This window comes from Canis lupus, chromosome 23 (genome assembly GCF_003254725.2).
Source record: "Canis lupus dingo isolate Sandy chromosome 23, ASM325472v2, whole genome shotgun sequence".
Lineage (NCBI taxonomy): Eukaryota > Metazoa > Chordata > Mammalia > Carnivora > Canidae > Canis > Canis lupus.
Window position 1 is genome coordinate 4,982,203 of NC_064265.1, and position 72,089 is coordinate 5,054,291.

The following is a 72,089-nucleotide window of genomic DNA, read 5'->3' on the forward strand; positions in this document are numbered from 1 at the left end:
TATTGTTGATTTTAGTCATTCTGACAGGTGTGAGGTGATATCTTATTGTAATTTGGATATCTATTTCCCTGATAACGAGTGATGTTGAGCGTCTTGTCATCTGCTGTCCATCTGGATATCTTCTTTGGAGAAATGTCTACTCATGTCTTCTGTCCATTTTTTAATGGGGTCATTTGTTTTTTCTGTGTTCAGTTTTATAAATTCTTTATATATTTTGGATACTAACTCTTTATTGGATGTCATTTACAAATATCTTATACCATTCCATAGTTGCTTTTTTAGTTTTATTGATTGTTTCCTTCATTGTGCAGAAGCTTTTTATCTTGATATTGTCCCAGTACTTTATTTTTGCTTTTGTTTCCCTTGCCTCAGGAGACATATCTAGAAAAAGTTGCCATGATTGATGTCAAAAAAGTAACTGCATGTGTTCTTTTCCAGGATTTTTATGATTTAAGGTTTGACACTTACGTCTCTAGTCCATTTTAAATTTTTTTGTGTATATACAGTGTAAGAAAGTGGTCTAGTTTCTTTCTTTTCCATGTTGCTTTCCAGTTTTTCCAACACCATTTGTTGAAGAGACTGTCTTTTCTCTTTTAGATATTCTTTCCTGCTTTGTTGAAAGTTAACTGACTACATACTTGTGTGTTCATTTCTAGGTTTTCTATTCTGTTACATTCGTCTATGTGTCTATTTTTGTGCCAGTTCCATACTGTTTTGATTAATACTGCTTTGTAATATAACTTGGGGTCTGGAATTGTGAAGTTTTCAGCTTTACTTTTCTTTTTCAAGATTACTTTGGCTATTCACAGCCTTTTGTGGTTCCATACAAATTTTAGAATTGTTCATTCTAGTTTTGTGAAAAGTGCTGTTGGTATTTTTTTTTTTTTTTTTTTTTTTTTGCTGTTGGTATTTTGATAAGGATTGCATTAAATGGGTAGATTGTTTTGAGTATAGATATTTTAACAATATTTATTCTTCCAATCTATGAGCATGGAATTTCTTTCCGTTTGTTTGTATCCTCTTCAGTTTCTTTCATCAGTGCTTTATAGTTTTCAGAGTATAGGTCTTTCATGTCTTTGGTTAGATTTATTCCTAGGCATCTTAATATTTTTGGTGCAATTGTAAATGCGATCGTTTTCTTAATTTCTCTCTCTGCTGCTACATTATTGGTGTATAGAAATGCAACAGATTTCTGTACCTTGATTTTGTATCCTGTGACTTTACTGAATGCATAGTTCAGTTCTAGCAGTTTTTGGTGGAATCTTTAAGTTCTCTCTCTATATATTGCATCATTTTCAAATAGTGAAAGTTCTTCTTTTTTAAGATTTTTTTCTATTTATTAGAGAGAGAGGGAGAGAGCATGAGTGGGGGGAGGGTCAGAGGGAGCTGAGTGCTCTGCTAAGCACAGAGCCAAAGTGGAACAGATCCCAGGACCCCAAAGTCATGACCTGAGCCTGTCAGATCCTTAACCCACTGAGTCATCCAGGTGCCCCTGGCATAAGCCCATACTTTTATGGCTAATTAATATATGACAAAACAGGCAAGAATATACAATGAGGAAAAGACAGTCTATTCAAGAAATTGTGCTGAGAAAACTGGACAGCAACATGAAAAGAATGAAATTGAACCACTTTCTTACATCATACACAAAAATATATTCAAAATGTATTGATAACCTAATGTGATATCTGAAACCATAAAAGTCCTAAAGAAAAACATAGGCAGTAATTTCTTTGACATTGGCCATGGAAACATTTTTTTTAGATACACCCTCAGGCAAGGGAAACAAAATAAAAATTAAACTATTTGGAACTACAGCAAAATAAAAAGCTTTTGCACTGTGAAGGGAACCATCAACCAAATGGCAAGGAAATCTACTGGAGGGTGGAGAATATTTGCAAATGATATGTCTGATAAATATATTAAGAACTTATACAACTAACACCAAAAAAAAAAAACCAAAAAAAAAAGAAAGAAAGAAAGAAAGAAAGAAAGAAAGAATGAAAGAAAGAAAGAAAGAAAGAATGAAAGAAAGAAAGAAAGAAAGAAAGAAAGAAAGAAAGAAAGAAAGAAAAAAGCCAAAAAACAAAACAAGCAAATGAAAATCCAACCAATAATCTGCTTCAAAATGGGCAGAGGGCTTGAATAGATGTTTTTCCAAAGAAGACATACAAATGGTCAACAGACACATGAAAAGATGTTCAACACCATCAGGGAAATGGAAATCAAAACCACACAAGATATCATCTCACACCTGTCAGAATGGCTAAAATTAAAAAGTCAAGAAATATTTGGCTTTTTGTCTTAAATTTAGCAGCCCTTAGGTGAATTATTCTTGTTCAACTGAATGAAACTAACACATATTTGGTGCCATTCATGTCTTTACAAGTTAATAAAATAATCAGTACCAGGCTTTGAAAAAATGAAGCATTCTGTTTGTTTTTGTTTGTTTTATGACAACATGTTTCCACAGTGTATGTGTCCAATACTTGGGGCATAAGAAAAGAATAATCATCTTCTACTCTGGAGAACTTACCCTTTTAAATGCTATAGATTTATTAAGTAAATCAGAAGGTATGCACGGGAAAATTTATAGATTTTTTTCCCATGCAATGGAATTGAGTAGAGGGGAAAGTAAAAATTGTATATTGGTTCAAAATGTGAGAACAGTCTTCACCTGGTTAAGCCATCTCCATGCTGGGCAGTATTAGTATGTTTGGATAGAGGAAATGGACAAGGTGAAATTTTGGAGGCCCTTAAATGCTCAGAGTAGACAGAGGAAATTGGTCCTTCAGACAATTATGTCCTTCGAGGAAACAACAATAATTTCCAGTTGGGATGAGGTGATAGTAACTATTCAAAGTGATGCCTTGGAGAGTTTTAGTGTGCAACAACATGCACATTGTACTCATTTGGGACAAAAAGAAGGGAGAGAGACCAGTTAACAGAATAAAGCCAGAAATTCTTGATGAGAATTTGTACAAAGAAAGACCTATTCAAGGAGAATATTTAAAGAGATGATGTGTTTACAGAATGAATTAAAAAATATGAGTCAAAAGTTACATTGCTAACCTAAAGAAATTATATTACCACTCTGTGATTTCATTCAATTATCTAAAAAATTCACTGGTTCTTTTTGTTCTCTTCTTAATCTAGATCCTCTATTTGGCAATTTGTTTGTTTTCTGCTTATTAGATTTCAGTGGGGACAGAGAAGAATTGAGTCACAATCCAACTGTGAAATTGTAAAAGGTTCAAATGTTCTTTCATAATGATTAATTCATTCATGTAACTTTTATATATTTCTTATACATTCAGTATTCTAGATAAAGAACAGATAAATAAGCAATTATAACAATTTTAATTTAGTGAGAAGCATGTCTTTGTGTAACAATAGTTGGACATAGGGAAGTCTAACCCAGGAGTTGATAGGGAGAAGTCAGGGATGCTTTCCTTGAGGAAATGATATCTGGATACAGGATGGCTAAATAAATGGTAGCTAACCATTTAAAAAGACAGAGAAATGGAGGGCCTATTTGGCTCAGTCAGTAGAGCATGTGACTCTTGCTCTCAGGGTCATAAGTTCAAGCCCCATGCTGGGTGTGGAGCCTACTTAAAAAAAAATGAGAGAAAGATGGAAAGAGATTAAGATGTTCAAAGACACAGAGTTAAAGTCTTACAGGAATTTTAGACTGGCTTGAGTATTTTCTTGCAACAAGTTATGAGAAATGTAATGAGATATCTGGGCAGCATCCACAATAATAAGAGAGTTTTTCTTTAGACTGAGGGGTTTGAGCTTTATTTTGAGGTCTTAGAATTCCAACCAAGGCAATTATATGATCAATTAAACTTTAGAGATCAGAATTGTGCCAGTGAAAAGAAAAACATGAGCAACTGGAGAATCTTGGTAGGAATTTTTATATTCTCAAATAAAAAGTTGGCAATGTAGGTTAGAAAATAGCAGCATATCTAAGGAGTTCTGAAAGAAGTATGCACAAGACTAAGTAAATGATTCGATGTAAGGTGAAGGAAGAGAACAAGATAGCATGGTGGATACTAGCTATATGCTTCCCAATCCAGTCCTTCTTCCTTTGCACAGAGATAATTGATATTTCTTAGTTATCTTGCAGTGGGGTGGAACCCCATGAAAAGTTCTTGCCAATGTAATGTACACAGAAGTGATTTGTGGGCAAAAGAGTTAAAGAAGGCATGCTTTCTCTATGTTCTGTTTCATCTTCCAGGTAGTCATCTGGATGATGTTAGGATGATGTTGGAGCCACATTTAGTAGATGGCAGATCCAAAAGATGAAAGCAGCTTGCATCTCCAAATGATTGCATGGGACATAGACTTCAATGATTTATATTGATTCTAACGAGAATGAGAAATGGTAGAGGTGTGTGTGTGTGTGTGTGTGTGTGTGTGTGTGTGAAGACTGGAGTTTTATGCCTTTTTTTTTTTTTTTTTACATGGCAGCTAGAGTTTTCCTGATTAATACAATTGCCACTTAAATTTATGACTTGAGGGATGGCTAGATGACTCAGAGGTTGACTGCCTGCCTTTGGCCCAGAACATGACCCTGGAGTCCTGGGATTGAGTCCCATGTTGGGCTCTCTGCAGGTAGCCTGCTTCTCTCTCTGTCTATGTCTCTGCCTCTCTCTCTCTGTGTCTTTCAGGAATAAACAAACAAACAAATAAATAAAATTCTTTTAAAAATAAATAAATTTATGACTTGAGAATATGGGTGGATGAATAATATCTTACCAAACTCTGGAACATGCAGAGTAGGATGAATTTTTTGGGTGAAAGATAATTTTAGACATAATCAACCGTTTTTGTTATGGTGTGATTTATCAAAGCTGTATGCCAGTTGGGGATTTGGATATGATTCTGGAGCTCAGAGGAAAAGATAAAGCTGGAAACATGGTGATAGGAGTTATTGGCATAAATTAAAATTGAATCTATGAGAGGGAATGATAATATCCAAAAATCTGTGTGCTATGAGAAGAGAAATTGTCCAGGACTAATGCCTTAGGGACATGAACACTGAAATAATAAAAAGAACAAGGATACTGCAAATGATACTGAAGTAAAGCAGCACAATGGTTGGGAGGAAATCCAAGAGAAAGGGGTGTCTCATAAAGTAAAGAAGATAAAGGTGCACACAGGGAATAACAGCCAACAAAATCAGTATATGAAAAAGGGTCAAGGAGTAATTAGCCCATTAGATTTTACAGCTAGAGTGTCTGGAGTGTCATGACCATGTGCCTTGTTTGTTCAGGGCAGTCCAAGTTGAAGCTTAATTATTAATAATGCCCCCTTTCACCAGTTTAGATGATAGGCTATGTGGTCACATTAGTCACAAGAATCTCTGGTAACAATAACAGTAGTTTCAGTGATAATGAAATGAGTTTGCTGTAGGTTGACAAATTCACAGGTGAGATAGTGAAGAAGAGTCTCTTCAGAAGCTTGGTGAAAAGAAAAAAAGGGTTAAAAAAAAGAAAAAAAGGGTTAGTTGAAGTAGTTTCTCGAGGAATCAATGAGAAGATTTTTGTTGATTGTTGGATTTGTTTTCAAGTTAAGAGAAACTTGAGCATCTTTTGTGCTAAAGGACAAAAAAAAAAAAAAAAAAAAAAAACAACCTGTAGACCTGTAGATAGGGGGAAAATGTTAGACTTCTTGCTAATAAAGGAGATTTCCCAGATAAGGTTTTAAATGAGGCAAATGGATTAAATGTCAGTTCTTCATCTGCTTCACTAGCTTTTGGTTCTTTCTGTTGCCACTCAGAGTCACAGGTATTGTGGGTTTTTGGCCTGCACTGTGAATGATCTCTCCTGAAAGATAAGGCCTGTATTGTCACAAAGACAACGATTTTTATGATCTTGCAGTGATTCATGTCTTCTTCATCTTTAAAGTGTGTTCAAATGCTTTGTCATAATTTTTGCATGTTAATTCCTCTTGTCACATCATGGGGTGTAAGCTAACACAATTTTAAAAAATATTTATTAATTTATTTGAGAGAGAGAAAAAGAGAGAGAGAGAGAGAGAGAGAGACCGTGCTTGAGCAGGGGAGGGACAGAGGGAGAGAGGGTCCCAAGCAGACTCCCAATTGAAAGGAAGCCCTGACGTAGGGCTTGATCTCATGATCCTGAGATTGTGACCTGAACCAAAATCAAGAGTTGGACACTTAACCTAGTGTAACACCCAGGTGACCCTAATAGATAAGTCAGCTTATAAAATTTATTTTATTTAATACATGAGGTCAAACAGAAGCTTATTTATTAAACAATACATCTTTTTTCTTCTCTCTTGGGAATCATAATCACTATTCAATCTTCGCCTATATTTTAATGCACTTAGAAATCTCTAAATCTCCATAATTCATAGTATAGAAGTAAAATATAATTTATCCACATTATGCTACTGAATTACTGTACAACATATGAGGAAGAAGTCAGAATTAAAACTGGTGAGATAAAATCAGATTCACCAGTTAGGATTTTTATCCACTTAGGAAGATGAGGACATGCAACCTTCAATATCATTGAATCATGCATCTCTAACAGGATATTTTGTTTAGCAGAGACTGTTCTTGCAACAAGAACTGTTTTTTTTTTCCATAAAATAAATCCTTCTGTTATGGAAAAAAGGAAACTACTTTAAAACAGGTTATATATTTTTTTAGCTTGAAAAAATAATATTGCTTGAGTTGGTGGAAGGTTTATGGGCAGAACAGGCAGTACGTCAATGGTTCAGGAATAATAGCAAACCAGAAGACTAAGCTAAACATGGAGGTTGAGATCTCATTATAGGAAGGACATTACTGCTTTTGAAGATCTGTTCCACCAGAGTTAATATTGGCTCAAGAGACATCATTTATCAAAGGGCTGTCAGTAGTAATTGTGATTTTCCCCAAGTAGTAACATTGTATATAAAGATCACGTCTCATTCCCATGATGAGATTGCCATATTAAAAGTATTGTAGTTTAGAACTATGTGACTCTTCTACTCTAATAGTCACACAATACTTTTATTATACTTTGCTGACTTCTTTTTTTCCCCCAGGTCTCTGGAAAGACCTGTTGGAGAGTACTTACGTATTTCCTCATGGAGATGAATAGAACTTGAAGAAAAGAGGGGCAGCCCTAGCACAGGAAACATTAAGTAGTGTTGGAGGGGAAGAAAAATACTGACTTAAGTGGATAGGAATATGAGGTTAACATGTTGAGGGAAGGCAGTCTTGACTGTACTAAGATGACAACAGTAAGCAAGAGTAGTCTAGGGAAAGGAGACAAAGAGAAGCCAGGTTAGCCTATATCAGAGGAGATAAGATGAGAGTGTAGGATGTTGGTGTGGAGCACCATATTCAATGAGAGAAGAAAGGAGACTGCGCTTTATATCAGGCTTTATTGCGGTGAGTGTGTAGGTAGCAACCTTACGAATCCTCTATTTCTATAATCTGCACTTAAGCTAGATTTGATGTTTCTCCTTCTAGGAGCCAGATTATCATTCTCATGAAACTTGTTCTTCTTCCAGTCTTATCCATCTCAGTGAATGAATCCACCCAATTCCAAGAAAGAAAGCTCAAAATCATTCCTAATTTCTCTATCCTTTTCTCTTTTATGGTGAGTCAATACCCAAGTCAGGTAAATCCCATTTCCAATAGGTATTTTAAAAACCATGAACTTCTTACTTTCTTCATTCCTATTACCCTAATCTATGTCCTATTATATCTTAACTGGACTTCTGTAGCTGTCTCTTCAGAGTTCTTACTTTGTTCCACAAAGCACTCTCTGGATAGCTTTTCCTCTCCACCCGGAAGCCAGAGAAATGTTTGAACAATGGGAATGTGATTAAGTCAATTGCCTTTCTGAAGACCTTTAATTGTCTCCCATTTCCTTTACATGATTTTCGAATATCCTTAACTACATGAGTTTCTCCTCTCTCTCTGGTATCTCTCTTTGGAGCATTTTCCCCTTTTGTATGCAATCCTTTCAGCCAGCCAACTTATATTCACCATTCTGGTCTCAATTTAAATGCCTCATCCAGGTGCCTGGGTGAAGCATTCAGATGCTTCAGTTGGTTAAGCATCTGTCTTCTGCCCAGGTCATGATCTCAGGGTCCTGGGATTCAGCTAGGCTTCTGGATCCCTGCTCAGTGGAGAGTCTGCTCCTCCCACTCCCTCTGTCCCTCCCCATTGTTTGTATGCACACACACTCTCTCTCTCATGTTTTTTTTTTTTTCTCTCTCAAATAAATAAAATCTTTAAAATAAAAATAAATAAATAAATGCCTCATACATAGACGATACTTTCCGTGATATCACTCAAGCTAAGTAAGAACCTGCTGTTCTATATTCTTATAACATCCTGTCCATAGCAGCTATCACAATGTAATTAACTATATTTGTTGTGTAATAGTGGGTTAGTACTCCTCTTCCTTCAAGCTTTAAACCCTCAGAGACATGGTTTATGCAATATTGGATTCCCCAGTACCTACAAAATTGCCTTGCACGTGTTAGACTCTCATTATTAAATGAGTAAATCAATGAATGTTTGTCAAAGATATTAATACCAATTTTTCTGATTTTGAAACTAATACTGCTAGACTTACTTTGACAAGAGCGCAAGATTAATCTAATTTTTATTTAAAAAATTTTCTCTTTAAAAATTTTTTGAAAGTTTTCTTTATTTTTTACTTTTTTCATTTTATTTATTTTTTAACATTTATCTAAGTTTAATTTGCCAACATATCATATTAACATCCAGTGCTCAATATTTTTATTTTAAGATCTATTTTTAAAATTTTAATATAATTTTATTTACAATTAATCAACATACTGTATTATTAGTTTCATAGGTAGATTTCAGTGATTTATCAATTGTAGATAATACCAGTGCTCATTAAATCTCATGCTCTACTCAATGCCCATCACCTAGTTACCCATCTGTTCACTCCCCTTCTTCTCCAGCAACCCTCGGTTTGTTTCCTATGGTTAAGAGTCTCTTTTGGTTTGTCTCCCTGTTTGGTTTCATCTTATTTAATCCTTCCCTCCCTTCCTCTATGCTCCTCTGTTCTGCTTTTCAAATTCCATATATGAGTGAAATCATATGATGATTGCCTGTCTCTGATTGACTTATTTTGCTTAGCATAGTATCCTCTAGTTCCATCCATGTTGTTGCAAATGGCAAGATTTCGTTTTTTGATGGCTGAGTAATATTCCATTATATATGTATACCACATTTTCTTCTCTTTCTCTTAAGATTTTATTTACTAGAGAGAGAGAGAGAGAGCACAGAGGGAGAGGGAGGAACATACTCTCAGCTGACCAGAGAACCAGATGTGGGGCTTGATCCCAGGATGCTGAGATCATGACCTAAACCAAAGGCAGATGCTTAACTGACTGAGTCAACCATGTGCCCCTATATCACCTCTTCTTTATCCATTCATCTGTTAATGGACAGCTGGGCTCTTTCCATAGTTTGGCTATTGTGGACATTGTTACTATACACTTTGGGGTGCAGGTGCCCCTTTTGATCACTACTATGTTGGTGTCTTTGGGGTAAATGCCTAGTAGTGCAATTTCTGAGTGATAGGGTAGCTCTATTTTAAACTTTTTGAAGAACCTCCATACTGTTTTTCCAGAGTGGCTATACCAGCTTGCATTCCCAATTGCAGTGTAAGAGGATTCCCCTTTTTCTGAATCTTCACCCACATTTGTTGTTTCCTGACTTGTTATCTTTAGCCATTCTAACTGGTGTGAGGTGGGATCTCATTGTGGTTTTGATTTGTATTTCCCTGATGCCAAATGATGTGAAGCATTTATCAATCCCAAGGCTCAATCCCAAGACCCATGAGATCAGGACCTGAGTCAAAACTAAGAGTCAGTGGCTCAACCGAGTCACCAGGCACCCCTAAAATTATTTAAATTCCAGTTAGTTAACATATAGCATAAAGTTAGTTTCGGGTGTATAATGTAGTGATTCAACACTTACATTGAACTTAACTGGTTAGAATTAAATCACATATATTTTCATGTCTCCAACACCTTCTTGACTCTTGGTAAATCTCAAGAGTCATGTGTCAGTATGTGTGTGAATGCTAAAGGTAGTTTTGCTGAATTTTGCCAGTATTCTGTGTCTAGATATAACCTATTTTAGAAGAAAAAGATTGGAAGAGGATTTCTTTAAAGCCATCACTTTCCAAGAGTAAATGACTTGCTCAAAGCTATAAAAGACAGTTAATGGTAGGCAGAGCAGGGCTTCCCACTTTAAACTTGTGAATTTTTTCTAAGATAATGTTTAGACTTGCCTGTACTATCTTATAAATTATGGCTGCACACAGATGTTGTAGTGGGATACTGATCCTCTAAGCCAAAATGTTTACAGTTTAAGAAACCATGATACAGTATCAAATATTTTAGCATATTGATTTATGAAAATGGAAGATATCATGGGCTTGAAATCTAGGACAAATTGGATACACATCCAGTGTTGGCCACATTCTCTTCTGTTACATTTCTTTCTGCTTTTGGAACTCAGGTATAAAGTGGGTGTTTCTCTTTCTCCTTAGTTCATAGCACAGTTTATTATTTGTATAGTCAAGGTTCTGTTTATTTTATTTTATTTTATTTTATTTTATTTTATTTTATTTTATTTTATTTTATTTTAGTATTTTTTTATTTCCCTTTTATCCCCTTCATTCTTGATCCCAAGTTCCACTATGAGCATTGACTCTAATGTGTTTGACATGTGTCTATAAATATGCACAGATATCTTGAGTAACATGAGCATTGTTCTTTGTTTGTTTCCAAAGCTTATATTGGTCTTTTGCTATAGATCACAACTGTTTCATTCTTTTAACAAAAATTTGACTATCTGTAAGACCTATTCATCTTACTGTTTGTATGTCTAGTCTTTATTTCTAACTACTCATGTTCTGTAATGCAAATGTGCCACATTTTATTTTTCTTTTCTTTAAATAATTGTAATTGGATATCTTGTAGTGCTCTTCTACAAAAAATAACACTATTTTAATAGGCATCCAACTATATGCATCTTTATTGATCTCTGAGAGTATTTATTTAGAATATAAGTCCTGGTGAGAAATATCTGGGTTTGGACATATGTACACTCAAAACCACTTGATTCTTCCAGAATTATTTTCAGAATAGCTATGTTAGTTCACATTACTGCTCATAGTACATGGGAGTTCTTGTTCATACCTTTGCCAGGTCTTAATATTATCTACCTCTTTAATCTTTCATAAACTCACAGTTTTAATGTTGGTCCAATGTTTTTCTCTGCATTCTTTGTTTAGATATAATTTACCTTATATATATAAAGCAGATTTCAAATGTGCAACTCAAAGAGATCAACAAATGAATACACCTGTGTATCCACTAACCCAATTAAGACATTTATCATTTCCATCACTGTAGAAATTCCTCTTGATTTCCTATTTGTGTTTTCATTTGAATTTTCATGGTTTTCAATGAGTTTCTGTATCTTTTCACATGTTATTATGATATCACTTGATAATTATAGTTTCTATGTTAAATAATGTATTTTCTGTCATATTTCCTAGATAGGTTTACTGGTGCAGGAGAATATTTAAATTGGTCTTACATCTGGCAATGGTCAGGAACCCTTTTATTAGTCTTGATAGTGTGCTTATTCTATGGAGTTCTAGGAAATCAAATCATCAGTTAATAATAAGAGTTTATCCCTTTCTTCCCAAATTTGACACTTCCACTCTATTTGCAGTTTTTCTTGAGTTGACTGATCACTTGTTTTCAATGTCTCTAGGCTTTTGAATAAAAGCTACAGATTTCTTTTACAGTATCAGTTTATTGGTGCCCCACACAACCTTTGTATGTGGTCTGAGCACAATGAAGATTTGGGCATGCATTCTGCTGTATATTGTGTCTCAAGTACTACTAGCTCTAAGACATTGGTCAAAAAACAAAAAACAAAAAACAAAACAAACAAAAAAATGGCTGATGGATAGTTTGTTCACTCAGAGCACTCATTCTCAACTGGAGGTGATTTTATCTCCCCAAGAGACATTTAACAATATCTGGAAACATTTTTGGTGTCATAATCTGGGAAGTGCTACTGACATCTATGTGGATGTTGTTAAATGTCTTTCGCTGATGTAGACAAGCCCCCACAACAAAATATCAATAGTCACATGGCTGAGAAACTCTTATCTAAAATATAAATAAGACTATATGTAACATGCAGTGTTGTTTTGAATGTATTCTATCACTTACTAGCACTTTGATCTTGGAAAACTTCTTTCTGAACCTCAAAATTCCTCAGAGTGGAAGATGATACTGCTACCTCTGAGCGATGGCATGTAATATATGACAAGTGATGTGACATGAGTGTTCCGTGAAAGATGCTTGTTAGTGCTTTGCTCTTAGCTTTTTTAAGAAGAGTATAAGAAAGAGCTAAACAAAAAACATTTGTGCATCTTCTGTAGTTATGCTGTGGAATACTTTGCCACAGTGCAACTTTGTATCTCTGGTTATGTAAGTTTTCTCATAATGAATTTTTTTCACTAAAAACTTAAGAATTTCACATAACGTTACCTGTAAGAATATGCTACTACTGGGATTTTTATTAATTAATATTAACCTGCTACTGAGGTTCTATTATAATAAATTTTCTGGGATGTGTCTGTTTTATCCTGCTATAATTGGTAGGATTAAAAAATACATAGCATTTGTTAATATATGTATTTTTATGAGAACTTGTCCTTTCCATTATGCTATATAGCTTCATAGCCCTTGGATTATACATTGGTTTTAGCATATTATCTACTTATTGTAATTTATCTGATTATTTTTGTGTCTTCTGTCTGCTACTAAAATATGTGAATTCAAGTGGCTCATTCTTCTTTTCCTCCCTGACAATTATCACATGTAAGGAAACCCTCCATGCCATAAGGAAGAGCTCAGGGAGGGATGATTATGGACTGGGGATTAGACAAGTTTGAGAGAAACAGAGTTCCTGAGCAGGAAAGTAACAGAATATAATAGTGAGAAGGTGGGGTGAGGGCAAATAACAGAGGAGCTTGGATGTCAGGCAGATTGAGGGGTTTGATTAATGAAATACTGAGTCTGAGTAAGGGATTGACATGGTAAAAAGTAGATGTTTGGAAAGATTAAAGCCACTCTGGAAAACTGTGTGGAGGTTCCTCAAAGAGTTAAAAATAGACCTGCCCTACGACCCAGCAATTGCACTGCTGAGGATTTACTCCAAAGATACAGATGTAGTGAAACACTGGAATACCTGCACCCCAATGTTTCTAGCAGCAATGTCCACAATAGCCAGACTGTGGAAGGAGCCTTGGTGTCCATTGAAAGATGAATGGATAAAGAAGCTGTGGTCTATGTATACAATGGAATATTACTCAGCTAATAGAAATGACAAACACCCACCATTTGCTTTGACATGGATGGAACTGGAGGGTATTACGCTGAGTGAAATAAGTCAATCGGAGAAGGACAAACATTATATGGTCTCATTCATTTGAGGAATATAAAAAATCGTGAAAGGAGATAAAGGTTAATGGAGAGAAAATGACTGAAAATATCAGTGAGGGTGACAAAACATGAGAGACACCTAACTCTGGGAAACGAACAAGGGGTAGTGGAAAAGGAGGTGGGCAAAGGGTTGGGGTGACTGGGTGATGGGCACTGAGGGGGGCAGTTGATGGGGTAAGCACTGGGTGTTATGCTATATGTAGGCAAATTGAACTCCAATAAAAAAATAAAATAAAAATAAAACCATTATACTCGAAAAAAAAATAAAGTGACTACAGTATGCAGGGTAAAGACAGAAAGAAAGGAGCTGGAAAGAAAAGGGACAAGTTGGGGTAATTTAGTAACTCACACAAGAAGTGATTTAGACTACTTTATCTAAATCAAAGACAAAAAACATTTATATTCATTATACAAAGAATTCATTAAACAAACATTATACAAAGTTCAGGGGAGACTTACAGAAACTGAATTAATAGGACCTGGTGACTGCTTATGGCAAATGGGGAAAGGCCTTATATATGGACTCAAAGGTTTTACTCCTGGGAATGATGGTGCTGGTGACAGGAAAAAGGAAACAAAGGAGTTAAGCCAATTTTTCTGTAGGAGGTGAAAAAAAAATGAACTAACAACTAAGAACTGAATGTGTGCCTAATTCTAGTCTTTCTGTTTGGAGGTAAGTGGTTTACTTGATATATTTCTCCTAGAGAGATGTTTATATTTTAGAAAATTTGAATTTCAAGTATTGAAAGGCCATTTATGTGGAAATGTGTAATAGATAAATAGAAGTGCAATATGAAGCCTGGATATAGGGTAGAGTCAGTATAGAAGTGATAGTTAAAGCCTTGGACATAGATAAGATTTTCCAGGTAGAAAGCAGAGAGCATCACCAAATTTATATTGAACACTGAGTAAGTCCACAATCAAAAGAGAACAGAGAAGGAACACAATACATACAATTTATTGAATACTTACTATATACCAAGCATTGAGCTAAATAAAACATTATGCATTAGTCCAGTGAATGTGCCTGGCACAGAAAAAGCAGCAAATAAATATTTCTTTTAATGAAGGAATGAATTTCCATGATAATAATATTACAAAATAGGAATTGCTTCTGCCTCATTACAGATAGAGGGACTAAGTCTAAAGATGTGTAAATAACGTCTTCATCACCATGTAACTAGTATGGGTGTTTTTGCATTTGAAGATAGTAGGTCTGTTTGAGTTCAAAATATGTGGTTTTTCTGTTATGCCACACTGCCTCTTTAGATAATGCTATTCTAAGAAAGGAGGAAATTTGAACTAGAAAAGGATGATCAAATATGTAAAATGCTGGGAATAAAGAAGAGAAATAAAATTCTAAAATTTAAAATGAAAATAGTCTCAAAACACAATTATTGGTTATGAACAAAATACAGACAATCATGAATATTATATATTTGGAGCAGCAAAAAATCATAAAATATGATATTTCTATGCTGTAAGTGGGGATTTTCTAAATGGAATCAACAGAAAACTAAGTGATAGAAACGGATCTTACTAATGGAGTCATAATGACTCCCTATGGCCCAGAGGAGTAAAAAGCCAAGGAAACTGAAAGTGGAAAAGGCACAGAGCAAAGGACATTTTTCTTCAACTTGAGCTTCTGAGGGAATTATTTTGGAAAAAACAACAACAAAAAATTTCACAAAATGCTAAAAGTTCTTCATGGTTTTGCTCAGGATGGAGAAAAACAGAAGAGAAGATACAGGTTGTGAGAACAAGCCTATGATGGTTGCTTTCGGGCCTGTGTTGACCATGAAATAGCAGGCCCAAATGCTTGCTGCTGGATCATAACACTAAGAATGGAGAATTAAAGAATCGTAGCTAATGAAAATGTAGTGAGGTTAATATGGATGAACATTAGCAGTAAATCAGTTGCCAGGAAGCATAAGCACGCTGCCATTGCAAATATCTGTATCTAGTAAAAGGACCAGAATTGCTCAAATGCCCCACTTTAAGGCATAAGGCAGTCTTGTAACATATTTGCCAGGGGATTTCTCCCAAATGAGTTTTAAGTTCCTGGGCAATAGACTTTATATAACTGGGAACATTAAACCTTGTAAAAAATTAAACATTATGTGAGTCTTTTTTTTTTTTCTTTGAGATCCTTTTTTTCCTAGGACACATTGAGGATCTGCTCTGTGGCTGATGACATTAATGTTTAAAGTACAGGTTTAAGAATGTAATCTTGTAGTGTATGTATGTGGGAGAGGAGGTGGGTTTTGGGGAAGCTGATGGAAAAATTGATTTCAAAAATATTGTAGACAAGAGTCCCTTCTTTGAGATTCATGATGAACATGAGCATCTCCATAGCTCAAACATATCTTAGGAAAGAGACTTCTGCATTTCAGGACAACTCTGCATTTAATTTACTTTTTCCATGGAAGAATTTAAGGAATGCTAGCACTCTGTTGGACATTTTAGGGAATATTTCTGGATTATAATTCATGTTTTGGAAGCACTGTTAGGGCCCAGGAAGTATCAAGTATATTTTTAAAGATCTGTGTTTAGATTGTTAGGTCCTATAATAATCTCATCCATTCTGGGTCTCAATTTAGGATATGAATGGGTAAGCAAGAGGTTACCCTCTTCCACTGGTCATTGGAAGCATGTGGAATATGGGAAAGATGGAGATTCAGTAACCTCTTTTGTATCAGGTTAAAAGGAACAGCATCAGTTTCAGGGGGAAAAATCTCTACTGGTACTTTGTGAAGAAGGGGCATGTGATCCCATCAGGAACATGGGTAGATGCAAGACTGGTTTGGATAAGGTGAATAGAGTTAGGTAGTCTGTACATGCATGGAATACAATGTTATTTTCCCTGTCAGAATAAAGGATTAGGTTAATAACAGATGGTCTTTACTGTGTTGAATGTTATAAGGTGATGGAAAATCCAATGAATTTTACTTTCATGATATTATGCATAGTTATCGCATAAGCAAATACTAACAGGAAAAACATGCGTGAACTGTAATAAATCAAATCTGAGACATAAAATGAAAGAAAAAGTGATTTTTGACTTAGTGAAGAATGTGACTATGCACCAAATGCAGTAGAAAACATACTAATTCACTTTATAAGCATTTAAAGTCAACATCAAAGTGACATTCATGAAGTGGTGGAGGACTTGCATCGTGTCTCATTGGTCCCAGGTAGAGACACAGGAGCAGGGAGAAGGATGAGAAAATAAAGATAAACTCACGTTTTAGGATAACCTGCTGTTATTTTCCCCTTCCCAAACAGCTTCAACCCTACTGATCACTGGCATTGCTCCAGTTTATCAGGAAAAAGAATCCATAGCAGTGGGGTATTAGTGACATGTTCCAAATTTGATGAGGAGTCCAGGATTCTTCCATTCTCTAAGCCCACACTCCATAGAGGAGACTTGTTGGTGGAGGTCAAGGCCATGGATGTTGTTGAGCTGTGCTACATGGACATGTGACATATGAATACTTGGTTTAATCTCTACTGTAACCATCTTGAAATTATTAATCATTTTTTAACAAGGTGCTTTGCATTTTTATTTTTGCACTGGGCCCTGAAAATTATGCACCTGATCTTGGCCATGGTGTAATAAGTGTACATTCCTGTGTGCTTTGGGGATATCATTGAGTTTCATTTTGTGTAATCTTTATTGCAGACCACACTTTTAGGCGGCTCCTATTCTCATGAATTCGGAGTGATAATAGAGGACAGCTACCTTCCCTCATGATACAGAAATTTATAGGATGGGAAGAGAAGCTCAGGAAGTGGGAAAGACAGATGAGGCTTAAAATTGATCAGGAAATGAGAATGTTTTGGAAATTATAAGGTAAGACTATACGAAACCTCTGGCCCAGTGAAGTCTCTGAGCATACATAAGAAGATAGGAAAATTGGTCTGAGTGTTTAATATTACTAAGTGTTCAGACCAAACTCCACTGCAGATCTGTAGCAGTTTAGAATAGTACAAGTGAAAAACTCAGTCTAATAACACCCCTCCTTAAAACTCAGACTCAACCTCAGAATATTTTACTTTGAAGGACTTACACTTTTCTCAGCCCCAAGAGAAAATATACAGTATAGTTTTATCTATAACTCACTCAAGAATGTAGCCCAATCAGTATTTTGCTTTCTGACCAATGAGGTTAACACTTCTAAAGGTAAATTAATTAGGAACCTTGAGGATAGGCAGAGAGAATATTCTTGAATCTTTCTCCTAGAGGCCAGAAATATTCTTTTCAAATATACATAATTTTTAGAAGCTCCAGTTGTAATTGATAATAAAACTTTTATTGTTGACTGCATTTCTCTCCTCTCTCCAGCTTAATAGCTGTAGTCCAGAAGTTGGAGCAAGTTTCCCCAAGGGCTAAAACTGTTAGGATCACCAAACAAGAATGTTCATTGTGAAATGCAGTGAGCTCAGGCAATTTACAGCATTCATTCTCCCTATCCATAAATGGCACTTCATTGCTCCTCCATAGGCTGTGGGGAAATGTGTTTATTGCATTCATTTTAAGAAATATTCTTGCACCTCTTTTGTGGGCCTCCCTACAATCTCAGCTATATTTCATCTCCTAAGAAGTTTGCTAAATGTAGCTTCAAGCAGCTCACTCTGGTAGGTGTGCTTGAGCCATTATCATCCATTTTTCAATAAAGCTGTGGGTGAAAGTGTCATTGATTCTTTTTCACCAGGAGAGAATATTAGCTTTTTATCCTCATCATATTATCTCTCTGCTTGACTGATAAAACTGCCATGCTAAAGGAAAGGTCAGGAATTATGGAGTGGGTGTTCATTTAATTCCTCTTTCACCCCCCTCTTCCAACAAATGTGTTGGGAATGTAACAGAAAATTCGTGTTTATGAAATGAGAATAGAAGAGGGAGATAAATGGATGAAGTCCTCATGGATTAATGACTTCATTTTGTTGTCTCGAAATATGTGTGAGCCTTAAAGGGTCTTCATTTATAGCTTATAGTTTCCCCTTATTTCATTTTCTTACACTGATAGAAAGAATTCTCAAATGACATTTAACCAAACTATGAGACTTCTTTGATAGGTTGTCACATTCCTGGACATAGGGAGGGGTCGGAGAACAGGAGGGGACAGAAGGTTCGTGTGGCCAAAAAAGATCATACAGCTCTCATAATTCAATACACTCAAGGAAGTTATAATTAGTGGGTGTTCTTCTAACTGTATTTTATTTTCCAGGTAGAATGAATTAATGCAGCTGAGAATGGGGAGGATCCAAACAGAAGAGATTCGTTAGAGCCCTGGTGAGTAATTTAGAGGAAACCAAACTGTAAACACAAGCAATAAAACTAATGGGCCAGTTCTAGGTGCTTCTCTTCCCATTCCACTTTTTGTGATTTTCATCCTGCCCTATATTCTCTAGATGGTCTGATAAGGTGGGAAGTTTAGGATTTCCCCCTCTCTGTGCTCCTACTCCCTAATCCTAAACAGCAGTCTCACTGAACACCCAGGAGAGAGCGTGATCTTAGAGAGATCTAGTTTGAATTCCAAATCAGCCATTTCCTGTTACAGGATGTTAGGCAAGTAATTAATTTCTCTGTATCTCACTGTTCTTGTGGAGAAAAGGAGACAGAGTGAGAGGTGATTATCCCATGGGATTTCACTGTGTCTCTGAATCCAAAACTTAGAAGCCATCCTTGACTCTGTCTTGCTTTCCATCCCTCACATCCGGGTGGTCAGGAAGACTTTTCCAATTCTAACCATTAAATATCTTTTGAGTCTGTGACTTGTTCATTTCTTCAATGCCATCCCCTTAGACCAGACTGTTGTGGTGTCTTACTTGGACTACTGAAATGGCCTTCTAGTTGGTTTCCCTCCTATCTCACACCCCTTTCCAGTTCCCTTCTCTCCTAGTCAAGATAGTATTTTCCCCAGGTGCCTAGCCCTTCACTGCAACTATAAAAGCTACACTAAAGTCTGGATGGCTTTTCCTCACATGTAAACTTTTCTACAATCTAACAATTGCCCACAACTCAACTCAGTCCTCTCTAACTCTCCATTTAGTTAACTTTGTAGAGCCAGCCCCTTCGTTTCTTTGTATATGCCTATCCCTAGGCTTAAAGAGTCTCTCTACATGGCACTTCCTTCCTCACCCAGTGGACCTAGTTATTTTCTATTTATCTTTGAAACCTAGCTTAAATATGTCATCTTCTTAACCCTCCTTCATTCTTTTGAACAATCTTAATAGTTTTAACATTTCTATTGTTATAGTTTTTGCACTAAATCAGACTTTTTTTTTAAAGATTTTATTTATTCATGAGAGACACAGGGAGAGAGAGAGAAAAAGGTGAGATAGGCAGAGGGAGAAGCAGGCTCCATGCAGGGAGCCTGATGTGGGACTCGATCCCAGGACTCCAGAATCATGCCCTGGGGAAAAGGCAGGGGCTAAACTGCTGAACCACCCAGGGATCCCCAAAATCAGACTTTTTTAATGCATGCCCTTTTTACATATATCCCCTAGATGAAAAAGGCTAATCCAGAAGAACTTTGTATTCTGTGTCTAAGACAGTGCTGATGTTTAATATATGAATGAATACATTAATGAAGTCATGAGTATTTGATAATAATATAAACCTTCAGGGTCACAGTCCATATTAAGTGCCAATAAATGTTAGTCTCTCTTTTTCTTTCTTTCTTTTCCCTTTTTTAATATCAGCGTTTTAGTTAAACACACACACACAATGTGAAAAAGACATCCATGAGAAATGCCTACTTTAGGGAAACCAAGTAAAAGATAATTTCTAAGGGAAATAGCAGAATAGGTCCATAAAGCCACCAAAGGTGAAATGAATGATACAAAATCAGTTCGTTTAGATTAATTTCTCATTGGTACAAATCTTGGTGGGAAAAACTCCATTTCCCATCTTCCTTCCCAGCATTTTACCAAGCTCCTGGAAGTTCACCAAAAGTGCCTTTCTGCAAGCAGCTTTCTCTTCCTGGTATAGTCTCTCCCTTTCTTCAGCCAACTGTATTTAACTTGAACTCGAAATTAAGGCTCCCTTCTTCTGGAAGCCACCTTAAGGTGTTCAAGGCTGGTTGCATTACCTCTTCTCTGTGTTCACATAGCCCCGTGCTTTCTGCCTTTCACTCTGTCTTGTAACCACCCTTTATGCATTGTTGTTCCCCACTGATTGTGAGCTTCCTGAAGACAAGGTTGGTGTTTCATTGATCTCTATGTTCCAGTGCCCGGTACAATGTATATTCACTAAATACCTGAATGTATTTATCACTGATAGAAGTCCTTGCCTGTCACTGTTTTACACTTGCCCCTTTCTGGAGTATATCCCACTAGGGGACAACTGCTTTTTGTATCCTGCATATGGAACATGCTTTGTCCATTATTCAGACTGGAGGCAAAAGCTCTAAAAGCCAGGAATACTTAGCCCCACCTCTTCTCATCCAAGAGCAGTGGAAGATATAAAAGGACCAATCTGAGAAACAAACCCACACTGTGGATCTTGACATCTACCTGCAAACATTTGTAACGTCCTTCTCTTTTTGGCCTCTCATTAAACTTGCAAAAATTATGAGGCAGCTCTTGGCTGGCACTTCACTTTTTCCTCTTTGAAACTTGTGAGTTCTAATTATTTGTTGCCCTCTTGTGGGTCAGAGTTCACTTCTCTGCTGGGAAGAGCCTGTCCGCTGATGCCCCATCACTCCCGTCCACTCCTGCCTTCCTGCTGGCATTTTAGAATGCTGTAACACTTAGGGAAACTTCTGATTAAAAAAGGTTTAAAACGAGTCAAGATGGCAGGTTAAAAATAACTGAAATGCCCCTGCTGTCCCAGTTAGTAGACGATGGTCTAGCAGTTAAACCTCCAGGCAGTGCCTCTGGCGAAGTGAATCCAGCACCTCATCATTATCTTCCAGAAATCCTTAGGTCGGCTGAATCTGTAGCCATTAGCTAGAATGGAAAGGTTTTGACCTGTCATTTAAACAAGAAACGTCAGCCAAGCCAAGTTCTTCATTACAGGGAAGAGTTTTAGTGTTAGAAGAAATCATGGCCTCTTTAATTTGTAAAGGAATGATAAGGGAGCAACTTAGTGCTTCCCCAGACTATCTTCCTTCTACTTGTGTCCCTGCCAGTCTGGATTACGTGTCCTTCTCATGTGTTCTGAGAACACCTCCATGATCCATAGCTCTCATTGCTGGGGGAGGCACCCAGGGACACCCAGGGACACCCACTTGTGTCCCTGCCAGTCTGGATTAGGTGTCCTCCCCATGTGTTCTGAGAACACTTCTGTAATCCATAACTCCCGTTGCTGGGGGAGCCACCAACCTGAGAATGGTGGCTGGGAAGGCAACCTCTGGAGTTGAATTGCCAAAAGTGGATGTCAGCCCTGCTTCTTACTAGCTGTGAGATCTTGGACAAGTACTTTACCATTCCATGCTTCAGTTTATTTATCAGTAAAGAGGAGGTAAAAATGTATTCCCTACATTATGGGGTTTTGCACAAAAACTAAGTGAGATAATATGTGCACAACTCCCTTAAGAGTACCTAGGACACCGTAGGTACTCTACATGTTAACTGGTTTTATGACTATGATGATATTTTTATAATTTTTATCACCTTGTCCTTTGTGTGAATGCCTGCCTTTTCTATTGGACTGTGAATATTCTGAGGAGAAGGATTTCATCTTTTGATTCTGAATTTCGAGGGCATAACACAAGGGCTTTGTTTTTAGTAGAAACACAATAACAATGTTTGAATACATGGAAGGGCCTAATTCAACATCTTCATTTGAGAAAGAAGAAAAATGAGACCACAGATCAGAAAAGGATCAGTGTCTAGAATTATAATCCAGCTTTCTTTGTTCTGTGTCTGGTGTACTTTTCTAGGCATTGCAGGGCTATTTGTGCAAGGAAAATGGAAGACTAGGGCCCACTTCATGCTCTGGGAGTTTGGCCAGTGATAGAATTTGAGGAAAGAAAATATGAGCTTAAAGTATGAGGTATGTCATCTCACACTATTTTGGAGCCCAATTTTTCCAGAGATTTCCGAGCCATCAAACTAAAACCTGTCTCATTTAACAATGGCATTTGAAGATTAAACAATATCTGTATCTGTATTTACATCTATGTCTATCTATGTATACGTATAGTAACATGTAAAACCAAAACCCAGAGTAATTAATTGACTTGGGGTGCTTCCTCCGGGTACTCAAGGAGCTTTCTCAATGATAGCCTTGGCAAGCCACGGTTCATGAATCCTTCTCTGGTGAGCTGCCCAAATCTGCAGCACATGGAGATGTGCATGCCCCAGTGATATTTACTGGGTAGATGGGAAGGTTGGATGGCTGGTTGGATGAACAAAACAAATGTTTTACAAAGTTCATCTGTTGCTAGATGGAAGACTAGGCTGGCTGAACGGCCTAGGGCATTTCACGGCAGGGCTCTGAGCTCTGCCTCTTCATTGGTTCAAACAGGGCCTGGTCACCTCTGCACCAAGGGCCACCCTTGGCCTGGGCTGGGAACGCTCAGGGGAAAGCGAGGGAGGAGTGTCAAATGCTCAGGAAAAGTCTGAGTGTTCACTCCCTCCACCTCTGCAGAGAGTGGCTTTCCCAGGCCTTCTAGGAGGCTGCTTCCCCCCCCCCAACCCTCCCCCGCCCCCCCCCCCCCACACAGGAAGTGGTTTATTGCTTTTAGAACAAAATAAGATGCTATTAAAACTTTTGTTAAGTGAAGAGAAACTGTTAGAACATGAAAACTTTTCTAAAACAATATTTCTGTCAGCTGATGGATGTAGGCACTTCAACAGAGAAAACTGCTCGCCTGGAACAACTGCGTGCAGCCTGAGCAAACCACCTCGAAGCGGGCCTTGCGCCTGCGGCAAGGGCACTGGGGGTCAGGTCTGACCTCCTTGCCCTGCGCCTCCGGCGCTCCCTGTCCAGCACCCACTCGCGGCTCTTCCTCACCGCCCCGCCGCGCGATCCTGCAGGGGAGCCTCCCTCTCTCGGGTGCATGCGGCCTCCTGGACCTCCTCCTCCTCGTTACTCTCGTTACTCTCGTTCAGGGGCTTTGGCATAAAGGTCGAGGGCCCAGAAAACAAGCAGAGGTAGAACTTCTTTGCCTTGGCACCATTGGGGAAGTCCACCACCCCGCCACCGGTGGAGCCAGCCCTGGTGGCCTGGGTCGTCGTCAGCTCCAACCGCTCGGAGTCCTCCGGGTTCAGCTGCAGGACGGCCCGGCCTCCACGAACAGCACCGAGGAAAGTGAAGAAAAAAAGCAGTACAGGCGCTTTGCAGGGATGTCAGACCTCTTGTTTGCATTACAGAGCCACTGTAGAGCAGAAAGGCTGATACAACCATCAGAGGAGCCTGGTTTGAAGGGGATGCCCTGGCCCATGTCCCCCAGAAGCAGGTCTCCCTCAGTGTCTCGGTCCAAGGCTGCATCCAGCATGGCAGGGCTGATGCCGATGCCCACCCAGCAGTGCCCTGCATCGGAGAGATCATCTCCACTCAGCCCAGAACCACAGCCAATATCCAGCAGGTAACAGGGCTGACCCTTGGGCAGACAAAGGAGCTCCAATGCTGTCTAGCCATCTTGGTCTGGACATCAATCACTCGTGAGTTGCACGCGTATTTCTGTACATATATATGTATAATGGGATATTACTCAGCAATCAGAAAGGACAAATACCCACCATTTGCTTCTACATGGGTGGAACTGGAAGGTGTTATGCTGAGTGAAATAAGTCAATCGGAGAAGGATAATCGTTGAAGAAGGGGAGGTGGGTGGGAGGATGGGGTAGCTGGGTGACGGGCACTAAGGAGGGCACTTGATGGGATGAGCACTCGGTGTTATACTATATGTTGGCAAATTGAATTTAAATAAAAATTAAAAGGAAACACTACCATTTGTAAAATACTGTGAAGAGAATAAAAAGACAAGCTATGGATGTGGAGAAAATACTTCATAAAAGACTTGTACTCAGACTATAATAACTCTCAAAACTCAATTATAGGAAAATAATCAAATAAAAAATAAGCAAAAGATTTGAATGGGCACTTCTCCAAAAACTATTCATATAGTAGAGAACATAAAAATATGCTTAACATACTTAGTCATGAGAAAAATGCAAATTAAAACCACAAGGTCATCCCACTACACAACTATCAGAAAGGCTAAAATGAAAAAGACTTACTGTACTAGATGTAGATGCTGATGAGGAAGAACAGTGACTCACAGTCTAGGTAGGCTTCTAAAATGGTCCAACTGTTCTAGAAAATATTTTTCAGTTTCCACAAATGTTAAACATATGCCTATCATTTGATCCAGCAATTGTACTCCTGGGAATTTACTCAAGAAAAATGAAAATATATGTTTTTTATTTTTTTAAGATTTTATTCATTTGTTCATGAGAGACACACACAGAGAGAGAGACAGAGAGAGAGAGAGAGAGAGAGAGAGAGAGAGAATGAGAGGCAGAGACACAGGCAGAGGGAGAAGCAGGCTCCATGCAGGGAGCCCGATGTGGGACTTGGTCCTGGGACTCCAGGATCACACCCCGGGCTGAAGGCAGCGCTAAACCTCTGAGCCACCGGGGCTGCCTGAAAACATATGTTTATAAAAAAAAAAAAAAACCTGTTGGGGAGTATTCATAGCAGCTTTATTTTTAATAGCCAAAACCCAATGATCATTCAGAAGTTAAAGGATGAACAAAGTTCAATGTGTCTATACAATGGAATAGTATTCAACAATAAGAAAATGATGAATGACTAATACAAACGGCAAGGATGAATCTCAAAATAATTATGCTGAGTGAAAGAAATTAGGTAATAAAGAGTACACATTATGTGACTTATTTATATTAAACTCTAGAAATTCAATTTTTTGGTGTCAGAAAGCAAAGCAGTGGCTACCTGGAAGGTGGACCAGGAAAGAGACAGGGGGCAGGGAGATGCTTCTATGGGTGATGAATACGTTCACTATTTTGGTTGTGGTGAGAGTTTCACTGAGTATTTATATACCAAAACTTATTAAAATATGTGTTTTAAATATATTCAGTTTATTATGTATCAATTATATAGCAATGAACCTATTTTTTAAAATCTTGACTTTTGACTGTAAACTTGAGGAGGCAATCCTGAGTCAGGACCTAAGATCAAACATGCTGTGCCATGGGCTGATCAGGCATGAAGTATCTGGCAGAGGTTTCACTATAGTGATGATCATGTGAAGTCCCCTTAGTCTATTTACATGACATAGTTCTGTTGATTTCTCTTTATTTGTTTATAACTGATTACCTTGCAACCTAATAAATGGTGGCCAGAGTGTTGCTGGTTATGGGCTCAAGGACAGGTATCTAGAGTGAGGCCTTTAGCCTGATGGCTTCTGGGGGCGTGCAGGTGAACCAAGAGGCAGTGGGTTTGGTGACTTCTGAACAAACAGGCTTTTTAGCTTTAAGGATCCTGGTTTCCATAAGGATTAAGATACAAATTTGTGCATCAGGGGTTCATTCCTAAATTCAAATCCACTTGTACAGCACAGGATGCCCTTCAGTTGGATTGTGATTTCTCTTTTAAAGCCCAGGAACTTTCATCCTAAGCCACTAAAGTTAGAGAATCACCGCATTCTTCCACACAAAGCCCCCAGAGCCAGAGATATAGGCTTTCGCTTGGTCCCAAACATTCTTCTGTCTCTAAGGGGTGGCAACCCTTGAACTTTTCAGTATTGAGGTATGAGGGGAACCTCAATGAAGACACTGGGATTCCAGGATTGAGAATAGGGCTGCCTAAGAAAGACACGGGAATCAAGCAGCTGTGAATGCAAATATCATTTACATTGAGTCTAGATGCAATGGTGTGGGACTTAATGGGATAGTTTCATTGAAGACAGGGGTAGAGGTTGTGAATGCTGGGGCTATTGTTGAATTCCTATTAGAACCCTCTCTGTAAATGATACAACTACACATAATGAATACGTCTTTCAGCGGCTTTTACTCAACTGTTCTTGGGAATACAGAAGTGGAAGTTCACAGCACATGACTCCGGAAAACTCCTGCACACCTTTCTTATCCCTTTCTTCTTCTAGAGTCTTGCAATTTAAAACAACTTTTCAATTTTTTGCATTAACTCTGTGTTCTGTCTTTCTCTCCCCCCTTTCTTCTGCTGTGCCAGTTTCTCTCCTTGTCTTCATTCCATTTCCTCAGAGAGTTCTGTGCCCTTTCTTTGTTTATTGATCATGTAGTTCTACTAGCTACCTTGCTCTTTCACTCCTAGGAGACAAGAAAGAGTGAACATCTGTGAATACTTAACCTCTGACATTTTCTTCAGTCCTTGTCTCATCACAATGATTAATTATCTTGTTTCAGTGAGCATCTTCAATATCTGCAAATCCTCAACCCCTGACATGGGCTTCTCCATTCCCCAATTCATTTTTTTTTTCCTGAGTACTTACACTATCTAACTTGTCCACATATTTTATCTAATATATTTTTTTTCAAAATCATCTGTTGTCCTCTCCCCAGTTAGAAATATAAGACTCAATAGGGCAGAAACTTTTACCTTGTTTGGTCCATGGATAGATTTCGAAAACTTCAAACTAAATTTAGTGCAGGGATTGGTATTCAATAAATATTTATGGAATGAATAACTGTAATTCTTGCAAGGAGGCATCTTTTTTGGTTATTTTGCCTTTCAGAGCAAGTCACTCTCTGGATGTCAGTGACTCCCATTATTCTTTATCTGGGACTACTCCTTAAATTTTCTCCAACCATCTGTTGACTTCTCTTGGCTTATGAGTGTTTAGTAGCAATAGGCAGATTCCCAATTATTTTAATATCTGACATCGTTATTCCAATATAACATGGTCAGTCTCCTCTTAGAGGTTACATTTCCATGCAAGGGACAATGAGAAGACTCTCTGGGAATCCCTGCTCTTTGGGTACTTGGAACATTAGCATCAGGAATCAGAACTGAATCTAGATGCAAGGTTAACCAGTCTTTGAAGGACACAGATCTAGCTTTGAAATTGGATTCTGCCACTTACATACTATATATCCTTTGACCAAATCCATAACCTTTTTGGGCTTCAGGTTTTTTTCCCCCAACTATAACACCAATGAACCAACAGGCTTCACAGGCCATATATTAAATGAGATAGTGTATGTAAAGTGCCAGCCCAGGTCAGGACATATGGGAAGGCCCCCACTAGATAAATACAGGTGAAAAAAAGAGAGAGAAAGAGAGAGAAGAAAACTGCATATTCAATAAGTAGAAGTCACAGAGAGAAAGCAATTTGGACTTGAAGAGTAATATTGGGGCAATTGGATGTATGCAATAATGAAATGACACTCCTTCAGAGAAGAGTGAGTCCCTGTAATGATATCTTAAGGGAGGATAGGTGACAATGTATCTGGGAAGATAAAGAGGCAAGATGTGCACTGGGTATCAGAGATGCTCCATGTGCTAGTTCAAGGTCCTCTGAGAAGTGGATGCCAAGATGGGATTAAACCTATGAGAAGTTTCTTAGGAAAATGCCTGTGAGAGACAATATAGTCAGGACCAGAAAGGTCTGGAGAGCCTCAGACCATGATGCATTCTGATCTAGAGCAAAAGAGAGAAGGAAGATAGAGTGGAAGTGTCTCAGACTTTCTTGCAGTTCTAAGCAAGGTGTCAAAAGGTCATTGAACCAAAGCCACTGTCAAAGAAGTCACATGTCTCCCAGGAAGATGTGTCCAATATGGACACATGTTCTCAGTCGCTGGATGGGAGCAGCTAATGGGAAGGGTGGCGGTGGTACAGTGATGGAGTTCAGAGAGCAGTAGCTAGGTCCCGAGTTCAGTAGCACTCATGGAGATGGGATTCAAGCAGAGCCTTCCCAATTCTGTTACACACAGCACTACCTTTCTTCTTGATTTCAATCTGTGGAGACTCAAGGAGAGCTCAACACTGTGAGTCCCTGAAAAGGGTCAAACACTTTCAAATCTAGTCTGAGACTAGATTTAATAATCAGTATTCTCAGAGGGTTCAGCAAATCTCAACAATCAATCTTTCCAAGAATGTTGACATTTAACTAGAATCCTTGTTTTGGATTGAATTGCACTTTGGCATTAATTAACTCTAGAGGTAGGAAAAAATTATTTTAATTTTTTTCATTGGGTCAACTTTAGCAAGAATTGGATGAAATGAAAAGTCATTTCCTAGTGCTGCAACTAGGTTGAGTCCCTCAGTTAAATTAGATTAATTAATAAAGTGAGTATCTATTCTGTGTCAGACACTGTACTCAGTGCTGATGAGATAAGAATGACTAAGAAATGGATCATGCACTCAGGACATTTGCACTGATGTCACATAGGGTATCTTATTCTGTTGACATCCGGCAACCTACTCTCATTTCTTAAAAGATGGCATTCTCCAAACCAGTTAGGGTCCTCACAACGGTAGCTCAGTATCTGCATTGCAGGATCCATCCACATCTTCCTTTCCCTTCCAGCAAGGCACAAAGGAAAAAGGACAGATTTAAGGTCAAATTCCAATTGCCTAAACATGTAAATTTGGGCAAGTTTCTTAACTTCTACAGACTTTCATGTCTTGCCATGAGAACTGGGGAAATGAAACAAAATAAAACAAAAAAAAAAAACCCTCCTACTTTCCTGGATGTTCTGAAGATTAAAGACAATCTATGCAAAACATTGTTGTAGGTAGGTCTTAGCACATCTCAGAGGCTCTAATTATCATACTTTCATTCTTATAAAGTGACACAGGATTAGCCTGAACCTTCTCCTGCTATTATGATAAGGGGTTAAGACTTGTCACAAATAACCTGCTTGACTTTATGTAATTGCCTTTTATTTTTTTTAATTTTATTTACTTTTTATTTATTTTTTATTTTTTTAGTAATTGCCTTTTAAAATCACAGTGTCTATGCCAGGAAAATCAGGTAGTGCAGATGCCAGACCCCTTGTAAGACTTTGGCTTTGAAATCTGGAGCATCTATTAAATCATGGCTACTCCAGTCAGCCTTAGATACATATCTGACTGTTTATTCATGTAATAAGAACATACAAACAGTTATTTGTTTCTTGCCCCACAACACTATGCCAATTCAAATAAAGCCTTTAAATGACTCATTTTGGTCATAATCATTTTCTCCATTAGCTGAGCTGGTCCAATTAGCTTATTGATTGAATATATTTCAGTTCTTATTTTCCTCAACTATTTCTGTATCATTTGGCATTTCATGAAGGACTCCCTCTTTCCTAGAACATTCTTTTTTCTAGCATTTCTGACATTGAACATTCTTCAGAATTCTTTTTGATCACCTCTCCACCTTATTAATTGCTGAAATATCTGGGACTCCTAGGATCCTGTCAGGCCCCTTTTCTCTAGATTCTTTCTATGGGAAATATCATTAGATCCCTTGGCGGCAAGGGTCACCTGTATATTGATAACTTCAAAATCTGTATCTTTAGTTGAGCTATCTCAGATGAGCTCTTTGTCCATATATCCTACAAAGTGTCAAGAATCTCCGACTGGATGTTTTTATTGATGACTATCAGACGAAGACCAGGCTGCAAGGAATACACTTGTAGCCAAGTAAAATTAGATTTGTTTAGTTTATTGTGGCTCAGGAGAGTTCACACTAGAGTCACCATGGGAAAGAGTTCTGAACTGTGTCTGTCAGAAGGCAAGTCAGTGATTGGGTACCCTGGTGAGCTTTACCAGAAAGCAGGATGATTAAAGAGAGTAGCCACTCCTGTTAGTTGGACCAGGGCGATACTTCACGATTTTTGTGGTTGTAGAGTAACTACAAAATAGAATCCCAAGAGTGGCCTTGTTCATATGGCATAAATATGGTTTATGCTTGGTTGGGGGAATGATGCCTAGTGTCATCTATCACTATGAGTCTATGGATGCCTAAAAATCCCTTCTCCCTACTTTTACACTGATTTCAATCATACTGTTGCCTCAGTGAACCTCCAGTATAGGTTTAATGTCCACCCACCCATACCAACCAATAGCAACTTATGTCTCCTACCCCCTCATCCTGACCACCTACTGTCAAAGTTCAGAAACTTGACTCTTCTTTCTTCTTTTATGAAAAAATATTTTAAATAGTGTCCTAATATATTCCTCTGTGTCACTACCATACTCCTAATTTATTTGAACATTGCTAATGTAATGAATTTTCTAAGTAGAAATCTGATCATGCAACCAGCTTATCTAACAATATTCACTGGCTTTTCCAATACTTTAACCCAGCCATTCCTGAATTGGCTTAGGAAACCTTACAGTATGATATTTGCCAGTGAACTTTAGAAATCACAAATACAATGAGCTATTACAGCCCAGCTCATGCCCTTGGGCAGCTACTAGAGATGACTCCTGTCCCCTCTTGTGATTTGGTCTAGGCATATCATTTTGAGTGGGAATGTCTCATTGGGTGAAAAAAAAACTTTGATAAAAAGGTAGATGAGTGGAAAGATTAATAATAGAATTTATACTTGGGAAGAAACTTATAGTAGGAGGTGTGAAGAAAATAGAAAGGTTGAGAATTGGAAGACAAAGAAGGAAAAAAAAGAAAATGAGGATTTGAGAAAGGAAGAACAATAAAAGGGTATGAATGAATAAGAAAAAATAACCTGTATTTGTGTCCCAGGCATGTGAGGTTTTTGACTGTGATCATCCTATTTTGGCAGATGGGCATTTGTTGTGTTCCCCCGTATTATGTACAAGCGCTGGTAGCAGGCAGGTATTGGTTCTGACTGCTGTGTCTGCCACAGGACCTGGGGCAGGCTTTCAGGATAACCAAACTCTTTAATATACAGACAGGGGTTAATCTTCCTTAGCAGTGGTACTACTTGTTATGGAGATTCCTTGCAGTAGTTTACACTGGAAAATTAAAAAGAAGTTAGGTGTTTTATACTACACTCTGAAATTCAACTAGAGAGTATGTTCTGCTTGGTGGCTGGCTTTCAAAAAATAGCCCCAAAATGATTCAAACAAAATGTTGCACTGTAGGTCAATAGTAGGCTTTGAACAGAGCAATATTTTTTCTTCCCATCTCAAAATCTTTTGGTCCCTAAAAAAGTGAAAGCAGCGAAATAGATTGGGTCACAACTTCTAAACATGTGTTAATCCCTTGAACATTTTGACAGTCTATCAGATTCTACGAAACATGTTCAAAACACACTTCTGAGAAAGAGGAACATAATACCAACCAGATTTCCAAACCTGTGAAATGTGATATGCTAGTGGCTGGAAAAATAATATCACCTACTAAAAAATGTGTTTCTGATACTTAATTTTGCATTCACACTGGGAATAACAAGTGTGACATCACTAAACATACAGGATTTGATGCTGCTATAGTTACTATTACCGTCAATAGTCCAATTAACATTATAAACTGAAAAAAACCTGCTAATGTTAAAATTCATACATATAATCTCTTACTGAAGAGTATACTTCTTGGGAAGAGGGTATTATTTTTATTATTAAATTTTAGTGAAGTAAATGAAATTGGTGAATAAATATTGCCACACCCTCAATTATCTCTTGTGGGGAAAGTTCATTCATTTTATCATGTGCTGTCTGCATACTTTTCTTTACACAGGGTGCAAAAATAGGTTATGAAGGAGGGATTTATTAGCTATCACCGAGATGTGCAAGCTTATAAATAGCCATGGTTGAGAAAGCTATGGTGCACATAAAACACACAAACTGGGCACTGTGGGATTTCAGAAAGACTGTTCCTTTGATGTCAGACATATGGAGAGCAGCACTGCAATAAAACTGGACAGGCAGAAGCTAGGTGTAGGACATTTGAGGTGACAGGGAGGGGTGGGGCACAAAAATCACCACTTTGGAATCATTTCCAGGCATCTGCTGCTTTGATTACATCATTCATCTTGACTGCTTGCAGGGAATCGTTCTGACATTTAAAACTGAACTCCATGAAAGAAAACTCACAAATTAAGATGAAACTAACTACCCAACTCACAGCATGGCTGTTAAATTGAAATGAATCAGTGCATAAGAAACATCTAGCACATAGATGAGTGTGGCACAGAAAAAGGCAAAGGTTCATGTCTTCTTAATAACGAGGCCTATATCCCATCGCTTTCATTTCCCAGGGTTTTAGAATTACCAGGACACATAGTAAGCAGTCACTAATACTTGTTGAATGTATGAAATAGGGTTACTCATATCCTTGGAATTATGTTGGGCCAATTTGACATCTGTTTTCTCTTAATAAGCCATTTCCAACTCAAGTATCTCCATATTATGCCAATCCTTCTGCAATGCCTTTTGGATCCAAACTTTTCTTCCTCTCCCTGCCACCACCCTATTGTGACTAATAGTTGCTTTATACAACAATGATTGTGTTCAATCCCTCTGTAAAACCTCAAGCCCAGCCTCTCCCTTTCTGTCTTTTCCTTTTCTAGATCTTGCCTATCTGTGGGGTGAATCTTCCTCAGATATTTCTCTGCATATTCTAGATGAGTGGTCCTCAGAGCATAGAGCATCACCACCACCTGGGAGCTTGCTCATGTTATTGCTGAGTCAGAAATCTGGGGGACGGGGGTGGAGGTCAGGCCCTCCAGGTGATTCTAGTCCATGGTAACACTTGAAAGGCCACTGATTCAGCTCTTGCTCTCTTGTTCTAGGTCCTACTGTGACTTTCTCTGCTTATTGGTTTAAGTCATACTCTCAGAGTCGCTATTAAAGAGCTTGCCCAATTTAATCTAGCCTTCATTCTTTTATATTGTCATCCCATATGAATGTCCACACACAGTCTTGTTTCAATTAAGATAATGATAGTTACTCATAGGACTTTCATAATATAGTTCTCTGGTGCAGAAAGGGGATTTGAAAAAAAATAGCAAGAGATGAAGCTGTGAAGGCCATTTCACAAAGAATATCATAAACCATCTTAAAGGGCTTAAAATTTATCATAAAAATTATGGGAACCCATTGACGTTTTAAACAGGAAAATAACCATGAGTAGATATGCATTTTAGAAAGACCACCTTAAATGTTATATGACCATTGAGAAGGGGAGTAAAGCAAGGTATACTTAAGTGGAATATCCTTCAGAGAGCTCCTATGAATAAACTGATGACCAATCAACATGATATTTTGATTGCTACCAATTTCTGAATGTTGATGTAGAGGTAAATAAATCATGATACTTGCCCTTGAATTGGTCACAGTCTGCTTGGAGAATCAGTCATATGAGCCTATCTTTCTTTTTGTTTCTTTTTTTTTTCTTTTTCTTTTTCTTTTCTTTTTTTTTTTTTTTTTTTTTTTTTTTAGCCTATCTTTCTAATGCATAAGGAGAGTTGTGTTGAGAGACCTAGGGAAATTGTCATGGCACACATTTGTGCCTGGGGGAGATTGGCCACACCTAACAAGGGAAGCTTATTTTGGTAACTTTTCTGGTGTTCTGAGTTACATTAATATTCTTAAATTTTTTTGTATGTTCTCTCCTCTCCTGAAAAAGATTTAGGTTAGGATAGACATGGCATTTTTGTGTCCTTACATGACTCCAGAACATGGGATACTCAGCAGAAATTAAATGATTTACTGAGTGTGAGTGAATCAATACATAAATGGTAAGCTTACCTTCTGACTTCTAAGTGCCCAATGCTAACTTTTAATACATATAGAGAAAAAATGGCATTTGATGGGTTACCTGGTCCGGAAGGGATTAAAACTAGAGAAGATAGTTAGTGGTTCCCATCAAGCACTTAATAGACCACAACTCTAAAGCAGAAGATGTTAGCCTAGGTGGGATATGAGTTGTTTTTTTTTAAAGAATGGGGGTGGAGGGCCCAAAAACCAAAAAGCAGCAACAACAAAAGAATGGAGGGATCCAAAATTAAGATATTAATGTTCAAAGTCATTTAGCATATGCTTGACTAGAGACTTTTCTTAACCTAAGTTCCTCCTAGACACTGAGATTGAGAAAGGGGCTGATGATAAAGTCTAGGAAGTCATCAGAGGGAACAGGAGTGAGAGACTAGGAGTGTGAAGCAGGAAAGGAAAGGCAGATCAGAACCTCAAGATCTTCTGAGAAACCATAAAGAACAGACATCCAATTTTTCTATCTCAAGGGCCTTAAGAAGAGAGCATTTATCCACTAACTCCTGTGCCCCATTGATCGAGCATTCTGATAGGACTTGTAGGCTATGCATATGTGAGAGTCTGGAAGGTCCCTGTGACTCTATGTCAGAGGATAGTGATAAGGGATGCTAGAGATTGTGCTGTGCAGAGCTGAGGCAAGGTGCTACCAGTTTATAACTGAGTAATATGGGTTATTACAGCAGAACCAGAGTGAATGTAAAAAAGCCGGATGCAATGCAAGGACATGTCTTTTAAACAATTCTATGAGATGGGCTTCATTGTTATAATTTCACAAATAAGAAAATTAAAGATCCTAGAGGATAAGTAACCCACTTATGATCACCCAGGTGAGCATAGCCAGGACTATAGCCTGTGAATGTCTGACTGCAAAGTCTATATGCTTTTCCAGTGACATCTCACAGCTTCTCCCTTAACTCCATAATCTTCAACCCTAAAGTAGTGATGTACTCATCAGTTCCATACTCATATCTGTCACTCTTTGGCCCTTGATGTGCACTCTTGAGTATTTAGGGTTCCCTATATTGTAGACCCCAGGTCATCCCAGCCTAGAGTGACTCATTGTGTTTCTTTCACAATGTTATGTATCTGCCCAGGTCTTGCTCTCCCAAACCTTAAAATGTACCCCTCTATGATATCATAAATGATGTATTTATGAACTTTGACATTTAAAATTACCCAGTAGTACAATTTATAGTCAATAAGACTTTTATTTTTATCTAATAAGGGAATTATTATTTGAGCTTGCATTTCAGAACCAGGCAGTACAGTCAGACTACTGTTTATTTATGTCCTATAAACTTATGATAAGTGATAAACAAAATAAGAGAATGCCTATAATCATCCAAATACATTTCTCAGAAAGAGAAAGCTCTTTGATTCAATATTTATAAGATCCAAAATATTTTATTGAAACTTGTTAGTTGCAGATTTCTAAAAAAAAATATGCAGAACTAAATCTGTCTATCATGGAAGAAGGCAAAAATAGCTAGGAAGGTTAGTGATCACACTGCCTTGAAAGTTATCAGTGTGAGCGCCTGGGTAGCTCAGTCAGTTGAGCGTCCACCTTGGCTCAGGTCATGATCTGGGGTTCCTGGGAATAGGGTCCAGTGTCAGGTTCCCTGTTCAGCCCTCCCTTCTCCCTCTGCCCTTCCCCCCTGCTCGTGCGTGATCTCTCTCTCACTCTCTCTCTCAAATAAATAAATAAAACCTTAAAAAAAAGAAAGTTATCAGTGAGGAAAATTCTATTACCTATTTACTTACTTATTCATTCATTTAAAAATTATTTAAACATGTATCAACTTTTATCGTAAAGTCAAGTCAAGAAATGAGTAAGGACTAAAGGACTATATATAAGGAAAAACAAGGATTTGGTTCTTATTTTACAAATATATACACAAATAGTCATACAATTTTATCTCAAATTCTCATTTGTTAAAGAGTTAGAATCATTGACTTTAATCCCCCAAATTGTCTACTGCCTCCTTCCAAACTATGGTATTATTCCAAGATGCCTAGAATAGAATAGATATTCCTTCCCCAAAAGATAACACTCCAGTATTTAATCAGAGATTGGGTGAATTGGATAATACTGGGGAGACCCTAGAATGTTATTGCAAATAAAAAAAACTTTATGAAAACATGAGAAATTATTTTTCATTAAAAACTATGGCCCATGGTCAATATCTTTCATACACAACGTACAATTACAACTAAATCAAGAAGAAAAATGAACACAAAGATGAAAATTGATTTAAAGACAGGAAGAGACATATCACAAGAGACAAACTATAAACGGTCAATAACAAACTTTAAACTTCACTTTTAATCAAATAAATGTATATCATATGACCCTTTCCTGTCACACTGGAAAAATTTTAAAAATAATCATAACCTCTGTTGATGAAAGCAAAGAAAATTTACACACTTATGTAGAATCAGTATGAATATAAATCTATATAGTGTTTCTAGGTAGTAATTTAGAAATGTTTATCAAATGTCTTTTTTTCTACTTTTTTATACTCCTATAAAGATATTAAAATTGTATCTTTATAGTTTGTGCTTAATGTGAGGAAGATGATGCTTATCTTGGTTTGGTTCCAATGAAGCTGGTGGAAAATGTCCTTGAATATGATAAACGGCAGTCAAGTAAGGAATCAAGGAAGTAAAAAATCACACACTTTCAGAAGAGGCTAGTAAGAGGCTAGTAATAAGTGGAACAGAAAAGGGAATGTTGATTCCTTTTTTTAATTGAAGTATAATTAATAAACGGTGTATGTTAGTTTGGGGTATACAATATAGTGATTCAACAATTCTATACATTTCTCAGTGCTCATCAACTAAGGGTACCCAATCACCTATTTCACTCATCTCCCTACCCACCTCCCTCTGGTGACCCAGTTTGTTCTCTGTGAGTTTAAAGAGTCTGGTTTTTTGTTTGTCTCTCTCTTTTTTTTTTTTTGGTTTGTTTCTTAAATTCCACATATGAGTGCAATTATATGGTATTTGTCTTTCTCTGATTTATTCCTCTTAGTATTATACTCTCTATATCCATCCATGTGGTTGCAAATGACAAGATCTCAACCTTTTTATGGCTGATATCTAGCGTGCATATGTGTGTATGCGTGCATGCATGTATCACATCATTATTCATTCATGTATGGATGAGTATTTGGGTGGCTTCTATATCTTCACTATTGTAAATAATACTGCAATAAGCAAACAAGCAGAATGGTGCATATATTTTTTCAAATTAGTGTTGTCATTTTCTTTGGGCAAATACCCAGTTGTGGAATTACTGGATCGTATAGTAGCTTTATTTGTTTAATTTTGGAGCGAACTTCCATACTGTTTTCCACAGTGGCTGCATCAATTTACACTCCCACCAACAGTGCACGAGGGTCCTTTTTTCCCCACATCCTCACCAACGCTTGTAATTCCTGGGTGTCCACTAAACAGTACAACATAAAGATTTCCCTGTGGTTTTCTGTGTGGGCATCTACCCTGTGTTTGGAATTTAACCCCCTGATTATGAATAATTCTCTTCTGGCATGGAGATACTCATGACTTCCAGACTCAAGAGCCTGGAAGTCACGGAATTGGATTCTCTCTCTTCTATGATTTCACATGGCCATTCTTCTAGTGATCAAGTGTTCAAAATTCAAAGCCTCTCTGAGGGCCCAGATCCTGGGTCTTGAGCTCCATGACAGGAGTTCCTCCTCCTCTGTTATACAGAAAAGGAGAATGGACAAGGAAAACAGCTTCTAAGCCTGTTACTGGGAACCACTCCTCTCTTTTATAGTGCTCTTCTAGAGCTGAACTCAGATTGAATTTCTTCCAGCCCTGCTTCCCTTTTATGATCCATACACTCTGGTCTTGATGCATATTTTCAGTGTTTCAGAACACTATGAAGGAAAATCTTCACAGATTTTTACAGCATTGATGACTTGTCTGAGTTCATCCATTTTAGTGCTCAGGGTGTGTACTAGCATTTAGAGTTAGGGGAAAAAGGGAGTGGTGAGGCTATAGACCATTTCTGCTCCTGTTTGACCATGGCATTCTAATTCTGTTAAGAAAACTTTACACTTATGGAGCAGAGTCCATTAAGTGTCTGCTTTCAGCTCAGGTTATGATTCCAGGGTCCTGGGATGGAGCCTGCATGGGAGTTCCTGCTCAGCAGGGAATCTGCTCCTCCCTCTCCGTCTGCACCCCTGCCTCATATTCTGTCTCTCTCTCAGTCTCTGTCTCTGTCTCTTTCTCTCTCTCTCTCTCTCACTCTTGCTCTTTCTATCAAATAAATAGAGAAAATCTTAAAAAAATAACTGAGGTCACATTCCAGATAATTGACCATTCCAAATAATGTATACATAATGTATATATAATTATATCCATAAATGTATATAATTGCCCTCCAGAATTACTCATTTTTTCATATTTACTTAAGTATGGCTTTTGTAATTTTCCCCTTAGACTTATATTAATTTTTATTTATATTTTCTCCTGGAGAGAGGCATCTCTCTCACCTTTCTCTCTTTCTTTCTCTCACATTCTTAATCTTATTTGTTTGTTTCTAAACAGAGACATTATATACTACATAAAACACTGTTTAGAATGTTCATTTTAGGGCACTTAAAAATTAGTATACACTGAACTTGTCCTCAGAATATTTAATTATATGGAAATATCATAACTCATCACACCATTTTCTTGAGATTTAAAGAGAGACCAGCTGGAATGCTACAGTGAGAAGAGTTCGCGCTTCTATCAGGTAGGAAGACGGGGAAAAAGAAATAAAGAAACAAAGGCCTCCAAGGGGGAGGGGCCCGCGAGGAGCCGGGCTGAGGCCGGGGCGAGTGTCCCCAGGACAGGAGAGCCCCGTCCCGGAGGAGCAGGAGCTGCACCGACCTTCCTGGGCGGAAAGGGGCTCGCGGGGAGGTGGAGCAGGACCCAGGAGGGCGGGGATGCCCTCGGGCTCCCGGGGACACTAACAGACACCTGCGCCCCGGGAGAGTGCGCCGAGCTCCCTAAGGGCTGCAGCGCGCACGGGGGACCCGGAGCAGCTCGGGGGGGCTCGGGGGCGGCTCCGCGGAGGGGGCTGCGGGGCGGGAGCAGCTCGGGGGGGCTCGGGGGCGGCTCCGCGGAGGGGGCTGCGGGGCGGGAGCGGCTCGGGGGCGGCTCCGCGGAGGGGGCTGCGGGGCGGGAGCTCGAATCCAACAGCGCAGGCCCCGGAGCACAGGGCGCCGGGACACAGCCCGGGAGCCGGCATCCCCCGGGACAGGCAGAGGCCGGGAGGGCCCAGGACAGCAAAGACGCTCCTGCCCAGAACTGAGCAGATCAGCGGCCCCGCCCCGGAGCCTCCAGGCCCTGCAGACGGAGAGCTCCTGAGCTACAGGAGCTGACTCCAGGGCTCCAGAGCTGGCTCCGCCACTGCAGTTGTTCCTCCTGGGGCCTCACGGGGTAAACAACCCCCACTGAGCCCTGCACCAGGCAGGGGGCAGAGCAGCTCCCCCAAGGCTAACACCTGAAAATCAGCAAAACAGGCCCCTCCCCCAGAAGACCAGCTAGTCGGACAGGGGAAAAACAAATTACTGACCAAGAAGCACTGGAAAGTTCCAGGGGAAGTCGAGGGATTTACAGTATACAGAATCAGAGGATACTTCACCTTGGTTTTTTTTTGTTGTTGTTTTTTGTTTTGTTTTGGTTTGGTTTTTAGTTTTTTTTTTTTTTTTTTTGCCTTTTGATTTCTGTTTGCTTGCCCCACCCTTTTTTTTCCCCTTTCTTTCTTTTTTTCTCTTTTTCTTATTTTTTCTTCCTTTTTTCTTTTCTTACCTTCTTTCTCTTCTCTCTTTTTCTCCTTTTCCCAACACAACTTATTTTTGGCCTCGCTGCACTGAGCAAAATGACTAGAAGGAAAACCTCACCTCAAAAGAAAGAATCAAGAAACCATCCTCTCTCCCACAGTTACTTAATCTGGATTACAATTCAATGTCAGAAAGTCAATTCAGAAGCACTATTATAAAGCTACTGGTGGCTCTAGAATAAAGCATAAAGGACTCAAGAGACTTCAGGATTGCAGAATTTAGATCTAATCAGGCAGAAATTAAAAATCAATTGAATGAGATGCAATCCAAATAGAAGTCCTAAGGACGAGGGTTATCGAGGTGGAAGAACGAGTGAGTGACATAGAAGACAAGTAGAAGGCAAAGAGGGAAACTGAGGAAAAAAGAGACACTTAAAAGACCATGAAGATAGATTAAGGGAAATAAATGACAGCCTGAGGAAGAAAAACCTACGTTTAATTGGGGTTCCCGAGGGCGCCGAAAGGGACAGAGGGCCAGAATATGTATTTGAACAAATCATAGCTGAAAACTTTCTTAATCTGGGAAGGGAAACAGGCATTCAGATCCAGGAAATAGAGAGATGCCCCCCCTAAAATCAATAAAAACCATTCAACACCTCGACATTTAATAGTGAAGCTTGCAAATTCCAAAGATAAAGAGAAGATCCTTAAAGCAGCAAGAGACAAGAAATCCCTGACTTTTATGGGGAGGAGTATTAGGGTAACAGCAGACCTCTCCACAGAGATCTGGCAGGCAAGAAAGGGCTGGCAGGATATATTCAGGGTCCTAAAGGACAAAAACGTGCAACCAAGAATACTTTATCCAGCACGGCTCTCATTCAGAATGGAAGGAGAGATAAAGAGCTTCCAAGACAGGCAGGAACTGAAAGTATAAGTGACCTCAAACCAGCTCTGCAAGAAATTTTAAGGGGACTCTCAAAATTCCCCTTTTAGAAGAAGTCCAATGGAATAATCCACAAAAACAGGGACTGAATAGATATCATGATGACAATAAACTCATATCTCTCAATAGTAACTCTGAACGTGAACGGGCTTAATGACCCCATCAAATGGCACAGGGTTTCAGACTGGATAAAAAAGCAGGACCCATCTATTTGCTGTCTACAAGAGACTCATTTAAGACAGAAGGACATCTAGAGCCAGAAAATAAAAGGTTGGAGAACCATTTACCATTCAAATGGTCCTCAAAAGAAAGCAGGGGTAGCCATCCTTATATCAGATAAACTAAAATTTACCCCGAAGACAGTAGTGAGAGATGAAGAGGGACAGTATATCATACTTAAGGGATCTATCCAACAAGAGGACTTAACAATCCTCAATATATATGCTCCGAGTGTGGGAGCTGCTAAATATATCAATCAATTAATAACCAAAATTAAGACATACTTAGATAATAATACACTTATACTTGGTGACTTCAATATAGCACTTTCTACACTCGATAGGTCTTCTAAGCACAACATCTCCAAAAACGAGAGCTTTAAATGATACACTGGACCAGATGGATTTCACAGATATTTACAGAACTTTACATCCAAACTCAACTGAATACACATTCTTCTCAAGTGCACATGGAACTTTCTCCAGAATAGACCACATACTGGGTCACAAATCAGGTCTGAACTAATACCAAAAGATTGGGATCGTCCCCTGCGTATTCTCAGATCATAATGCCTTGAAATTATTACTAAATCACAACAAGAAGTTTGGAAGGACTTCAAACACATGGAGGTTAAGGACCATCTTGTTAAAAGATGAAAGGGTCAACCAGGAAATTAAGGAAAAATTAAAAAGATTCATGGAAACTGATGAGAATGAAGATACAACCGTTCAAAATCTTTGGGATACAGCAAAAGCAGTCCTAAGGGGGAAATACATCGCAATACAAGCATCCTTCCAAACACTGAAAAGAACTCAAAGGCTAACCTTACAACTAAAAGAGCTAGAGAAAAAACAGCAAATAGATCCTACACCAAGCAGATGAAGAGAGTTAATAAAGATTCGAGCAGAACTCAACGAAATGGAGACCAGAAGAACTGTGGAACAGATCAACAGAACCAGGAGTTGGTTCTTTGAAAGAATTAATAAGATAGATAAACCATTAGCCAGCCTTATTAAAAAGAAGAGAGAGAAGACTCAAATTAATAAAATCATGAATGAGAAAGGAGAGATCACTACCAACACCAAGGAAATGCAAACGATTTTAAAAACATATTATGAACAGCTATACGCCAAAAAATTAGGCAATCTAGAAGAAATAGACGCATTCCTGGAAAGCCACAAACTACCAAAACTGGAACAGGAAGAAATAGAAAACATGAATAGGCCAATAACCAGGATGATTGAAGCAGTCATCAAAAACCTCCCAAGACACAAGAGTCCAGGGCCAGATGGCTTCCCAGGGGAATTCTATCAAACGTTTAAAGAAGTCATACCTATTCTACTAAAGCTGTTTGGAAAGATAGAAAGAGATGGAGTACTTCCAAATTCGTTCTATGAGGCCAGCATCACCTTAATTCCAAAACCAGACAAAGACCCCACCAAAAAGGAGAATTACAGACCAATATCCCTGATGAACACGGATGCAAAAATTCTCAACAAGATACTAGCCAATAGGATCCATCAGTACATTAAGAAAATTATTCACCATGACCAAGTAGGATTTATCCCCGGGACACAAGGCTGGTTCAACACTCGTGAAACAATCAATGTGATTCATCATATCAGCAAGAGAAAAACCAAGAACCATATATCCTCTCATTAGATGCAGAGAAAGCATTTGACAAAATACAGAATCCATTCCTGATCAAAACTCTTCAGAGTGTAGAGAGAGAGGGAACATTCCTCAACATCTTAAAAGCCATCTACGAAAAGCCCACAGCAAATATCATTCTCAATGCAGAAGCACTGGGAGCCTTTCCCCTAAGATCAGGAACAAGACAGGGATGTCCACTCTCATCACTGCTATTCAACATAGTACTGGAAGTCCTAGCCTCAGCAGTCAGACAACAAAAAGATATAAAAGGCATTAAATTGGCAAAGAAGAAGTCAAACTCTCCCTCTTCGCCGATGACATGATACTCTACGTAGAAAACCCAAAGCCTCCACCCCAAGATTGCTAGAACTCATACAGCAATTTGGTAGCATGGCAGGATACAAAATCACTGCCCAGAAGTCAGTGGCATTTCTATACACTAATAATGAGACTGAAGAAAGAGAAATTAAGGAGTCAATCCCATTTACAATTGCACCCAAAAGCATAAGATACCTAGGAATAAACCTAACCAAAGAGGTAAAGGATCTATACCCTAAAAACTATAGAACACTTCTGAAAGAAATTGAGGAAGACACAAATAGATGGAAAAATATTCCATGCTCATGGATTGGCAGAACTAATATTGTGAAAATGTCAATGTTACCCAGGGCAATTTACACGTTTAATGCAATCCCTATCAAAATACCATGGACTTTCTTTAGAGAGTTAGAACAAATTATTTTAAGATTTGTGTGGAATCAGAAAAGACCCCGAATAGCCAGGGGAATTTTAAAAAACAAAACTATATCTGGGGGCATCACAATGCCAGATTTCAGGTTGTACTACAAAGCTGTGGTCATCAAGACAGTGTGGTACTGGCACAAAAACAGACACATAGATCAATGGAACAGAGTAGAGAACCCAGAAGTGGACCCTGAACTTTATGATGAACTAATATTCGATAAAGGAGGAAAGACTATCCATTGGAAGAAAGACAGCCTCTTCAATAAATGGTGCTGGGAAAATTGGACATCCACATGCAGAAGAATGAGACTAGACCACTCTCTTTCACCATACACAAAGATAAACTCAAAATGGATGAAAGATCTAAATGTGAGACAAGATTCCATCAAAATCCTAGAGGAGAACACAGGCAACACCCTTTTTGAACTCGGCCACACTAACTTCTTGCAAGATACATCCATGAAGGCAAAAGAAACAAAAGCAAAAATGAACTATTGGGACTTCATCAAGATAAGAAGCTTTTGCACAGCAAAGGATACAGTCAACAAAACTAAAAGACAACCTACAGAATGGGAGAAGATATTTGCAAATGACGTTTCAGATAAAGGGCTAGTTTCCAAGATCTATAAAGAACTTATTAAACTCAACATCAAAGATACAAACAATCCAATCATGAAATGGGCAAAAGACATGAACAGAAATATCACAGAGGAAGACATAGACATGGTCAACACGCACATGAGAAAGTGCTCCGCATCACTTGCCATCAGGGAAATACAAATCAAAACCACAATGAGATACTATTTCACACCAGTTGGAATGGGGAAAATTAACAAGGCAGGAAACCACAAATGTTGGAGAGGATGCGGAGAAAAGGGAACCTCTTGCACTGTTGGTGGGAATGTGAACTGGTGCAGCCACTCTGGAAAACTGTGTGGAGGTTCCTCAAAGGGTTAAAAATAGACCTGCCCTACGACCCAGCAATTGCACTGCTGGGGATTTACCCCAAAGATACAGATGCAATGAAACGCCGGGACACCTGCACCCCAATGTTTCTAGCAGCAATGTCACAATAGCCAAACTGTGGAAGGAGCCTCAGTGTCCATCGAAAGATGAATGGATAAAGAAGGTGTGGTCTATGTATACAATGGAATATTACTCAGCCATTAGAAATGACAAATACCCACCATTTGCTTCAACGTGGATGGAAATGGAGGGTGTTATGCTGAGTGAAGTAAGTCAATCGGAGAAGACAAACATTATATGGTCTCATTCATTTGGGGACAATAAATAATAGTGAAATGGAATAGAAGGGAAGGGAGAAGAAATGGGTAGGAAATATCAGAAAGGGAGCCAGAACATGAAGGCTCCTAACTCTGGGAAATGAACTAGGGGTGGCAGAAGGGGAGGAGGGCGGGGTAGGGGTGGGGGTGACTGGGTGACGGGCACTGAGGGGCACACTTGACAGGATGAGCACTGGGTGTTATTCTGTATTTTGGCATTTTGAACACCAATAAAAAATTAATTTTGTATTAAAAACATAAAAATAAAAAAATAAAATGTTATTTTTCTCTCAAGTATAAAAAAAGTAGAAACAGTCCACTATGTGTTAAGGGTACCCAGCTCCTAATGTTTATCTTCACAATCCTAGCGCATGGCTTCTCCACTTCAAGGTAAAATATAGTACAAAAAAGATCTTCTAGAGAGCTCTAGCCATGATCTATGCATTACATGTTGGAAGGAGACAAAACAGAGCAGTAGGAAAAAACACCTCCTAGCTGACTTGACTTTCTTTCAGAGCATTCTCAGAAATTCCATATTAAACTTCCAATCACTTCTTATTTGCCAGAACACCCCATGAATATACTTAGTCACAAGTGAAATTGTGTTGGGAGATTTTTTTCCCACAATAGCAATATGTCCCATGAAAAACTCAAGTAAAAAGCAAATACTGGTAGAGAGGAAGAGGAGACTAGATATTGGGGTAGGCAACTAGTAGTCTCCACAACAGCAAATAATAATAGTAGTAATTGTAATAATAATAATAATAATAATAATAATAATAATAATATAGTGTGTTACTAAATAGTCCTTTGATCGTTAGTAATACAAAGGCTTTGTTTAAGGTTTGGTAGACAACCGAAGTTCTTTTGTATGTTGTTCAGGCATATCTTTTGGCCATTTTTTTTAATTGAAAAGAAACATGAAATATTCTTGTGAAAAGAACTTGACAACAAAATGGCAGAGATATGACTGCATATGAAGAAGGAAAGCATGGAAACAGAACTAAAGGTGAATGCTGAATTCATTTAAATATAAAATGAAGACCAAGTGTCTTTTGGGAATGTAGTTGCAGAAAGTAAATACTAGGAACTCTGACAACATAAAAGCAAATATGATGAAAACAAAACCTGGAGATGGGAGATAAAGGAAGTTGTGAAAGACTGTGCAAATGTCCTTATATATTTTTTAAATACTCTGTTAATAGCTTCTGCTTAATTTAGATGCACCTTAGAAAGGGATGAAGGAAGTTGCAGAGTACACCAGTGGAAGAGATAATAATTAGAATATGTTAATAACAACAACAAAAGTAAATATGGAAACCTAGAAGGAACAGAGGAGGTGACAAGAGATGCAAGGTTCTTATTTTTTCACCTGCTGTAAAGACACTCAATATAGGTTGTAAAAAAATGACCCAGAGAGGTATGTGTACTATAAAAAGTAAGTGTAATCACTTAAAAACCATAAGGAGACTCTAGATCTTTTAAAATATAAGAAGGAAATCACACACACACACCACATATCCTAAAATCTACATTAACCACGTTGCAAAAAGACAGAAAATACTAAAAGGAAGAAAATTACATAAAAGGATACTAGGGGGACTGATTCTGCTAGTTCAATAGAAAAATGACATAAATTTTAATCTCTCGAAAGCATTAAAGGCTCAGATTGCATCAAAGAGTAATGCCCAATGCATATTACATGTAAGAAACATCTAAAACAGTGTGACTCAGAAAAGTAAAATATAAAAGGATGGACAAGTGAGTACTGAAGTGTAGCGGCAAAAATAAGTGAAATTGATGTCAAGCTAGGAGTAGGGGGAGTTTTTAAGGGATCACCATTAGATGATACTTAAACAACTATTTTAACTATGAGGCTCAAAAATTTACAAAGATAGCAACAATAATGGAAATGTATGAACTGACTTTACTTATGAATATTAAGGTCAAACTAGAAATTACATATAAAAACATAACTCCATGAATTTCAAAAATAAAATGTACCATGTCCCAAATGGTAAGTATGCAAATATGGTTCACTGTTAGAATATATAGCAAATATGGTGGTTTGGTTCTTCCAAGGCATATGCCACTGTTGAAGAGGCTAAGCAGCTAAAATTCTGCATGTGATGCTTTCTCTGTGGCAGAGAGACAGATGACCAAGTAATCACTTGAAAAACCATAAGGAGACTCTGGATCATTTAAAATATAAGAAGGAAGTCACACAACACACTGACACCCCACATATCCTAATATCTTACATCACCACATATCTTATCCTACATAGCCACACTGCAAAAAGAAAATACTAAAAAGAGGATGTTAGTTGCCAAGACCAAAAATTACAAAGGTGATTGATGGCTATCTCTGATCTAGATCTTAACTTGAATGGTGATTTCCTTAAGTTATCAAGCATGGAGGCATCTCTCTGACTTCAAGATCCAGGTGAAGGTGGTGTGATCCTGGACTCAGTGAGATGTTCAGAGGTACCAGCTGCTTTGGGGGGTCAGTTCTGCAAATTGTTCTGGAAGCATCTAGAAGGACATTCATACTCTTAAAACATACTCTAAACAAAGATACTTAAATGAAATGAGATAAACTTTCTCATCTATTCAAATGGCAAAAGTTTTAATTTGGTAATGTCGGTACTAGAAAGTTGTGTAAATTATTATTTCTCTTCAGCGGAAAATTAAAAAAAAAGCTGAGTGCTTAGATTCAGTGATTCCAATCTTTTGATTTGTACCAGGAAAAGTTGGCCAAATTGTTAGGACTAGAATGTTCTGCACTGCTCTGTTTACTATTAAACAAACAACAGTAAACAAACAATGGTCAAAATGTATTTAAAAATATAAATAAATATTACAATAGGCTCTTTTATAACCATTACAATATATGAAGAGGATATATACATACATTATTATGGAAAGATCTCTAGCATGTGTTACTAAGCACAATAAACAAAGATCATTATACATGTACACTATTAGCCATTGTATAAATATGAATGATGATTATCTTTATATTCATAAACAAGTATACACTGATAAATGCATTTTAAAAATTGGTCTTAAAGGAATTATGTGAGTCTGTTGTCTTGGTGGCTTTGGACCACAGCACTTGGAATGTGAGAGGACAGTTTTCTTTACACTTTTATTTTTCTATATTATTTGGATTTTCCAAACTTGACCATGAGATGTTTTCATTACAAAATTTATCCACATGGATTATTTAAAAATGTGAGATTGTAGGCATTTTGCCTTCTTCTTAATTTTATTAGTAGTTTAAAGGACCTCGTTAGTATGTATGAAGGGCCAGGGTATCTAATTTTTCTTAAGAATTAACTAGGTGACCATGAAACAGTTTTCCCTGAATTCTCTCTTTAATTTATGCCACCATGATGTAAATCCTGTAAGACTGATGCCACCACTCTATGTGTGAAGCTTCAGAGACTCAGAAGTGTCCATAGCACTAGGCTCATGTCACACACAAGGTAGGAGATAAGGAATTTCAACACACACGCTTTTTCCACATGCTGTGTTTCTTCCATAGATCTTTGCTTCCTAGTATCCGTAACAAAAATTAACTTCCTTTAAATAATACATTTCTAATATTAAAAGGTATTTTAGTTCTAAGAATGGGTGAATGTTTACTTTTTTCCCCATGAACAAAAGTGGAAGATAATATGCCAGGATGACACTGTCTCAATAAAAAATGATATTCATTATTATAGCATATGTAGTTGTGTGATATCTCCTCGTTTAATGACTTGCTATGCATAAGTGCCAGAAGACGAACTTGACATTTGATACTGATACAACTCTAAAGAGAAGACCTTGTATTGTGGCCTAATATAGCTTCCTTAATGTGTCAAGTGCTTTATTTTCCAAAAATGAAAATGTAGGGTTTGTCCTACCCAGAGAAGTCAACAGTCCCCCTGATTTTATATTTTATTTTTTTCTTCCCTCTCCAATGACCCTTCCCAATCTCTTTATTTCTCATGCCATGTGACCCTTTTCCTCTTTGTTCCCTCCATTCCCATAACCTGAGTTTTTGAAAGTGTCAGTGGCTCAGGACCATCATGGTGAGCAACTCCTGTATGTTGGCATTAGCGAGATGCTATAATTTGACCCTGCATCAGTAGACATTTTTGTATTTTAAAACATTTTTCCATCCCCCATCAAAGGAACTTAAGGAAGAGGATGAAGATGAGAGTTTCTTGCTTAGAACTGAGCAAAGGTATATGATCTACTGATCTACTGATGTCCTGAGACCCTAGAGGCTGCTTTTGTCTAAGGAAAGGTCATTTCTGTTTCAGTCTTCTTGTAGCCCCAGTGTGGATGCTGAAGAATGAAACATGGGCTTGAAAGAAAGCCTGGAAGAGGACAGAGGCTAAATCTTGCTTGTCTTACTTTGTCTCTGTTTCTCTTAGTCTCATGTTCATCTTCTCTTCTCATTACCACAGTACCTCCTCCAATGCCACCTTTTCCAGGAGGTCTCTGCCTTACCTGGCTGGAGGAGAAAGAGGAACCAAGAATTGGCTTGTAAAAGCTATTTTGTTTACCTGAAGGCTTTTCCTAAATCCTCTTGCTCAGAAGCCTGCAGTGCTTCCTGTAGCACCTTTCTGTGTCTAGGCTGGACTCCACCACCTAACACAAGGCCCTCTGCAGTTGGCCTCCCCTGTGCTTCAGTACCCTGCTCCCATGACATCCTATCTCCACCCTTGGCCTCAAGCACCACACTAAACTCCAACACCTAAGTACATAGAAAAACCCTCTTCACTCTGGTAACTCACACATGCCTCAGGGCACCTCTCCCTCACTGTACCACCTTTTTGTCTCAATTGCATTACATTCATTCTGTAGATTTACATCATGAGTCATCAGCTGTAATGGTAACATACAATCTCTTCCCTTGGGGTGCTCCAGTCCACTTTTTCTATAGGGGTTCACTGTGTATCACTATAGACCATGTCCCATGGCAACTGCATAAGCATAATTCCTCCTCCACCATAGTATAAGTTCTATTTTATTTATGTCTGCAGCTTCCCCTCTTCAGGGCCTTGCACATGGCTCAAGAAAACATTTCCTCTATGGCAGTGACTGATAGGAACTACAGGTGCTCTTTGAGTTTACTGACAGCCATATCATGGACTACTGTGAACAGAAGGCATTCATATAAGACCCAGATTTTCTGAGATTTACCTCCATTTAAAAAATTTTGTCTTATTTTCACAAATCTTGAATTCCATATTAAAAATTTGGTGACAATAGTGTTTTACATTTCTCTTTATGTGAAATATACTGCTCAACACAGGAGTATCATTTCTACTCTAAACTCAAAGCAAAATTCATTTTTCCCCTATATTGTACTTTACTTGTAGTTGTTCCAATTCATATGAATGTAAACAAACAAAAACACAAGTTTGATGTCTGTGTTGTATCATCAGTAAGACTGAAATCAGTGCAAACTCTTCTCTTGACCATCTCAAAACTCTTCTTTTTTTGTTTTGTTTTGTTTTGTTTTCAAAGGTCTTCTGCTGCCAGCACATCTCATCAGCAGCTCTGCAGTACTTTTGCTAATGCATGCCTTGAGTACTGGGGATCAGAGCTTTCTAACCACTGGAATAGAATTTTCAGAACCAGGAAGAGAAGGAAGGCCATGATAATTGGAGTTAATGATAACTGTTTCATGTAAAGGTTTTCTAAAGTCAGACATCTGAATGTCCTACAGGACCAAGGTTGGGATGGAAAGAAGTATTTTTTCCCCTAAGCCCCAAAACTGAAAACTTACTGAGGTTGAACACTTCCCACAAATCAATGTCCTAAAACCAAATATCTTCTGCTAAATATGGAAGTGGATATGTTTCAATATTCATTTTTCCCTCTCCCAAATCTCCTTCCCTTCATCCTTCCTATCACTCAGCTCCTGCTGTCCCTCTGATCACCAGCTGCACCTCTTTCTTTGCAGGACTATAGCACTGAAGCAGCACACATTTTAAAGCAGAATTTAGGACTTGACACAGAGGAAGGGATCCAGCTAACTCTGTGGAGAGAATCTAATTAGGTAGATGGGATTTGAGAAGCTGAAGCTTTTCTAGGACATCTGGCTCTCCCTTCTGTGTAATGGAAGTTGTCACTGGCCCTTTGCTGGCAGCTGAGGCACCAGGATGTGGGTGTCACTTCTTATTTGAATTAAATGCTGCCTCCAGCATGACATGTCACAGGCAAACAGGAACTGCTGGGTGCCCAGGCATGGGATCTTTACCTGAAGTCTCTTTCAACTCAGTGACACTATAATTTTGCACAGGGAGAAAGTTGTCACCTCAGCAGAAGAAAGAACTTCCTGAAAATCAGAACTCTCAATCACTAGGTAGACTCTTTAGTTGAGTACTGGGATCTCCACTACTGGCCAAGGACAGGCAGAGAGGTGGCTTGGTGGGGAAAGCAAAGATGGGTCTACCTCTGAGCCTGAAGACTTGCTAAGTTAACTCAAAGCTTTCAGCCTCAGTCTTTCACCCACAAGATGATGGATATTATATTCATTCAGTCACATATTCAATAAATATTTATTGGGAATCTGCAGTATACTAGGCATTCTTCCAGGGATGAGAATAGAATGATTAACAAAAGAAGTGAAGTCCTTGCCCTCAGGGAGCTTGCATGTTAATGAAAAAAGGCAGAAAGCAAGCAAATAGATACTTGGCTGTGCTAATACTGGCAATAAGGGATAGAAAATGGTGGTGGAAATGCTGCCAAATCTGTGGAATTAAGTGAAATTAAATGATATTAATAGCAATTAAATGAGATAATAATGACCACCATTTATTAAGCATTTTTGGGTTCCTGGCACTGTGCAAAGCACTGTGCCTTAAATAAACCTCGTATCAATAAAAACCTATATTATTTTGTAGACCCTGCAGCTGAGACTTTGAGTAGCTGTGTAACTTGTCAAGTAAGCCTAGCTAGTTAAAGGTAAAGCTGGCAATGGAATTCAGGTGTGAGCATCTGGCTCACAACAGGTACCCATTAGTTATGTTGTTTATGGAATTTGTTAATATTTTTATAATATTGAGCTATGACGAAAGTTATTTGAAGTTAATTTTTTTTCATTTAACAAATATTGCCTATGGCATAGTGCTAGAGGCTATGATGCATGTAAGGAAACATACAATGCTACCTGTGCTTTGTTCTACATTTCCATCTAATGTGGAGAATGCTATCTTGGGAGAAATTAAGTTAAAGCAGCATGTGACTCTGATATATAATAGTTCTAGACAACAGAAGTCACTATTACCATGGGTAGCAGGGGGAAAAAAAAAGGAGTCAGCAATGGGGTTCTCTGTGGTCAGGAAAGACGTGGGTTTGGGTGAGGTCTTGAGGGGAATAAACCTGCAAGGCTCTGGTAGGAAGTAGAGAGTAAAACAGATGGGATGGTTTGTTTGCAAAAATTAATGAAGCTTCAGCAAAAATTGGAAGCAACCCAAAAGTCCATCAAGAGGACAATGGCTAAACAAATGGTAGCATATTTGCCCAATGGGATATTATCCAGTGATAAAAAGGAATAAACTACTAACACATGCAACAACATTGATGAATCTCAAATGCCTTATGATGGGTAAAAGAATCTAGACACAAAAGAGTATGTATGGTTTGGTTCCATCTGTATGAAATTCAAAATTAAACAGAACAAATCTATGGGATAAAAGTCAGAAAAGTGATTCATTTTTGAGTGTGAAGGAAATAAATCAGGAATGGGAATTAAGGAACATTCTGGGCTGATAGAAATGTTCTGCAGCTTGCACTGTGTGGTAGTTACATAGGTGTATGCATGTATAAAATGTCACTGAGTTGTACATTTTGCTGCATGTAAATTAAACTATGGTAAGTCAAACACAATAGAGGAAAAGGTTAGGGTTGGAATACTCTTGATCAGAGATTGGTTCATATAACCAAGACAGAGATCACCAAAGGCGTTTTGGGGGAAAAACAAAGTTTGGAGTCAGTTACCAGACTAGTCCTCATAATAAAAAATACAGGAATTATCATTTATCCTATGAACAACAAGTAGGCTTTGGAGTTTTGGGGTAGAAAATTAATAAGTGATGTTTCAGGAGGGCATCTGTCAGAGATCTGAGGTCTAAGGTGGAGGAACATAATCTGGAGGAAAGAAAGTGTTAAGGGTCTACTGTGTGCTAAACTGGCATTTTCATAATTTGCTGGTTGAAGGAGATAATGCTCAGAGAACTTGGTTTCCCTGGGTCACAAAGCTGATCATTATAGGAGCTGGGATTTTGGATTCCAAAGCTCAGATTTGTGGCACTATGCTATTGTTTTTCCCAGAAGTTCTGAAGTGAGGAGACAGGCTGGTCTATGGAAGGGAAGAGAGAAAAAGATGTAGGTACATAATATTGAAAAGAAACATAAAGGGACTTCCAATGTGTGTGGATGTAGCTATATTTTCTTTAGGTTATCTCAAATGAAGATTAAATTTCCTTGAGCAGAAGGACACTTCTGGCATGGTATGAAGATTCCATCCACCTTGATGAAGGAGGACTAAATCTTCTGGCATTTGAGACTATATAGAAAGTTGTCGATACATCTTCAAAATAAATAGAACAAGAAATATACAGATATTTGCATACACTGGGGAGAAATTTTGACTTCAGGGATAGGCTTCTCAACTGGGAATGTGGGGAGTTCCTTAATAAGATATATAGAGGCAATCCTAAGTCTAACACAAAATGGTGTGAATATTTCATCTCTCTCTCTCTCTCTCTCTCTCTCCAAGGTTAATATAACATAGCTTTTTTTTGAGGGGGGTGGGAGAAGGAGTTGCTTTTTAAAATTCATTTTAATTCCTTAATTATAACCTGAATTCATCAACCTAGAAAAATATTACATTGAAACAGAGTCCTCCTGGGGGCACTTGATGGGATGAGCACTGGGTGTTATGCTATATGTTGGCAAATTGAACTCAATAACAACAAAAAAAAATAATCTTTTAGTTCAAAAAAAAAAAAAAAGAAAGAAACAGAGTCCTCCTAACTGATTCTAGTTCTCTCCAAGGATGTAACCACTATTTATATTTTTATATGTATCCCTATAATATGCTGTGTATTAACATACACATGATATATAATATAGACATGCAATCATTTTTGGTGGCAGTTTTAAATAAATTCTTACAAATTTTAAGGATTCTATAGCTTTCTTTTTTAATGCAACAGTATGTATTGGGGAGATTTTCCCAGTAAAAATATATAAAAGGACTTCATTCAATTGTAATAGGGGGGTGCATTGCTTAAGATGAATGTGCTTTAGTTAACTTAATAGTTATCCCACTTACTGTTGTTTTTATAAGAATACCTGCATGGAACCTCCTTGTTCTATGCCTCCATGTGCATATGTGGAAGTACTTTTCTCGGAAAAATTCTAAGAAATAGATTTATGGTTTAAAATGATAATACATCTCTTAAAATTTCCCTCAAGCATGGTTGAACCAATCCTGATGCCTCTAAGCAGCATATAAAATTGCCTGGCACACTTTACAAATACCCTATTGTATAATTTTCTTGTGATCTGTGTTTTTCTTAGTAATTATATTATTATATCTATTATTACTGATGCATAGAGGACATAAATCTTGCCCTGCCCAAACTGGCAATCAACATCTCTGTGGTTTATGGTAAAATAAAGAAGGTAATTAAGAAATAAAGATAATAATGAAACTTCCAAAAACATAAAACAAGACATCACAGAGTAATGGTCATTTTTGATGACTTTCTGATATTTGTTGTGGGCTTCTGTTCTATGATCATAAAGTCTGCAGAAGTGAGTTGTCTCAGTGGTGTTCTATATGACCAAGAATCTCCAATGGATTCAAAGGTACTTCTTTTGACTATAGGCAGGAGGATTGCCCGGGAAGCAGCATGGAATGGTAGAAACCATCACTGATGGGGGTGCTGAGTCTGGCATTTTCCTAAATCCATTGGTCATTCTGGCCACTCTATACATCCTTTTTGAGCATTAGTGCCTTCACTTGAGTAAAGGAAAACCCCCAAATGTTCTTTATAGATGTAAATTTTCATAGTTATAAGAACCAGTGAAATATGTATTTGAATAGGGCATTCTTTTTGCACAAACTTCAGTGGGTGTCAGAATTACCAGGAAAGTTTGTAAAATGTCAACCTCCAGGTCCCACCAGCAGGGTCTTGTCTGGGACCTGGAAATATTCATCTTTTACCAGTTCCTAGGTGATGTTGATGCTGTTGCTGCTAGGTGTGGCAATCACACTTTATTGCTTTAGTGTGGTTCTCAGGCACTATGGAATGGACATTGAAAGAAAGCCTGAGAGATAGCGAGCTTTGAAGATTTTTGAATGATAGAGATATAAGGCTCCAGACGCAACGAGTGTAGAGACAAGTTGTGTTTGAAAGAGGCCATATGGAAGCTGCAAGAAAGGAAGGCTGGGCCAGAGAGAAGCCATCCAAGGAGGAGGCTTCTGTTGTAACTCAGGAGAAACATGAACAGAGTTTGAACTGGGGTGACATTGAAGGGAATGAACAGGAAGAGATTTATTAGGAGTAATTTGGAACTTGGGTTAAAGGACCTGGAATTGTATGGTAGGATGAAGGTAAGGGAGGAGTCTTGGATGCCTACAGATTTCTAGTCTGGGTAATAAGGTGAATGATGGTATTACTTGGAATGTAAAACAGGGAAAGATCATTATCAGAAGGTTAGTCAAGGTTTGTGCAAGTTCTGCAAGGGGGTGGTGTCACAAACAGCCCCAAGTTCCTGCATGAGGGCCAGAAATGCGTGGGAAATAAGAGGAATGACACCTCGATGTGACCTTGATTAATGGGACCTTTAATTGAGAATTATTTTACCAGAGCTGAGACCAAATAGGAAAGTCAAGAAGATGGGTGTTTGAAAATAGGGTTGATTTTATTTTTAAATTATAAAGTTTTCCTACATTTCAAAATATAAGGATTTTGACAAATATTTTGGAACTTCAATAAATAAATAATAGCAAGGTCTGGGCAGCTATGAGAGAGTGATAAAGAGGCAATTGTGGCAGCAGCAGCTACAAATTCACAAGGATAAAATCAGAGTCACTAATAAGTCAGAAGTGCACACACATGTATATGAGATGGCAAGGAGAAGAAAAGAAGGCTGAGCTCTCTAAACAATCTTAGCTTATATCTTAGATGAATAATAGTAACATAGATTATATATAGATATGTATTATAAACACATACAGAGAGATTAAATAGATGAAAGATTGTAAAGAAATATATTAACGCATGGACAGTGGTTCTATCTGGGTGTTTTTAGACTATGTTTATTGTCTTATAGAAATTTTTATTTTCTTATTTTCTATAATCAACGTGTCATGCTCTTAAACCTTGTTAAAGGTATTTACATTGTTTTTTTTTTTTTACAAACTTGTTTTCAAGTGGTGGGGAAAAAATGACAGAATTCTTAGAGAATAGACTGGAGAGTTTGGCTTTCTACTTCTCTTCTCTCTACAGCCCAAGACAGATCTTGGCAATCTCATGAATCATCTAGATCTCTCATTATTGAATGATGGGCAGGCTGGACCCCCTGAGTGTTGCAGCCTCACAGGCAATTTGATCCATTCTCTTTGGGAAGCCTGAAGCTAAGAGGTAATATTTAGAGGGATATAACATTGAAACCGATTTGAAATACACACACACACACACACAAGTGTTAGTGATTCAGAACAGTGTAGCCATAACTCACTCCACCTGCCAGCCTCTGGACAAGTAGGGCCCCTGGGCAAGTAGAGGTGCTCTAGTAAAAGTACCCTGGGAGCTCTGGGCTGGCTTTGTTTCCCAGGATTCAGAGGACCCAGCAACAAATGGCCAGGCCCACACAGCCAACACAGATGGATGGCAATAATAAAGCAGAACTTTTATTTTATTTATTTTATTATTTATTTATTTTATTTTATTTTATTTTATTTTATTTTATTTTATTTTATTTATTTATTTTATTTTATTTTATTTTATTTTATTTTAAGCAGAACTTTTAAACATAAAACACACACGCTTCCCATTGCTCTTTACTAAGAAGTAAAATAGGGCTGATTTTAAGATCCATTCTTCATGGTGCCTGGATGACTCAGTGGGTTAAGCGTCTGACTATTTATTTATTTATTTATTTATTTATTTATGAGAGAGAGAGAGAGAGAGGCGCAGAGACACAGGCAGAGGGAGAAGCAGGCTCCATGCAGGGAGCCCAATGTGGGACCCGATCCTGGGACTCCAGGATCACGCCCTGAGCCAAAAGCAGGCGCTAAACCACTGAGCCACCCAGGGCTTCCAGGCGTATGACTCTTGATTGTGGCTCAGGTCATAATCTCAGGGTCAAGGTCTTGAGATGCAGCCTTGCCACAAGTTCTGTGCTGGTTGGAGCCTGCTTAAGATTCTTCCTCCTTCTGTGTCTTCCCACTCTTCCAATCCCCATCCCTGCTCACACTGTCATGCTCTCTCTCCCTCAAAAAATAAAAAAATGAAAAATAAAAATCAGGTCTTTATATGGGACAGGACATTCATGGTAAAATAATATGACAGTTTTTGTTCCCACATCCCACTGATCCTTGTTTTCTTCTTTAAATCCATCCCTTTGCTTTGCAGTTAGTTCTGATTCTAATTATGTGGCTCTGTGACCTGAGAAATGGAAACACAGGGGTTCACAGTTATGTGGATGCTTTCCCTTATTGCTCCATGTTCTCTGCCTTCCTTCTCTTTAGAAGAACTCAAGCCTTGAGCCCAAGTTTTAACAAGTACAGGTTGATTGCTGCCTACAGACATGCACATGTGCCTTTCTGCCTTGTCTTCCAAAATCTCTCAACAATGACCCACTGAATATTTTTAAACTTTTATTCATCTGTATTGGATAATTTTTGATTAGGTTCACATGGAAATCACATTCATCCTTTATTTAAACTTTTATTTCTGTATACTGTACATTTCAGTGAGGACATGCAGTGACCCACTATTTCTCCTTTAGCATGATAATCATAGTTGTGAGGTGGCTGTGATCACACAATGGGAAAATGACGTGGAAAGTTTCTTGTCTGCTTCTCTGCAAACATGACATCTTTCTGAATCTCTTTGAGGTCCAGGCTTGGCCTTTTTATCCTAGCAGACAGATTCTCTGACATTGGGTAGGCCTGAAGGCTAAGGAGGGAGTAGTCATCTGAGGAGAGAGCTGGCTGCCACTGTAGCCGTCAAATGGCCTAGCAATAGGAAGGGAGCTTCCTCCATCTCATTTCCAAGCAGTAACGCCCACTGGCATAAACCAGAATCTGGAGGGATTTCACTGCATGTTTGTGCTCACATACCTGAAAGTGCCTATGTATATCTATCTATATAGTCTTATTTTATGTAAATATTATATATATTTTTCTGCAATTTGTTTTCTTCCTTAATAATATATGAGCAAAATCTCCAGGATCTCCACTGAAATGAAATGGGATCTGGCCAGGAAATACTGATAATCAGTCTGCAAGCACAGGTTTCATTTCTATACTATTCCAAGACTCCACCATTAGGGTAAAGCTGAGATCAGGCCCTTTGTTTAGGTGCATGTTTTCTCCAGGGTTATAAAGTCAGACAAAAGAAGGTTTTAAAGTATTGTAAATCACAAGAATGTTACAGAATGTTATAGTTGTTTTGCAACATTGACTGTTTTTCCAGGTTAAAAAAAGAAAGGGGAACTTTTCTGGCTGGAAAGGTCATTAGTTAATTTGAGATAAGCAATTTACTAGAAACAAGGACAAATGTATTTCTGAGCTGATTCATAGGGGAAGGTCATGGGGAGGACGTGACCCCCAATTGACTGGTGAGCAGAATGGAGGCTCCCAACCCCTCCTCTGTCCTTACAGTGTACCATCCGCCCACCTTTCCCACTGTTTGCAAGGATGCCTCCTTGTGACAGTGAGATTGTGTTGAGACCCTACAGATGACTGGTGTATGTGACTGAGCTCTGTTAAGGTCTCCATAGAAACCTTAAGATTCTGGCAGCAGGTGGAAGTCTACTTGTCTTGAAGCCCCAAGACAAGCCTGGTGAGTTCCCATGCTGGTTAAACCTGCCACCTGCCAATCTGTAGTGTCCCCCCACCCACCACCACCACCACTTCGGTCTCTGCCTGCCCTCCTTGCTCCAGGCCAGTTTCAGATTTCACTCAGGAAGCTCTGAGATTTTGAACCAACAGAGGCTACTTGAGGTGGATAAGGAAATTACCTTTGCTCATCCAAAAGTAATTTGTAAAGAAGTTATGATTTTAAATATTTTTGGGAGGAGGGTGAGGAATCATATTATATTTTATATCTTTTTATATGTTCCACCTCAATGAAATTGTCTTAGTATCACAGTGTTTTAAATGCCTGGATATTATTCTGTATTAGCTATGCACTATAAATTGATTCCTCACTAACATATTGAAGGGCATTTATATTTTTCCTGATTTTTCTTTATTCTAAACTATATCAAATCTTCTTTTAAAAATTTCACATAAATATATGTTCAATACTTTTAATAGATAAGCAGTTTAATGGATAGCATATTGAGAATCCCAAAAGTTTCCTTCATATTCCTTCCCAAACATTCCTCTCTCTCCTTTCCAAGGTTTATAAATAACATGGTTTCTAACATTGTGTATTAGTTTTTCTATTTTTAAACTCTTACATAATGGAATGATCCAGTAATAATCTCTTAGGTTTGCATTATTTGGCTCATATGGTTGCACTTGTCTTTTTTAAGATTTATTTATTTAGGACCGCTGGGTGGCTCAGTGGATTAAGAATCTGCTTTAGGCTCTGGTCATAATCTCATGGATTGTGTGATCAAACCCCACAGGGGCTCCATGCTGAGTGGGGGGTCTAATTGAGATTATCTCCCTCTGCCCCTTTCCTATCCCCCACTGCTTGGGTGCTCTCTCAAATAAATAAAATCTTTAAAAAAGTTTTGAGAGAGAGAGAGAGGGTGTGCCCATATGTGGGGGGAGGATTAGAGGGAGATAGTGTGAAAGTAAGAAGAGAAAGGGAAAAAAACATCTCAAGAGAGGGGTCCCGAGTGGGTTGCCGCTGTGGGCTTTTATGGTCTTTTACAGAATATTTACCAGGGAACTTGGTAACTTTCAGTGGTCAATCTGTAACTATCATGAAATTATCTCCCTCTAATATTTAAGACAAACAAGGTGGTCTTGCTATGTTCCCTTCTCTCTGGTTTTAGAAGTCTCAGCATTTCCACATCTGGGATTTCTATGAGCCTAACCATGTAGTGCCCTACCTATGTCTCCCTACATAGCCCCACTTGTCCCTTATTCAAGACCATGACCTGAGCCAAAAATCACTAGTTGGTCACTTAACCAACTGAACCACCCAGGTGCCCCAAATTTATTTGTCTTTTAACATGGAGGGGTGGTTCAACATCTTTATTATTGTATTGTGTTCCACTGGCATCATTTGGAATATGTGGATATTTGTGCAGTTACTAGTTTGTGGCTATTATGATTAATAATGCTATAAATATTCTTGTGCATATATATTCTTTTGTACACTAGTGAATTCTTGCTAGATATTGAAAAATTATATGTTAGATTCAAATTTAGTTGAAAATGCCAATATGGTAGAAAACATATGTCTGAGGCAAATTGTTAGTATTGAAAAGGATTTCATTGTTTGACATTCTCACTAAACTTAAATTATAAAAATTTTTAAATTTTTAAACATTTCAGTGAATGTGAAGTGATATTTCACTATTGATTTTTTTTTCATTTTAGTGATACTAATGTAATTTCATATAATTGTCCATTTTGTGGAGCACTTTTTATAATTTCTTGCAGTTTTTATTAGATTGTCTGGTTTTTAATTAATTTTAAATTAAATTTCCTATTGAATCAAAAGTATTGTTTATATATCTTGATAGGAGTCTTTCCTTGTTTATGTATATTGAACATCTTTTCCCATTTTGTGGCTTACTTTTTTCTGTTTCTTTTACTTCCTTTCTTTCTTTCTTCCTTTTTTTTTTTTTTGAGGGGTTATAATTTTTCAGTTCATTTCAGTATAAACATAATATAAAAGGCATTGCATCCTCTTCCCCTCCTGGGGTGATCCATCAAGCCTGTCAATCTGGACCATTAGTTCACAGCTCACCATGAGTTATGTGCAGGGCGTGGTCACATAGATCTAGTAGCTTACTACAAAGTTTGGCTTTGACGTTGTTAGTGTGGCTTACTTTTTATTTTTATTTTTTTACTGGAATCTCAAGATAAACAAAAGTTGACAATTTAGTTGCCCTATTTTTCCTGAGGGTTGATATTTTCCTAGTTTCATTTAAAGCTCGGTTCTCATATAATGTTATAAATGTATTCTTCTGTATTATAGTCTCCTAAATTTGCTTCTTGCTTTTTACATTTATAGTTAAAATCCACTTGAAATGTATTATTGCTAGGTTGTGAAACAGGGAGCAGGACTTTTTCTATCCACATGGATATTCAATTTTCCAAGCACCATTTATTAAAAACTATCTTTTCCTTCATTGTTCCTGAGTATTGCCATTGTCAAAATTAAGTGGTCATATATCTGTAAGTCTGTTTCTGCACAGTCATTTAATCCACAGAGTCTGTTTTTCTAGCTGGTGCTAATAACACAATGTCTTCATTACTGTAGTTATATAATAATTCTTGGAAATTGGTAAAGAAAGTCCTTCTACTTTTTTCTTTGTTCCACTTGCTCTTCTTCCAGCATATCTTGGCTCTTTTTTCATCCCATAGAATGTTGAATAAAAATGGTATAGAGGGGTGGGCATAAATGCCTTTTTTTCTCTGATATTAAAAAAATGTTTTCTGCAAGTGACCATTGCATCATTTCTCTTAATGATTATTATTTTAGAAATATGCTTTACCAATTTTCTTCTTATAGCTTCTAAGACTTTTCCATCATAAATAGAATTTTTTTGTTTCTTGAGTATGCATATAATATTTTTCAGTAATTTTATTAATATGGAAAATTACATTGATATATTTTCAGTTGTTAAACCAAACTTTCGTTCCTGCAATGTCTTAAATTTGGTCATGATATGTCCATAGATATAGATATGAACATAGATATAAATTATATATATATTTGCCATCATTAGCATATTTTCAGTATTATTTGTGTATAAAACAGAATGTTTCTATCTCTTAATGCCTTTGTGAGGCTTTTATATATTTATTTATTTTAGAGGGGGAGGGAGAAGGAGGGTGGGAAGGGTGGGGCAAAAGGAGAGGGAGGGGGAGAATATTTTTTAAATTTTTTATTTAAGTTCAATTTGCCAACATATAGTATAACACCCAATGTTCATCCCATCAAGTGCCCTCAATTAGTGCCTGTCACCCAGTTACCCCATCCCCCTACCCTCCTTGTTTTCCAAAATCCTTTGTTTGTTTTCCAGAGTTGGGAGTCTCTCATGGTTTGTCTCCCTCTCTAAGTTTCCCTACTCAGTTTTGGAGGAGAAGAATCTTAAGCAGACTTTATTATGCCAACTTCAGAGCCCAACTCCAGTTTTGTCTCACAACCCTGAGATCATATCCTGAGCTAAAATCAAGAGTCTGATGCTTAACTGATTGAGCCACTCAGGTGCACCCCTCTTTTGTTAGGCTTTGATATCAAGTTCATGCAGACCTCATACAAATTTTTGGGAAATATTTCCTATATGTCTCTTAACTGAAAGAGTATTCATAAGATGATTTTTTTTCCTTATATATTTGGTAATACTATAATAAAGAAATATACCTGTGCCAGGTATACTTTGTGGGAAGTAATTTTTTTTTCAAATCACAGATTGATTTTCTTTAATACTCATAAGACTATTGCACTGTTCTTTAATGTTTGTATTATTTTTAATAAGTTGCACTTTACCGGGAATGAGTTCATTTAATCTAATCTTTACTCACTATTTTTGTGCTTTTCTTTATCCTCTTTAGTATATCATGTTCATTTATAATAGCCTTATAAATACTTGTATTCTAATTCTATAATCTCTGTGATTTCTGGGTTTATTTCTAGTGATTGATTCCCCCTCCCCTTGTTATGGGTATATATTGCAGGGATTTTTTGTGCCTGGTGATTTTTGATTGGGTTTTGGAAACTGAATTTTATATATGTTGGATGCTGGAATTTGTTGTGTTCTTCTAAATGCTGTTCAACTTTGTTCAATTTTGTGGTCACTTAGGGTCAGTAAATTCATTTCCAGTCTTATTTCAAACTTTGTTATGATGAGTCTAGTGTTTATCTTAGGGCTAACTTGACCCCACTGCTAAAGCAACAATATTCTGAAGACTCTACCAATGTCATGTTTTATGATGTTTTCTCACTTATGTCATGTTTGTCACAACTAAAGAAAAACATTGGTATATTATTGTTAAGTAAACTCCACATTTCATTTGGATTTCATAGGTTTTTTTTTTTTTTTTTCCTTTTACCCAATGTCCTACTGTTTCAGATCCCATTCAGGATACCACATTATATTTAGTCATTATGTTTCCTTGAGTTCTTCCAGACTGACAGTTCTTGATGACCATGACAGTTTTAAGGAGTACTAGTTAGGTGGTGGGGTTTTTTAGAATTCCCTCTTATTTTGGGTTTGTCTGATGGTTTTCTCAAAGTTGGACTGGAATTATGTTTTTGATAACAGAAGTAAAGATTCATTCTCTTCTTATCATATCAAGGGTACATGCTAATGATGTGACTTCTTGCTCATGATGTTAACCTTGGTCAAAATGACCAAGGTGGTATTTTCTATATTTCTAACTGTGAAGTTACTTTTCCACCCTCTTCCACTGTGTGCATTTGTGAAGCAAGTTCACCAAGCCCGACCCACAATTAAGGATAGAAGGTGTACATGAAATTGGAGAGGGTAGTATATACCTAAATTGTTTAGAAGTCTGCTTTTAGGATTCTTTCTCTTCTCTTCACTAAATATAGTGATATTTTAAATATGTTTTTAAACAATGTATCTGATTATTTGACATATAAATTTTCTTGGGTTTTATGTTGATTTATTTGCATCGTTCATGATGTTTTGCTTCTTTGTGTGTTTGACAATTTAATGTTGCAAGCACATTGTTAAAGGAATTTTATTTGTGGTAATCATATGCAGTATGGCATATAAGATACTACTTATACTCCACTTCAGAGCCTCTCAGCTATATTGCCTCTTGTTCCCACTGCTACTATGGTCACCAGCTCTCCTTGGGCTTAGACTTTTCATGAAGACACAACCCCATATTACCTAGTCATATGTCTCATACCACCTATGTTTTGCCTCTTGCCCAGGGCTTCCCTTTTGATGTCAGAATTTGGAACCTCAAAGACCGGGCTTTGCAAACACTCGGACATTGGGGATGTTAATGCCTATAGGGCAAATATTTGATGAATGAAATATCAAAGCCAGGAAAATAGAGTTGTCCCCCTTTCTCCTTTTGAAAATATCAATGAGATGTAGTTATATGGTTTGTATAGGGTCAAGTAAATAGTCACACCCATCAGCAGCCTACCATTAGAGTTCCTCATTTCAGTGGCTCTTCTAGCTTGACTCTGCTTGGAGTCAGTCACCCTAAAAAAATGGTGGCCGATAAGTCCTTTGCCACAGGCTCTGCTTTCTAAGGAATCCCTAAGAATAATGCCTCTGCCTGACGCTCCTGAGTTTATCAGCCTGGGACCACCTTTTGTCTAAATTTATTAACCTGGGGTTTTTTGGAACAGGCAGACTTTGCAAATTTCAAAATTAACCCTAATAGAGAATTATGTTTATAAAATCTTAGGGGATCTTTTCTTTTCCTTTATTCAGAATTCAGAGCAAAATAGACGTTTCTCCTCTTGTCCTTTATCTCTGAGGTGCCATTAAAAAATCAAGTCTATCTTCTTACTACTGATGAAGCATTTTCAGATCACATGTTTATATGAGGATCCTGGTATCTCCCCACATCCATTTCTCCTAACCATATATGGTTGTTAAAACTAACTCCATTACTGAGATTTCAGTTATACCCAAAGTGGCAGAAATCTCAGCACCTACTTGTGTCTGGTTTTCAAATTCTTCTTTATTTTGCACCCTCAATATTTCCCTTACATTCTTTATAGCCCTGCTATACATTAAAATCATGTTTATTATTTTTCATCCAATGTTTTCTAGGTGTTATTATTGGTGAGACTTTCCTGATGTATTGTCTATATAGTCCCAGGAACAAAACCCTGAATATTTGCAATTCTGCCAAGCTTGGTGATCTTTTTTATAAATGCACGTCAACTTGGAAGCAGAAATTCAAGAGGAGCATTTGCTACTAGCAAGCACATGCCTTCCCTGAGAAATAACATGGAAGTAGAAAAGACAGGAAAAACAGATACAGACCCAAACAGTATGCATTGCAGCCCAACAATAGTTAGTGTAGGGAAATCTTCTCTACATGTTTCAGCAAACCTGATCATCCAAGTCCTAGAACTAAATTATCATTAATATTAATAATGTTGACATCAAGGAAATGTAAAAATGTTAAAAATATTCATCATATCAAAGAGGGTAACACTACATAAAATATATTTAAAAATCTTTTTCCTGGGATAATTTAAAGTGTCATGTTACTTCAAAGAGTGGATAATAATAAGATAAAAATTATAGTCATTGTCAATTATTGAGTTTTTAATAGGTGGCTAGTACTGAGCTCTGCATTTTATCTAAATTCTTAAAATGATCACTTAATTCTCACAATAAACCTGCAAGAAAACTATTATGAGTTTTACTTTATAAAAAGTACATTAAAGTTATGCAGCAAGTCGCCAAGACAGAATTACAATTTCCATTTCACTATATTAGTATTCTTTTCCATCCAGAAAGATTTATTATACTATAGACATGTTCTAAGAATGTATCAGATAGCTGAGGCATTATCACATTTCTTTGCTCAGAAAACTCCCTGACAACTCAGGAAGAGACAGCATGTATTCAGTGTCTTTCCTTTGACCCCTGTTTATGACCTTGTACTAGCAGACTCCCAGATGTTCAGACCCTCTATGTGGAAGAGCCTGTGATAGAGGTATTTTGGCACACATGCCAAATTTGTGGCATTGAAACCAGCGGGGAGATCTAAAAGAGGAACTAGATAGTGAGTCAAAAATGACAAAAACAGCAATAAACAGGAGAGCCAAGTTTTCAAATATGATAATTCTGTCTGGACAGTTGACAAAGAACAAATGCTCCCTTGCTCCCTATGGAAATGATAATTTTAAAAAGCAGACTGGGAGCTTTAGATAATTATTTAGTCCTTTTAAATATTTATGAGTTCCAGTGTGCTACATACATTTTAAAAGACAGTTGACAACTGCAGCATATATCATCTTGTTCCCCCAGCAAGCTAAAAATAGTTTTTTTCTTCTTAATGTAAAAACAATACTTTCAGGTTGGCGCCCGTGAAATAAAAGACTGTAAAATACTAATTTACAGGCATGACGGCAAATGATGTTATAAGAAATTCTTCATGTGGCCTTTCAGATGTGTAATCAGTTCTGTCACTTCTGCCTGAGAGAGACCATAGAGGGCACTCTTGATTAGTGGCCAGGACAGGGGCTGAAATTTTGAGGTCCTGAGGTTAATGCTGCCAGTCTCTACCCATGGGGTGTGGGAAGCTTAAGGAATCAGTTCACTTGTAGCCTGGAGGAAAAAACTTAGATTTGATTCAGAAATGAGAACCAGTCTTATGATCAAAAAGGCAAAGCATTGACAGGAGCAGGAGAAAGAAAAAAAAAAGAGAGAGAGAGAGAGAGAGAGAGTAAGCTTCCAAAAAGCAAGTGTTGACTGTTGTTTCAAATTGAGCTCATGTTTTTCCTCCTTTTCTAGGGGGGCAGATGCAGTGGTATAGATGAGTCTGGCTGATTTAATGGGGCAGCCGAGGACGTCCCATCCTTTTCTGTATCTCAGAAGGTAGAAACTTGTCATGGAAACCATCGGTGCCCCAACCCAGATCTCCTTCACCAGCAGGTATACTCATTCCCAGCTTCCAATAGTACTTCCTGTTTGCATTCCACAGAATTAGAAGAATTGCCCTCCTTTCTCTGAAGAATTGCCCTTGGCCCAAAAGGAGCCACTTACTTGACAGGCTACTTCTTCTTTGAGTCAAAATCAGTGATTGATTGACATAGAGTAAAAAATGCCAGCCCCATTACTGCAATATGAGAATGTCACTGTGGCACAATGCACGCTGCACAACTCCCCATGGGATCAGGCTGGACTTCCTCTTCTGTCGAGGCCACATTTTTGCTCACCCTCTTCCCCTGTCCCATTATGCTCCCTTTGCTTCTTTACATATTTCACCTAAGTTTACCCCTTTAATAAATTATTTGGTGAGAATCTCTACTCTAGGGAACCAACTAAGCCAGAAGGATAAGGAGTGACCTTGTTATGTGAGCCAAATGGGGAAACACAATCTCTAACAAGGTAAGTGGGGTCTCCCAAAGTGATATAGCAAGAGCTTGTAAACAGCCATTCTCTAAGCTTAAAATGTGTTTCTCCTCCTGAACACTGCTTATGCTTTAGGACTGCATCTTAATGTCGTTCTCTTGGAAAATGCTCTCTACTTGTCCTGCCTCTGGGAGTCCTGCATGGATCTGACTGGATCTGATTTCTCCTTCACTGGGGCTTCCATGATGGTTTACATTGCTTTGTGTTGTTGATATATCACAATGTATCATGAGGTTGGCTCTAATTTTTATTGAATGTGGCATAAATGCCCTAGCTTGCTTCAGCTAGAGGGTGCAAGGCAAGGTAATGTTCTATACCTGAGCTCCTACTTCTGAGGATGGCAATGTCTCTGCACTTCTACCTACTAGGGGCACCACACTCCCATCCATCACCCATCTCACACTGTCTGAGAGTAGCAGGAATGCCTGAGGGTCAACAGCTATTACGTTAGATCTGTCTGGAATTGGTGTCTCCAAAAGTCTGTCACACAGCGCAGTGTAGTGATAGAAGGACACTGAGATTATCATGGGAATCCAGCATCTCCCAAACAGGACTGAAGAGGAGGGCTAGCTCCAGGCCATCCTCATGAACATTAAGCTTCTTTGCTAAATTCTGTGCTATCATACAAGCTAGTCATACAAACAAACAAGGATGCTATCTCATCATGGGGATGGCTATAAAACTTCTAAGATGTCAGGTTGTTGTCTTGGTAACACCCCGTGGAGGAACTTCCAGGCCTGAGGAGGTGTGAACTATGGGGAGATGTAATGTATTGAGCTAGATGAAAATGCTACTGAGAGAGAACTAGGCCTACGGATTTCAGAGCAGGGAGCTTTGGAACCCCAGCTCCGGATAGCAGCTTGTACATTCCCTTGAGTACCATTATGCCCTGAGAGAGTCCACACATACCAGAAGACATATATGCACAGCACATGCAGGGGCTGGGGGGCACGTACACATGCAAGAGGAGGGAACCTTGTCTTTTAGTCTGAGCTGAGACCTGAGTACCTGGGTCTGCTGTATACAGTAGTGGAGGAAGCCCCTAGAGAAAAGGATACCATAAACCTGGCTCTAAGGAGCATCCCTGACCCACAGGATGGAAGGTCTGAACCTGTAGCTGCTCCTCCTTCTCACATTTAGGCCTAGATCCTCAGTCTAAGAAGCCTTTGTCCCAAGGTAGCTAAAGAGTTTGGGGGACATATGAGAAGTCTTCTGGATGGACCAAATATGAGGGGAAAGGCCTGGAATCACTCCAGGAATACCTCCTCAGAGGATAGGGCTCGTTAGTGGGTAGATGCAGACAAATTTGTGAGAACCCAACACACATGCAGGGAGATGTTAGCCCACACATGATGAAGTGACCATACTCAGCCTCAGCTAGCTGGCAAATCAGATACAGTCTTCCTGCAACTGGCCAAAAACCTGAAAGAAGAAGAGTTTGATGAGTATATGAAAATGATCCCGGAGATAAAAATCCCTCATATGCTCTTGAAACAATAACAAAAAGTCTGTCCTAGTCAACACAGTATGTGTGACAGCTGAAATCTTGTTTATCCATCCAGACAGGAAGAGAGATCATGTCCCTTGGCCTACTGCCACATTTTCAAGCCCATGGCTCAGGCTCTTAGCCTGAAACCCATGCAGTGCAATTGTGCAAGCAGAACCAACAGTGGAGGAAGCACTCAGCTTCCAGGGCTTATTGACGCCACAGGAGGTGGTAGGGTCAGGTGCCACATGGGGACCTGAACATAGGGCTGGAATTGTCCTCTGGAAGGTTCAGCCCTTCTCAAACCCTGAGTTTCAGCCTGCCCACAGGTCTCTGCTACCATGAGAAGATTAGATTTGGAGGCAAAGGACTTGAGTGTGAATTCTACTCATAAGTCCATTTATTAGTTGTCAGGCTTTAAGCAAGAAACATTAACCCTCCCCATCTGTAGAAAGGGAATGGCAATGCCCACATTTCAGGGTTACAGTGAAAAACACTTACGGAAATAAACTGAGCATTGCACCAACTGCACATGAAAAAATGGCAACTAGTTAATGAGCATCTATTCTCTGCTACATTCTCTATTCAGCTCAGTAGGGGTGATACAAAGATGAATATGATAAAATCTTTGCAGATGGTTTACAATCCCATTTAGGAGAGGTGGCTGACCTATGGCTACAGAGATCAGCTCACAGGCAGATTAGGATATATTGCAAAATATTTAAGGCTCTGCAAGAAGAATCTCAAGTATGTTTTGAGGAGAGAGGCCTGATTCTATTTCTCAAGTTTATAGAATTGAGATTAAACCCATGTCCACATAAATCCAAAGCTGGCCTTCTTCCTCCTTCAGAGATGTGGCTTATTTAGTGCTAGTGCTAGAACTACTGTCAGATTTTTTGACTGCCAGCACAGAGGTATTTTCACTACAGCACACTTTTGTTTTTCCATCAACATTAAAAGCAAGTAATTTCGATTTCAGAGTCTAAATGAAAACACTGGGGTTGACCCTTTGGGAAACGTACTATTAGACCAAATACTTTTCTTCCAAAGCATCATAAGAGATTTTTATAACCCTAATTAGGGTTATTTTATTGCAACCTAATGCCAGAGCACAGATTCCTAATACATTTTTTTTTTCTTTATGATCTAGGAACAAGGTCTTCTGATGCTTAGATAGTTTGACAATCTAGTTCCTTCTCTCAGGAGAGAGAACAGTAACATTGCAACTGAAAAGCTATCTCTGGTTTGGGAAAAGTGATTTTTCATATTAGCCAGTTAAAAAAGCTGACTAGTGGAATAAACATCCTAGTTCCTCCTTTGGAAGCCTGGGGGCTGCCCCAATGGAAATGTGCTATAGTGTGTCATCTTCCGCCATGGATTGTTCCTGAAAGCATAACAGTTGCAGGTTCAAAGCAAATCATTGTTGTGAGTGATTTCATTTGGAGGATTGTCCAGGTTGACCAAGTGGTCAGTGTTGTTTCCCCAAAATAAGAAATTGTTTGTTTCCTTCGTGCTCTCACTTTTTCCTGAGAGAGCTGCTGGAGAGCCAGTTGATTAAAGCAAGAATAAGAATAATTCTCAAAACTGATAAAAACAATTCAGCCAAATAGAAAGCTGCCTGGCACTCTGACACTCACTATTGTCATTCAAGTAGTATCTCTTGCTTATGTTAATTAAGAAAAATAAACACTGTTCCATGTTGCCATATACTGTCAAAGCAAATACACAGTGGAAAGCATAATCCATTTGCCTCACTGCAAGTCCCTACTACTGAACCAAGCCATTTAGAAAAATTGTTTAGCTTAGCTCAGGGCGACTTTATCAGTTGCTGATTCTAACCTCCAAAGCCAACATTTATTAAACTTCTACTCTAGGCCAAGAACTGTAAATGTGGGGAAAGAGATAACTCTCCATTTCTCAGGGCTCTTGCAACTTAACTAGAATTTTTTTATGATATAGACATAGTATTTTATATTTATTCATCCACTCAGCAAATATTATATTTAAAAATTAAGCACCTAAATTCTAAGGTGCGGATCAATACTGAACCTAAAAGAGACAGTTGCTGCCCAATTTCTAATGATGGAAATCTGACTGTAAACAAATAAAAAAGTAAAATGCATAGTAAAATGATAGAAACCAATAAGTGATATCAAGAGGAATAAAGAAGTGAAAGGAGAATGCAGAATACTCAGGATGGGATTGGGAGGATTATTCTATATCATGTGGTCAAGGAAGACTTCTTTGAAAGACATTTGAGAAATCAGAAGAAAAACAGAGAGAAAGTGATGTGGCTATGAGAGAAAAGGTATTTTGGGCAGAGGAAACAAGTGAAGGGACAATGAAGGTAGACTGTGCTTCATTCCAGGAGCCAAGGACCAGCAAGGAAGTGGGTGTGGCTAGAGGGGAGAGAAAAATAGGAGATGAATGTATGGAGGAAAAGCTGCACATCAAGCAGAGCCTGGTAGCATCAGTAGGAGCTTAGCCATTATTCTGAATGCTCTGGAAAGTATATGGGGGCAAGGGAGAAAGTTCAGCAGAAAAGAGACAAGATCTGGCTTGAACTTGAGAAAGAACACTCCGGGTCCTTTTGAAGAAAAAATGGTAGGGGTTGTAGATAAGCTGAGAGACCAGATAAAAAACTAATGCAGTAATCCAGGCAAGAAATGCTAGTGTCTAGTACTAAGATGATAGCAAGAGAAGAGGCCAGATTTTGGATATATTTTAAAGATAGAGAAATAGTATTTATTGATGGATTTGCTATAGGGTGTGAGATAAACGGAAGAATTGAGAATGACTCAAAGGTTTGGAGGCATGGAAATACAGAGTTGCCATTTACTAAGCCAGGGAAAGTTGTGAGGGAAGAAGATATAGGAGTGAAATTATGAATTTTGCTACTGATGTGATAAATTTCAGATGTCCCATTTAATCTAGGCTCAAGAGAAAGAAATGTGGTTTAGATGTAAGTTTGGGGGACATTGACATAAACATGTTCTATTTGTTACCAAAAGATAAGCTTAACCAGTGGGCAAGTTAATATAGTAGAGAACAGGTCATTGGTGAGTGCTGGTAATATATAAAAACTGAGAACCCAGGAATGAAATAGCAAAGGAGACAGGGAAGGAGAGGCCAGGAAGCCAGGGGCCAAGCCAGGAGAGAGGGTGATGTCATGGAATTCAGGTAAAGAAAGTGTTTCACCCAGAGAGAGAATGATCAAGAGTGGTGTGGGTGCAAGATGCATGCCAA

At 38.2% G+C, this 72,089-nt stretch overlaps 1 pseudogene; it reads right to left on the reverse strand.

Annotated features, from left to right (window-relative positions):
• Positions 1 to 23,351: 23,351 nt before the first annotated feature.
• On the reverse strand, positions 23,352 to 49,538 carry LOC112668887 (probable 18S rRNA (guanine-N(7))-methyltransferase; annotated as a pseudogene).
• Between the last annotated feature and the right edge of the window lie 22,551 nt (positions 49,539 to 72,089).